Source organism: Battus philenor, unplaced genomic scaffold, assembly GCF_028537555.1.
Source record: "Battus philenor isolate CCGP_79_NKW_IND1 unplaced genomic scaffold, ilBatPhil1.0.hap1 SCAF_14, whole genome shotgun sequence".
NCBI lineage: Eukaryota > Metazoa > Arthropoda > Insecta > Lepidoptera > Papilionidae > Battus > Battus philenor.
The window spans coordinates 12,217,075-12,289,163 of record NW_027181676.1 but is presented as its reverse complement, the minus strand read 5'-3'; the positions used below and the strand labels follow the sequence as shown (position 1 = coordinate 12,289,163).

At 32.7% G+C, this 72,089-nt stretch overlaps 2 protein-coding genes across 2 annotated transcripts; both read right to left on the bottom strand.

The window, feature by feature from the left end:
* Nucleotides 1–8,397: 8,397 nt before the first annotated feature.
* Nucleotides 8,398–33,661, bottom strand: LOC137918372 (uncharacterized). The gene is made up of 9 exons (XM_068761153.1): nt 33,510–33,661; nt 25,011–25,314; nt 19,943–20,043; nt 16,732–16,940; nt 15,842–15,982; nt 13,753–13,955; nt 11,842–12,026; nt 10,926–11,049; nt 8,398–8,642 (listed from the first exon to the last, which is right to left on the bottom strand). The coding sequence occupies exons 2-9, from the start codon at nt 25,200–25,202 to the stop codon at nt 8,544–8,546; spliced, it is 1,254 nt and encodes a 417-aa protein (XP_068617254.1). The 5' UTR covers nt 25,203–25,314; nt 33,510–33,661; the 3' UTR covers nt 8,398–8,543.
* Nucleotides 33,662–56,696: 23,035 nt separating this feature from the next.
* On the bottom strand, nt 56,697–69,776 carry LOC137933848 (uncharacterized). Its single transcript, XM_068777921.1, has 6 exons — nt 69,630–69,776; nt 65,206–65,363; nt 61,573–61,707; nt 60,403–60,610; nt 58,806–58,950; nt 56,697–57,593 (listed from the first exon to the last, which is right to left on the bottom strand). Exons 1-6 carry the CDS (start codon nt 69,715–69,717, stop codon nt 57,431–57,433), a joined length of 897 nt encoding a protein of 298 aa, XP_068634022.1. The 5' UTR covers nt 69,718–69,776; the 3' UTR covers nt 56,697–57,430.
* Between the last annotated feature and the right edge of the window lie 2,313 nt (nt 69,777–72,089).

Below are 72,089 nucleotides of genomic sequence, written 5' to 3'. Positions count from 1 at the left end.
GCTACTTTAACTTCGGATTCTGTTATGGCTTCGATGGGCCCTGAGGTCACACGTATGGAGGGGAGTTTTTCGCTTGGAAATTCTTCGTTGGATAATTCGACGTAGTAATCTTTCCATCTTTTCTTGATGTCATTATTTGAGGTCAAGAGTTTACCATTAACATCTCTGATATATTTATTTATGTTTATGTCCAATGTACTGCGCTGGCGCTGCTTAGCAATTTTGTATATATCATAATCGTCTGTATTTTCCTCTAACTGTCTATAGAAATTATCTCTAGCTTTCTGTCTTTCTTGGGCAACGATATTTTTGGTGTGGGCTTTGGTTATTTTATATGCCTTTAGGTCCTCGTCATTTTCCGAATCTTGCCAAGCCTTGAAATGCTCTTTTTTGTTCCGCACTGCTGAACAAAAAAGAGCATTTAAAAAAAAAAAAAAAAACAAAACCTAGATATAGAAACTACATGAAATAAAATCTTAGATGGAACAATGAAAATCTCTGTTTAAAAATAGAAAATAAAAATTTTGCAGTGTAAAATCATATGAAAACATATAACATTTTATTTGCAATAATATATGCATTAACACATGACAAAAATACAGTATTTGTATGTATATTTATATGTTTATATATATGTATGTGTGTATATTAATGTATGTATTTATATACGTACACCCTAAACTGCCTTCATGTCTCACATCTCCATCCAAAGATTGTCTGGTAGAGATCGCCTCGAGCGATAAGACCGACTCTTGTACCATATGAATTGTTTTTTTTTTCTCTATTTATTGTCTACGGTGTACAAAACGTTAATAAATAAATAAAATATTATTGGGCTCTGAATATATCTCATATAATGATCATATCGCATGTTTCAGTAGAGATATCCATTTAGAAGTAGCCTATTTTTTAACAAAATAAACGATCTGTATAATGTATGTACATAATTCATCTTGTTTCCAGACGTGGGACTCCCACTGCTGGACATAGGCAAGCTCAAAATATTTCCTATAGAACTGGTTGGAAGCTGTATAAATCTCTTCGTCTTTCAACGATCTTAAAATGGTTGTGTCCACTTTAAGTATGGTTATAATATGTGGCCAGTCTACTCCGAAATCAACGTGCCAACCACTAGACTGAAAAATAATAATGTATTAATTACTTTTATTCGTCTACGGATCTCCTCATTCTTGATTAGATCACGTAGAAAAAATTCGAACAATACTTCTTGTAATAATTCGACGGTTTAGCCAATCCTTCTGGCTTCAGTTCATTGTATTAAAAATATGATAGAAAACCCTTTCGCATGTATTCACAATAATACAATAAAAGTTTTAATACGATTAAGCTTATAAGGATAAAGATGTAGTATATTGTAAAGATGAGGGCGTTTAGGAAAAAAAATAATGTAACAATTTTACGTAACGTTCGCTTTTCGCAATATTTCTTTGTGCAAAATCTCAGATTTTTCCCGCCTGAGATTTCCTTTGAATAGGTGAAAGTAATGAAATAGATTTCATTATATATGATTCACAGATTCTTTTTATGTATGTATATGTTAATAGTTCTATAGTGCTTGCCGAATGAAAGACGTCTGTGACTTTGACGTCCATCCGTAACAAAAATATCTTATATCTAAGGTTCTGCGTACGAGACATACGAATAATATATATATTCTTACCTTATTTCTGAGATTCCGTCAAAATTTATAGTAAAGTTAAAAAACAAGTTAAAACATTACTTGTAACACGGCAACAATTTCAATATAAATTGTTTTTTTTTTTTACTTGTATAACAATAGAAATTAAAGAAATCAAATTATTTAAAAATAATATATGAATAAATATATAAACATATATATGTATGTATGAATGTATGTGAAGTTCTTAGATCGTACGTGATCCTCCTTATCAATGGATAACATATGTATATCATAAAACTCGCTTCTAATTTTGAAATGGTATTGTTCTTAAAAAATCATGTAATAAACATCACATGAGCTGTCAGACGACTGCGCATGCGCTGCGTTCAGCGACATCCTTCCGTAATCGACATCATAATCATATTTGAGGCTAACCCATTCCACGCCTACCGCCTGCTGATGACCACTCAAGTAACCTTAGACCCCAACAGTCAATTGCCTGAACGTCGTGTCTCGTCCACTCCCACTTCAGATAAGTAATAGTTGGAACTACGTCAGTGACCCTGGTTCTTCTTCGCATCTCTTCATTTTCGATTCAATCTTGAAGAAGAATCGTGTGCAATGACTAAATTATATAATTTAATATGTTGCCTGCCAGGAATTCAACCGATGATCTACAATCGCGATTTACCTTCTCTATCACAGAGCTAAATCTGCCCGGAGTTGAACATTATCACTGACTCGTCTCAGAACTGCCTTCCGCGCCGATTGCAGGTTCCTAAAGAACTAACAGTACTGACAATTTATGTATTGACGTTTCAAAACTGCACAGCTCATTTGAATAAAGAATTCGATACTGGTAAAGAAATAAGTAACATACAACTTTAAGTAATATCATCCACTCAATACGGCTCTTACTTAGAATTCTGTAAAACAATATCGTACTCAACACATCTGCTCTTCAGACATAATATATCACATTACTTCAATAATTCAACTGAATCGACAATCCGTAATATTTGAACGTAAAATCACCCGTACATTGAATTGTAAAACGAAAATCGTTAAGTATAACTCATATTTCAATTTCACGACAATAAATTACGATTATTGCGAATCTATGGCAGAGTTTATCATGCTTTTATATATGTACTGCATTATACAGGGTGATTGGCTATAAGTGTAAACGCTGTAAAGAGGTTTATGCGTTCACGGGGCACGGGTAAGTACCTACATAAGTTTAAACTCAAGGAGAGCCTTTCGTGGACCTGTGACCCTGAGGTGGAGACCAAACATTTTCATTCATCACATTTGATCACCGACTGTCCCGTATTTGGCGCGCCAAAAACGGATTGCCAGGCAAGAATAGAAGTATTTGTAAATAAAACAGTAATACAAATATATAATATCTCGAATAGGCTTTACTAACCACCTTCTAAATATCAAGACTTGATAAAGTACTTTTAAATATTTATATACAGTTTAATTTGTACCAATTTTTTTCATTTACTACTACCAGAAGCACCTGGCAAGATACCCATCAATTATTTTTCCTCGAAATTTTTCAAATTTTTTCGTGTTATAAAAGTTTAATTTAACACATGACTTATTGATCAATATTTTCTATTTTTTTTTGCGGAGAGATTGAAAATTTTGTCAAACATTTTATTACACAAGCGCATACCGTTTCACCAAAAACAAAATTAATCAACTTTACGTATATGAAAAATACATGTTACAAGCTTGTTTTTGTTCCTTTTATGAAAATAATGGTGGTCACTGTTTTTTTTTTTTAATTTTCTAAGTTATCGTGAATACAGAGGATATCATTATAAATATATTAAAACATAAGTATAAAGAAATACGACGGCTTAATGTATATGTATATTGTGCCGTTGTTTTAGCCCGTAGGTACCTACAACAAAGCCTCCCCTAAAGACATCGCCAACCTGCCTGCCAAGCGTGGCGATTGTGGTATAACCTCTCTTAGAAAGCCATTGGAGAGGCGTCTATAGGCTGAAAGGACTGTTCCTCTATTATTTACAATTTCTAACACTCTTCTCCTTCCTTCTTTCAATTATCTTCCATTCTCTTATCATTTATTTGCTAACCTTTTAAATAACGTTAAGGAAAGTTCTCGTCACACTCTGCATAATTTATTTTACACTTTTCTATTTTATTTATATTTATGACATTTTTGATTTTCATTCTTTTTATAGCTTTTGTCAATAGAGGTATTTTTCTGTTTAAATATTACATTGATTTATGTTGTAAATTCCATTACAGAAATTGGTATTTAATTTATATTATGTCAATTCCAGAGCGACATAGGTCAACGTATCGGGGATAAATGAGCAAAGCCGTGCATGCTACTCACGCACTGCTGGCTCGTTATTGAAATTCTCTAGAAGATTCCAATCTTATGAAGGAAAATGAGATCAAATAAATCGCATTGTCGAGACGTCGTTAAAATAATCGATTGTTTTAACGTAATTCTCCTACGGTTTTATTGCTTTTATATATACTTTCTAGTATATTGTGTCTTTAACATAAGTTGTATATGCTTTTACAAAATAAATTTAAATTAAGTAAAGGCAATTAGAGATTTGACTTCGTCTTTATGCATTTTACAACTTACATTCATATGATTGAATAATTTACATAATTACTGTTTGACCTGGCAAATATTATTTGGCCGTAAAAATATTTCAAGGGTATACATAAAAAGTAAGTTAATATAAGAGTTAAGATATATAAATCATGAAGGCATGAAGTGCTGTGAACGATTACCTATCATTAAAAAACATAGCACTATCTTTTTTTTTATTTATGGAAAACTATGGCTTAAAATTCTATATATCATTAACCATATAGTTAAAATTAAAAAAAAAAAAAAACAATGTCAATAGCTCAATACAGTGTGTACGTGGTAAGTGATCAATTATCGACCGCTAAGAGTTGTGTTAACTTACGACGGGCTTCATAAGAATGCTCAAATCCAAAACCAAAACTCCGAGCATAACCCTCACTATTGCTCAGAGAGCAATAGCGAGGGTTATGCTCGGAGTTACGCTGCGAGATCGTATCAGAAAGGAAAATCCGCAAAAGTACCAAAATCACGGACGTAGCCCGAAGAATTGCTCGTTTGAACAGGCAGTGGGCAGCGCAAATCGCTCGTGCAACCGTGCCTTTGGGGTGGAAAGGTTCTCGAGTGGCGACCAGGAACAGTGTGGATAGGCCAGTGGGTAGGTCGCTGTATACGGGCAGCACCGGATCGGTCATCGTGCTGATCTCGTTCCTCACATCCCCCTTTTTTCATCCATATCTTTTGTCCTGCTCAATATCTTCCAAACTTTTTTCATTGCTTCATCGCATAAGCTATCATTCCTTCTCATACTTTATTTTCCTTTCTTATATCGCCTCCATTACTTAGCTATCACCTGCAGAATACTACTTTTGATATTTACATTTTTTTTATTTATATTTACTTTTGTTTACATACATGTCATCTATTTAAGTAACAAAATAGAGAATAATTGAATAAGTTTAGATATAAAGAATAGGATAGAAAATATCAAAAATAAAATGTAAATAACACAAGACAGGTAAGAACAGATAAATAGTTATGTATAAATAGTAATTGATAATAAGTTATCTAGAAAATAAAATAAAACAGGAATAAATGTAAAAGCTCGCGATGATCTTATATAAAAGTCTCTGCTTTTTCCGGTGGCTTAGTAAATAAACATAGGAGTTATATAATGTTAATATTTAAACTAGCCGCCATAATGTAGACAGTATTTTTCTCGTCCTTTCGTGTAAAAATGTTTGCTCCTAGGTGTTCCTCGCCGGAGGTTGCTAAGTGCGTCTATACCGCAACACCCATTTCCGTTACCGGCCATTAACGTGTACAAACAACTTTGTACAGCTTAATGAGCTTGTGAAATTACTATTATAACTACGTATCTTCTTAGACATAATGGTTTGAATTTAAATATCTTGATACTTATATTTTATTTGTACACTAAGTAAATGTTTCTCATATATAAAACATATTTTTTTTTACGTATTACAATGAATTTAATTGTTAATTTTTTATATTTAATGGAATCAGGCGTTACCTCGCGTAAGTCCATCCTAAGTAAGAAAAGGACCAATATTTAGCCACTTCTGCACATGCAGTGGTAGTCGCGCAATAAAGTGCACCGCCCGCCAGCGCACTGATAAATGCGTATGCGGCAAACACCGATTAGTGCTACTACTAATCGGTGTAACATAACTCCTGAAGATGCCCCGTGGAGGGGTGAAACACGTGTTGAGTGATTTGGCGGTGGCGGTTGTGTGATTCGCATTGTTTGTCGTATACGCATTTATCAGCGGGCTGGCGGGCGGTGCACTTTATTCCACGACTACCACTGCATGTGCTGAAGTGACTAAATATTGGTCCTTTTCTTACTTTTATTTTTTTTCAGGCAAATTTTATTTGACACCTTTTTCAAGTGTACACCCTATACAAGAATCAATGGTTCCAGAAATAATAAATAACATAATGATAATATAGTGAAAACGCGTTTTCAAAATTCGAATTATTTCATATCAAAGTAATTTATTTTTTAATGGAATCAGGCGTTACCTCGCGGAAGTCCATCCTAAAAGTAATTAATGTTTACTATCTGTAGTAAATCTATAGTTATTCCACTGTCGCATTCCAATAGAAAAAAAATGGGACGCATGGGTAAGCAACCTTTTTAATCAAGGGACCAGTTTAAATTTCAAAATTGTTTTGTGGGCCGCTTTTTTTAAGTTTTTTCCATTGAGTAACGTTTAGTAATAATCTACCAAACTTTATTTATATAAGAATAAAAAATGTTTTCTTCTACAAATTCAATACAAATAATCGCGCAGACGTGTCACATTCGTATTGTATTTTTGAACAAGTCGCGAGTAACTCGTTACAAACAGATTGTTGTGGTTTAGCATGTGCTACCGCTAATAATCTATTTTATAATAATATATTGATGGGAGAAAGTCGATAAAATAAATTCAATTTTCGAAATGTTAGGCGGGCCGCGTAAACATGTTTACAGGGCCGCACGTTGATCTTCCCTGATGTAACATTTCAAAAAGACCATTTTATACAATACGATTAGTAAAATTTTAAAGCTTTTTATATAATGAGCAATCTTTCATACTAGCTGCCCCGAATGATTTTATACAATGAAAATTTACCTGTAACAGTTCTATAGAACAAATAATTACAGTTAACTTTATTTATTTATTTAATGTTTTAATAATAAATATAGTTTGCTAACAAAAATAGTAGTTTTTGTTTATTTCGTGCAATACAAGATTTCCGTCATAATGTGATTAGCCAAACATAATTTTTACATGGCGTGTTTTGGTTTTGATTTAAGTCAAATGTCTGTAGGATTTTACAAAAACTTGATCTTTTTGTAAACATATTGTGACTTCACTAGAATTTTTTTTTAATTTTCCTTTCCTTCTTCATAAGAATGTTCGTCGTGCTTTATCGAAAATATGAATAGAAGAAAAATTGGCAAAACATTTATACAGCTAGTATTGTTATTGGTGTAAAAAGATAAAAGGAGTGAAGGTGTTGTTCGTTATACATCAAAAGCTTTAAGAATTTCACACCAATTTCTCATAAACCTCTATAAAATGATTTGTCAGAATTATGTACAAGTAATTTATTTTTTCAAAGGCTTTAACAATAAAATTAGACTTTAAGTTCCGTCAGTGAAAAATCTAATATGTATGAATAATATGTAGTAGTATAGTAGTGCAGGTAATTCGAATTTTTAAAGCGGTTTTTAGGTCTATTACCATAACGTTACTTATTTCGAAAACTACAAATCGTAGTCTATTTACCATGTATTAATTGTCAGCAAATTAGGTATATATTTATCTCCTTAAAGATTTTATGTGTCAATCACCCTGTATCAGGAGCAGAATAGAAGCTTGATATATCACTATTACCATAATGTCAGCCGATAGATGCACATTGGCATAGGGCTCCCTTAAAGATCACCACCGATAAGCGGTCTTGGTAACCCACTTAATATGTAAATGCAATAAAAAGAAATAAAACAACAGGTTTTAGGCCAAATCTTTATTCAATTGTTTAAGAAAATCTTTAACAATTATTTCAAATGTTTTTACACAAATCTCTACATATTTAACTAATCTACTTTAAAAAAAAACATATCTGAAATGAAGCAAAGTAAATTTTGTTTAAAAAAAAGCTTATTGTATGTACAAATTTAGGCCCGAATATTTTGATACACACTTTTCTTTCTAACTGTATCTATATATCTATATTAAGTACAATCATGCGCAATAACCAATATACCAGTTTCTGTAGATACTTTTTTATTATTATTTTAGTAGAATAAATAAAGAATCTTCCGATACATATATGTATATATATTTAATAGCATTTAGAGCTTGTATAACCTCTTATGTGGTAAGCATAAACTGCATCATTAAATAATTCTTGTTATTTTAAATGTAAGAATAAGAAACGCTGCTTTAGAATTCAATTATTTAATTTTCCATTTCAGTAACCTAAACTGTGATATATACGATACATTACACAATATGTTTGTGTTTATTTTAAGGAAATCTTTGGAAGTATTCAATGAATAAAATTTTGTACATTTATATATATATAACATATTCGCAAATGAATTTTTAGATAAAAGAATTTCAATTTAAATACAGTTATTTACATTGAATTCTATACATAGACGCGTTATCTCAATACATTGAATAATCGAGTAGATTATTCCAGAAATGATTGTGTTTATGCACAACATTGTTATAGAATAACAGATGAAAATTAAATTTTGTCTGTGAGTCCTTGATTAATTAGTCTTCCGTGTTATGTTTCGGGTGAGCTGGAAACGCCTACAGCTTGACTGGAGCACTGCTTGTGCGCTTGACCCGCTTTCGGAACAAGCACCAGCTGCTCAAGATCTCCCTGTTTTGATAAAAAAAAACTTTATTTTATTCAGAAAATCGTACTTCGAAAAAAGGACGACGAATTAAAATAAAAAACACAAAATATTCAAATTTAGAATTCATTCTTTTTCTTAAATTCTATTAGTAACATTTATATTTTTTTATTACCACAGATTCTCTAATTTTTAATATTAACTCCATGAAGCATTAAAGTTCTGAAGTAGAGATCACGGTCCAACAAGCGCAGAGTAGAACATCTACTTACGGGTGAATAGATTATAACATTGATCGCATTTTAAAATATACATATATTAACCCAGAATTATCACAAATATATATACGCAAAGTTGAATCGGTTTCAAATAAAATCTATGAGAGGAACCGAAAAATAAAATCGTTTCTGTCGACATATTTTACAGAAACACCGATTGATTTTTACTAATCCGTCATTGAAAATTTATAAACTAAATGGCAAAAGGTTGTTGATAACGAAAGTGAATATATTGTTGATTAGAAATAAAAACTTGTTGAAAATGTAGTTCGTATGATCTTTACTTAAGAATGCGACATTACTTTCCGGTCCCCCTAATAAATGCATAATTTTTATTATGAAAACTCAACGTTTTTAAATTTGATTTATTCACACGTATGACCTATTTATAACATTTGAATGAGTTTGATATGATAATTTTTCGATTGTTGGCGTTATTTTGCGGACGTTACGTATTCAAGGGATTGTCAAGATGAAATATTACGGATCACAAATCCGGCTTGGCTACGCTGCCTGTCTCTCGTCCCTTTTTTACAACACCCATTAAAATAAATTGCAAAATATAACGTTTATTTATTTATTTATTTATTGTACATACAGGGGAAAGATATAAAACAAGCAGACTAAACAGAAGGCGGTCATTTGTACACGACATAGTGATATATAGTAATAAGCTAATATCATCACTTTAACACCATTGGCAAGTGATTCATCCTACTTGTCTTTTTTTCTTATATCACTGGAATAAAAGTATATCGCCGTTGTCGACGTTACAGCCCACATACGCCTACTGCAAGATATAATACTCCCACAAAGATATGTAAGGGGACGATGTATCATAATTCCCACGCGTGGCAATTAGATTCCTAAATACAGTGTGTTATTTTAATACGCAGAGTTCAGGTTGTCCATTTGGAAACTTATTTGCGAGCAATGGAAATGATATATAACACAAAAGATTGTATTCCGTAAATAGAACTGAGCACAAACATATCGCTGAGCTACAATTTCTTAACGAAAGTACGTAATCTTGGCTAAAATTAATTTAACATACAATACATTATTCGTGTCTTATTTTATTAATTAGAGAGCAGTTTAATACTGTTTTGTATTTTATTCAATTGTTAAAGTTTATTCATTGGCTAGCATAATTAAGAGCCGTGTACACATGCATTAGGCAAATATTGAACATATATTACTTTGTTAAATCAAACTAATGTAAATTTATATTATGTAATGCAGCTGGCGTGTTAAATCTATTTAATTTTTTTAATGGAATCAGGCGTTACCTCGCGGAAGTCCATCCTAAGTAAAAAAAGGACCAATATTTAGCCACTTCCGCACATGCAATGGTAGTCGTGCAATAAAGCGCACCGCCCACACAACCGTCACCGCCAAATTACTCAACACGTGTTTCACCCCTCCACGGGGCATCTTTAGGAGTTATGTTACACCGATTAGTGAAGACTCTGTGTTTGTCACATTGTTTGCCGCATATGCATTTATCAGCGGGCTGACTGCACTTTATTGCACGACTACCACTGCATGTGCGGAAGTGGCTAAATATTGGTCCTTTTCTTACTTAAATCTATTTAAATAAAAATGAATGTTTATCATATATATTGAGTTATAAGCAAGCTATCTTTGAAATAAATACATAATTCATCATCATTATTTCAACTGATAGATGCCTTGTAAGGCATAGGATATCTCCCAAAAACTGCGACGACGTCTAGTCAAGCGCTACCTGTAGCCAGCGACTTTGCGACTTTAATTATTTCGTCGATCAATTTAACAACCTACCCTCGTACCGTCTACCGGCTTTTCGTCGCCACTCGAAAAAAAAATGAACTCTCTCTCTTAAAATAAATAAATAAATGTAGTGAAGTCGTTTAGATGTTAACTCACGCCAAATAGTATATAATCACATCGCTGCGACTCCCGAAAAACATCCTCTCAGCCCGTGTTAATATTTACGATGTCCCTTTTCGTGCACGTCTTGTGATTTTATTAAATAAAGCTTCCACTTACCGAGAAAAGATAGCCTATAATAAGATCAGCGTCCCTCGGCGTATCTAAGGCATCCTTCTCAAGGACATCTGTCCTCAGCCAACGACAGTCGATATAAACACGCACCGTATTATCGTCGTGTACGCTAGCGAAAAAAAAACACTAATTAAAAACTTGACATTTACGCTTTCGTCAAAATAAATTAACTTTAGAAATATTTTGAGTGGTTTCATTAATGATATTGGACTGATAATATAAAATATTTCAATAAATCGTTTCATTTCAACTAACAGCTGTTTTATTATTTGAATTGTAATTTTGATATTAACGTACATTCAACACAGGATGTTCGGTTATAAGTGTAAAACTCTAAAAAGTGTGCCTGTACATTTGTTTGCAAAATATTTAAAATCTTTTACACCGTCCTGTATAGAGTAATCACTCTGAAGTATATGTTACATTAATTTATTTTTTCTATTGGAATACGACATGCCAATAATTTCTGGCAAGACAAAGTTTGCAGGATCATATAGTAAACATTAAATAATTTGAATATGCAGTAAAATGAATTTTAAGGTCGGATTTACTTACTACATTATCTTTTTGTATTTTTGAAAATAGTGGAGAGATACCTCTATTGACGGGAAATGAACTATACATTCACCTCTTTAGAACTTTTACATCTAAAACCAATCCCCCTGTAGCGCTTAGGTATTTTTAAAGACTGTAAACTTACTTTAGGAACCTCTTACTAAAGTTTACTATCAATAGCTCAAACTCTCAGATATGTTTATGTCTTTTGCATACATCTTTAAAGCGAAGTTACAGATCATGTTTTCTCTCTCTTCTCAGACGAGTAGACAGAATTAAATATATGACGACGACACATGTGAATATAGTGTCCACACCATCCGAGATATATAGTCCCATACGATACCTTATAGCTATGTGATGCCAGCGGAAATCATACAGTGGCACTGCTAAATAGATTGATCGGGACAGTCCTGCACCAGCGTGGACCAATCGTGCGGCCCCACGTCCCGCTAATTCCAAGGACAGAAATGAACCCGTCCGACGCCGAGAGCGAAGCGAAAACAGCGTACCCTGACCGTAGCCGCCGCTCTGGAACAAAAAAAATAACAACTTCCATTTTTAAAATTTAAATTTTTTACATAGGTATAACATGATTGTCAACGGTTATGAACGGCGCGGTCACAGCTTGCATATTTATTTGCAATGAAAATACGACGACGCAATATTTAAACTTCCAAACGGTCATATTGGAAATCTGTGGGAGAGATTTATGCCGCGTAGTTGACTACGTACGGCATAATGAGATAATAGAAATTATATGCAAGAAACTGTAAATATTTAAAAATAAAACCTTTATGAAACACTACACGAAAGTTTTTATTAACAAAATATAATATCTTTAATATTATATAAAAATAATGTGATGTTCTATCTCTGTTGTGGTGTATACAAAGTTTTTTTTTATTTCCTTCCCCCTATTATATTAATATAATTTTTTTTTAAATCTACACAGAAACCGACAAAAATTTCCCTTTATAATTTTTAAAATCAATAATGCATACTTTATATTTATTATTTATGTTGTTTGTGCTAGGTCTATATTTAAAACCCAATATAATATCTATCTAAATATACTAATCAAAATATTTTTATGATCCGTATTTGCTATACTTATATATTGTTGCGTGTATAATAATTTAACATATAATGTTATGTATACAAATATATACATTTTAGATATAAAAGAATCTTTTAAATAACACTACTGTACATCTAATTGATTTACTTCGAAAGTGTATAGAAAATCAAAATAAATTTCTCACTAGGTTCCAACGATTTGCTGATTAGTGAGTTCACATATGACGCAAAAAATTCCCTCGGCAACATTTCATTTAATGTTTTTTTTTTTTAACAAATATCCGTCCTTTTAATACTCGGTTTATTAAAAACTCCTTTTAATATTTTCTTTATATGAAATTGGTCTTGTTTGTATAATAATATTCACATATTTTAGAAAAAAATTCTATTTGTATCACTAGCATTTCTACGATAGGATATTGCTAGACATAAATCTGCTTTATAAGTTTTAAGATAAGACGGGTGAGATGCAGTTTACATCTAACATCTTCCGACGACTTCAATAAGGTCAAACAGACGACCTTCTAGTTGGAGGTCACAAATATCGCAAGGAAACCGGCTGATTCTTGTAGCAAAAGTGTATATACAGTAATACCCCGCTTTACGCGACCCCGTTATACGCGGTTTCACTATAACGCTAATTGCAAATTTTGCGCTCAAATGCCTCGAATTACGCGAAAGAGTGCATATAAACATAATGTAGTCATCAACTTCTCTATGGTGTCTTGACCATCTGTCAAACAATTAAAAACAGTGTTGGGTGTTATGAACGTAATTTACAAGACGTAAACAAAACGTTACCCAAAAGACAATAGATGTATTTTTCCGTAAAAATAAGAGTATGTGTTGTATAGTGTTCCTAGAATTAAAGTGATTGATTAAAATGATTTGTATTTTTTTGTAATAATTTTTGATTATGTTTAATCGTAAACCTCGTTGTACGCGAATTTCAGTTAACGCGATTTTTTTTGGAACGTATCCCTCGCGTAAAATGGGGTATTAGTGTATTATCAACTAATAAGCACTACGGTCGTCGAGAAACGCTGGAAGCAGGCCACTTCGAATTGGTCGTATAAGAAGAATCTGCTAATTATATAATTAAATTGTATTTTTATAAATTCATACAATATTTCAGGTTTCTTTAAAAGTAATAATACTCTCGTGAATTTATCCTTACCTCTGGTCTCAATCGCAAGGATACAAACAGCGTGAACTCAGAAGGAAATGTCTTCCCGGCGGCGAAGAGCTCGGATGAGGCAATCCAGATGTAGGAGTTGGGCCTTAGACTAAACGCGTGGGGCCGGTCGGGTACTGCCCCCCATCGTGCCTGGGTCGGGTGGAAATTTCGCCTAGCATCTGGTGCCAGAGGATTTATAGTTTCTAAAAATTAAAAGATTATTTTAATTCATTATTGCCACACACAGAAACAATCTTTCACAGTAACGATATTCCGATTGCTGTTTTGTTGTAGAATGCATTAAAAATGGCTGTATATATTCTCACTTGAGATGGGAGATTTTAATCAGAAAAAAGTAAAGTGCGTTTTTTGAATGACACATATACTTTTAGATTTACATCTTATGTTTATGTATCGTTCTCTAAGGTCCCAGTTGTATTCATTAGACGTTCCATCTAAGTTTCAGTAGAGAAGAATGGTAGGTACTTCTTTCTGATAATTAAAATATACAAACAAAATAAAAGAACACAAAGGATTCCCGAGATCCGCACCTTTTTACTACTGTGTTTATAATGGCGAACAGCCAACGTGTCGTCGGCGTCATTGTTTCCAACCAACTATAACTTAGAAGTCTTCAAGATAAGGCAAGCAAGTATGTACCATCGTAGACCACGAGATCTTTGACAATGACGACGTCACTTAACTTCTGATGACACAGAGGTCAAATGCTTCGTCTATAAATGATAAAAATGACACTGTCTTCAAGATAGTGAGAACGAAATAAAACACTAGAAGGTGGAACGAAGAACTAAAAAAGCATTTAAGGATAAGCTTGTTACGGCACTAAAACAGTAGCCAATATAGTATGCTTAACCCAGCAAGAGAAAACTCTAACCTTGGAAAAATCAACAGAATACTCAGAAATACCTAAAATGGTAGTTGATATTTTAAAACTCTGTATTCAAGATGTGATAGAAATAAGTACAGTAAACGCAAACCAACTTAGACGATCTTTTAAGAATAAAAATACCATATAGAATCCCACAAATATACTTTTCAAAATAAATTTCTCATTTCATTCAAAATTACAAAAAATGAAAGAAAAATCATTTACGGAATATGAGCTTTAAATAAATCTAGCGCACTAATTGTGAACGGTACGTCGAAGAAACCGGAGACTCAATTACTGGTAATGAAGCGTTCCGTCATAGTCGCGAGTGACTAAATTTCTCAGTAAAAATGGACGAACCATTTTACATGCTCGGGCTTACGGGTGAATATGTGTGCGACGAACTATATTCGTTTTTTTACAGTACACAGTGAGGCGAACGTGATCGAACAGTTACTTACATTACTTTTATTGAAAAGAATACATTGGGTGTGCAGTCATAGGTACTGTAACATTTTCTAACCTCTAAACCTCGATTTATATGTAGTATAGTGTCCATGCTTTTAAAAATCTTACGCACCGCTGGTTTTAAATTAGTAATTTTGTATAACAAAGTAATTACACTAGATACGGCGCGTTTTTAACATTAAAAACAGACAATCTTCGTTTCAGACGCCCACTGCAGGGCAAAATCCTCCCTCAAAAATATTTTCTTTGGAGGGAAATACCATATTAACCACATTTAACAGGTGAATTTCCCAGCGTAGTGTCGTATTATGGTACGAAGAGAATGCTGCTACCCATCCTTTACAAACTTGTTTCTGAGCAGTGGCCTATATAATTAATGCAGTGTATAATCTAAAATTATATCCCAGATATCTAACTCGCGACCTATGATCGCAAATCTCAACAAAAGGCCTGGGACCGGTATAAAATTATTTATTATAATAAATAATTTAACTTATACTATTATTTAATTAAATACGTTATTTATTGTTTCTGAAACCATTGATTTTATGATAGGATACCCTCCCGGGACAGCCTGTCGAGAGAGTTTTAGTAAGAAACCCTGTTTTCACAACAGAGAGCATTTCTGTGCAGACCCAAAAGCTTACCCTAGAATCCTTAAAAAAATAATAAGGCCAAAGTTTCAAAAGACAAAAAAATGTGATGCAAATTTTTTGTAATAAAAATCCAAACCTGTACAATCGAAAGTGTTACAAGATCGACCCTGCTCGCCATATCCCTCGCATGATGGTTTGGAGCAATACCTCCTTCTCGCTTGTCTACCCCCTCCACAGGTTTTGCTACAAACACCCCACTCCCCCCATCCAGCCCAACCTGAAAATTAATATCACTATCATTTCTAATTATCGCTAAAATATAATGAGAATATTTATTAAACTATTTTTTTGTCTTCGCTTCGCTAATTCGTTTAAATCTAATTCGGTTCCCTCTAAACTCAATTTAGCGTTATATAATGAGATGTAATCAAATATAATTGGGGTATTTTCATCATACAATTTAGCTAAAAACAGACCAAGGTCTAAAGTATATTTTACAATCTTTACTAATTTTCTTAGTTTTATAAAACACTTTTATATGATGAGAAATATCTTCAACAAAACTTTTTAGATCGAGGTTTCGTGAAATATTGCTAAAAAATAGAAAAAACTCGTGATACCCAACGCGTCGTATGAGGGTCTGAATTCCAAAGCATGACCAAATGTGACACGACCAAGTCGTCATCTTAAACTCAACGGGCCTCGGGAAGATCAAGACACCATTGCTGAACAGGTCCCATTGCACACATACACAAACACACACGCACACATACCACAAGCACTTTTTCGTTCAGGACAGTTAAAAAAAATATTCTCTTCCATTTTTTAAATATTGTAAGCAGGTATGATCAGACCTGTTTTATTACTTTGATTAGTTTAATTATAATAAATGTAGACATTTACATTTAGTTCCTTTATTAGAGCTTTAGTACAATCTATTTCATTCATCAACATATATTTTTATCCAACTTTTGAGTCTGTTAAATGTATTGTGTACAATACGTATATATTATTATTAAAACATACCAACTGCATTCCAAATGGCAATATCTACTCCCAAACTCCAAGGAACTGATGCTGAAGTTGCTTCCAGCCATGGTCCATCGGCAGGGGTAGTTTCCAAATCTTCTGCAGGGTCACTGACCCTTGCGAATATTATAAACTCACTCTGCGATGGAGCCATGCTCCAGTTAAAACATCCTTCTAATTGAGGGTCGATCTTTAGATTCACTTGTCTAAAAAAATAAACAAAATCAGAAAAAAGTCTAGATTAAAACGCAAGTTCGTAAATGAGAAAGAAGGTGACAGTTATGGAACGAAAGTTTATTACTTAACTATGTTGTTTCTTCTTGTAAAATATATGTCCAAATAATTTGGTTAAAATACAAAGATATCTTTTAATTACATATTTCATCTTTAAGAATGATAAAATATAAAATCTTGCTTGACACCGGGCAACGAGGTTTATGTTACACCTTATTTTCTAAACGATTCCTCTATAAACATTCTATAAATAGTTATCAATATATTTTCGCATAAGATAACATAACATGTAGATGATAAGCCAGAGAAATACCATTAGTTACATAAAGGTAAGTTGATTGGTTCAAGGTACAACTTGACTTGTCACGTAGGAATAAATTTAAAAGTTCTTATCCTTGTACCGATGCAAAATTGACGCAGTGCTGCTTGGTTTCTGAAACCAGCGTGCAGATATAAGACTATAAGACACATGTGATCTATATTCATAACCGTATACTAGTGACGTAATTAAAGAAATGGAAATTAATTCCCAAGAAAAAATTGATGTTTATGTTAAGGTAGAAAGTATATTAGACAATGAAAATTCAGTGTTTTATTGCCATGTGACCACAATTTTACCTTTACGTTGACTTGCTAAGTATTAAATTGACGTTGGCGCGATTCACCATTTAGGTACTATCTCAGGTTATTTATTTATTTTATTTAATAACACTTTTTTGTACACCATATACAATTAATAGAGAAAAAAAGAAACAATTGTTATGATACAATAGGCGGTCTTACCGCTCCAGATAATTTTTACAACAACCTTTGAATGGAGATGAGAAACATAAAGCAGAGGGCAGTTTAGGGTTTTGTATATACAAATACATATATTACTGTACACACATATATACGTACAAGAATAAATATACATACATATACATAAATATTTAGGTGGGAAAAGGTATTACATAAATATGAATAATTAAGACTTGCTACACAATATCCTATTTTGGAGGCAAAGGAAGTGCTGTTTCACCATTTAAACGGTGACAGCGATTTAGTGCATCTAATATAAAAGTTATATAATAACCAAATAACCCTTACAGCAGAACATAGTAATCTTGTTGTAATAGTAGAGAATTCAATTGTTCTAGTACATCTCGTTACCGCAAATGTTAGGCATCACATTATCTCTAATAAATTACTTGTAGTTAAGCAAGACAATAATGACAATGCTGGAACCGCTAAGCATTCCCATCACGCAGCACTATCGTCGAGAAAATTTAATTATACGGATCGCGATCTTGCTAGGAAGTTTGTTTGTTTAATTGAGTTCCCTACTAATCTCCAGCCGCTACCGCGAGTTTGGACGGCTGAAGACATAGGAGAAGTGGTTTCCGAGATCATTAATGTTTTCGGCAAATATGCACTGGCAAATTCTTAACTTTTATTACTCATAGATATCTTAAGATGATAATAGTTCTTCTAACATCCTGTACACGCTTCTTTCCTAGTAGTAAATAATTAAATCGACGTCAGGTAACCCGATAACACTGTTTGCAGAGAAACTTCAGAGAACATTCAAATTACTTTCAAATACGTTGAGGAAGGAAAGTAATACTACCGTTAGTAAATCTCAAAAAATCTAACATGAGCAGTGACAAAAGAAATAGGCACGGCTCTAGAAATTGCTGAAAACAATAATGCCTGTAGAAGAATAGTAACGTAGGCTAACACTAATTGGCCACGACTTTCAGTCATGAAGAAATGACGAATAAGAAAAATATAAATACAGTGCATATAGGGTACATTAATATTTTGCCATTTATTATAACCTTACTAAAAAAGATATCCGTAGACGAAAGAAATTAACTAATACAGCCATAGAGAAAGGTGAAGTGACAATGAGCAGGCTAGGATAGTAAATTGAGACGTCATTTTTAATTCTAGCAACAGATATTTAATGGACCAATATTTAGCCACTTCCGCACATGCAGTCGTCGTAGTCGTGCAACAAAGAGCACCGCCCGCCAGCCCGCTGATAAATGCACATGCGGCAAATAATGCGAATTACACAACTACCACCTTTAAATCACTCATCACGTGTTTCATCCCTCCACGGGGCATCTTCAGGAGTTAAGTTACACCGATTAGTGCTAAACACAGAGTCAGACAAAAAGTCAAAGTCTAACAAAAATAGACTTAACAGACATTGTTGCACGACTGCGACTGCATGTGCGGAAGTGGCTAAATATTGGTCCTTTTCTTGTCTAGCAACAGAGGCTGCAAAATCATGCTACGTGCTTTCAAAGAATACGAATGGTTTAAATACTCTATGGTTTATTAGTAACAACGTTATACATGAGCACTTAAATACACCAAAGTAGCCAAAAATTTGCCAAACAACAACTACATATCCAATGTGGTATTTTAACAAATAAAATTACACTCATGATAATCAAAGGTGTTTCGTGTACATTATGATCTATTTTAGCAATATACACAAACGACACTATGATGCCATTAAACTTGGGTAATGTCTGCGATAATCAGATCATAGTCTGACTGGTAATCAAGTGCACTTGTGCACAGAGCCGCTTTTCCTATGCCTCCAGCAACATCCACATATGTCGCTTAAGCACTAGAGTTTCACATCTGTTAAAATTTAATACACCACATGTCCTACGACATAATTTAAAAGATAGAAGAGACCACATGTTTTGACAGAAAATCTCTTGCTCTATTAAAACCCACGCCTGCATATCACATATGATTGTAGTTTTACCACAGCTAGCAAACGATAACATAAAAAAATCTTTTCGTGTAAGAGTACTATGAAACTTATACGTACCTCGTTGAAATGCTCAATGTTAAATAGATAAAAAAAAACAGGAAATAAGAGGCAATATTATTGTTCGGCCTCCTGGAATTTTTTGTTCCAGTAGAATTGTTTTAAACAGTATAATAAGGTTTCGTAGGTATATCTTACCTGTCCGTAGTGTTGTATGGTGACCCCGAGTATTGACTTACAGATGCAAGTTCGACCCCGCCTCTGTAGATCGATACGAGAGCTAAATCTAATGTTTTACTCTGAAACAAAAGAGAATTTTAATTTTTATTGCATCGTAATTAGAGATCGAAATAGGTGACGATATTAACGAAATATGATGTGAAATATATAGGATGGTTGGTAATAGACTTTAAAGGAGTGAAAAGATTTAAAGCTTTTAAGACATTTCGATTCAGGCTGATTATCTCGCTTTAATCTGAAAAATGTTCTATTTTTCTATTGTAATGCGACTAATCACTAAGTTTCGGCAGTACAAATCACGTAGGAATGGATAATAAACAATAATTAATTTTTAATTATGTAAGATGATGCTTTTAATTACTATATTATAATTACGTGATTTATTATTATAACTAACACTCTGCGTATAAACCCGAAGTTATAGAGGAAACACGTGAGTGATGTATTTGACCCTGTTTACGTATCGATTGGCTTGAAAATCAAAATATGGAGACCGCCGAGTAGAGTATTTTCAATATAGCAGCTATTATAAGAGGTGTGGTAGTCTATTCATATTTTCAAATTATAGTTTTAATAATTTATATTAAATTTGTATGGACTCTCTCATGGTAAAAGCCTCCTCCAAAGTTTTGCATTACTGGCAACTCTATCTTTGGCAACTTATAGTCACCCGTGAATTATCTAAGCCACAATCTTGTCAGCCCATCTGACATTCGGTCTGCCTCTAGCTCTGGCAGTCCCGTCCATTTTATAACTCTTTGTGTCCACCTGGTATCAACTTCAGTATTCAGCTTCACTGTCTTTGGAGAGAATAGGTAAGTGCGTCTGTTACACGTTTTCTTGCTGATGGCTATGTTGCTTATTTTAACTTTTAATTATTTTAAGTGTGTTATATTTGTATATATATTTAATATTATATATATATATATTCTGAGGTTTTATTGTGCATCAATATTTAACATATAGTTTTAATAAAATATTAAACGATAGAATATAAATGACATCCAAATCTCTAACATCGTGTTAAAAAACGGAGCGTGTTCTACGACCCACTGTAGTAAACTTGGTTCAATTGAGCTGTTTTCTCGAAAAATATTACTTTACATAAATCAGAGTCAGTCAAATATCCACATAAAAAATCCATTGGAGTTAAGTTGGCTGGGTGACCACGGGATATCCCCAAAGTCACTTATCAGTTTCTGGAAAAAGCTTCCCGAAGCAAATTCATCGAAGCTCTGTGATGAGTCCGGTGGACGAGCTTTCAAGTTCGGCAAAAAGAAATCAATGATCATGTGTCGATGTTATATCCTACAGACAGGCATATTATAAAAAAAAAATTAAAAGATTTTACTTATTCTATTCGCTATTTGCTTTTTTAATTTTAAGGTTTGAATTTTCTTAGTATGTTTGTCCTTTAGTACAATATCGAATTTTTTTTAGAGATTACTTTACAATGTAACTATTTGAAATTGTTTTCCAGATAACATTACATATACATACATATGTACGCGAGTAGCGGGGGGAAGTGATTTACTATTCGAGCACGTTGGCGAGAAAGGTATGAGATAGAAGAATGTATATTCACATATATACAGAGTATTAACATTTTCCAATTTACACGATCCTAACAGACGCAACAACTGCGTCATTGATGGTTTCCGAATTCAAATCGGCGTTCGATTTTGAATTCGGACGCGCGAGAATGATTTAACATAAAAGTTTTGCGGTCGCACTGGCCAGCAAGATGAAGCGAGAACGCTTCACATACATTTCTTTTTAATCTATGACCGGTTCAATAATTATATTACTCTTAAATTACTGTATTATTTATTCTATAAAGCTCATTACTAGGAAAATATTACAAAGATAAATTATAACATTCACCTTATATAGTAGTCTTTTCCTATTTCATAATTTACTTCCTAAAATATTCCTTAAAACGTTTTAATTTTAATAAAACGTAAATGTATTACTGAACGTTAAAATATTTACGATTTCCATTGCAAAAATATTACTTAGATTTGAGGATTGCCATCATGATTTCAGTCGTAGGCCTCATCTATTGATTTCCAATAGGATCGATATTACCTCGGTGCACGTAACCATTTGCTGTCCCATATTTGTATGAGCAAAAGTAGACTATAAGCTAAAGTTAAGAAGTAGGGTGGAGAGTAGCACCATCCCCTCCCTGATACAAAGACTTTCGCCACATCTCTATGAGATATTTCCGAAAAATTGTAAAGGAGGTAAAGTTACGTAATTATAATAAAGAAAATATTATATAGAAATTATAAAATAAGGACGTACTCCTTATTAAATAAAAGTCAAAATTGAATCTGTACTGTAATGTACCAAAAAGGGTGTGGCGAAGGTATAGAGGCGACGTGTGAAATGAATGTAATTAAATGGTAAGAGAATATGAAGAATGGAATAAGAAGATTAATAGAGAATGCAAAGAACAGATAGGAGGAGTGATGAGAAAACACAAAATTTAAAAAATAAATTAAAATGTACATGTCCTCAATGTGATAGGGTGTACTAGAGGCTACTAAAAACATATGAAGAATAGAATTGGTAGGAATCGGCCTGAATCCAGTGGCGACCTAAACAAAGTTATCTGTCTACCTCTTGGGTGGTTGAAGTCACAATGGTCATCTCTTCTGTGCGTTTTGCAGCATGCCCTCTATCACTTCAACTCATCATTCTGCTGGTATTGTTAGTTCTCACTCTTGATTCGATTTCGTAAATAAATCTCAAGCGTAGCCCTCTCCATAGCTCGTTGAGTGACTTTAAGTTTGTTAATTCGTCCCATTTATAAGACGAATAATTTATTTAATTTCGACGGATTACCTTCGATAAATTAAGTTTAAAGTAAAGATGAAATAACTTGGAATAATTTTATGAACAAAATATAAATTTATTTTCAGATTTCTTAGTAGGGTGCGCTCTTATTTTAGATATACGAGTTTATTGGATTTCTGTTTAAAATTTCAACTATCGATTTAATTTAATAGGCGTTATTTGACAAGCTTTTTAGTGTTTATGCAATTTTTATTTAAAAAAAATAACATGAACGTGTGGCGTGCATATCGCGCGCCACTCAAACACCAAGCTCTTACCCACGTGACCGTCAATCGCATGGCGGCGGCGGCAGTGAAACAGATACATGACAGATGGCGCCACAGTAGACGCAACGAAAATCTGCATCGCGCTGTTGAGAGTCTCCGCGCTCATTATAACGGCTAGCGGAGGTGCGGTCAACGCAAGAGGAAGAAGCAACTGAAGATCAAGAAGCAACCGACGAACAAGAAGCGATCGACGAACAAGATACAACCGACGAGCTACCGAAGCACAAGAAGCTACCGAAGAACAAGAAGCTACCGTACTACGACCACTCCTACAAGCGAATAACCTAAATTTTAGTCAATAACTAAAATAATAATACATTAAAATGAATATTAAGAATACACCGCTCGTTTAGTGTAAGTAGCAAAAATTGTGAAAAAATGTCACTTTAGTCGTGCCATTATACGTGTTATTATCCATCTCATCATGCCAGACGCATTCAGGAAGATTGGCATACGTGATGATGGACTGACAATACATAACAAATAACAATTTTTATACAACTTTCATCATTTTTAATCACCTTGTTATTTTTGTCATAATATAAAAATGCCTTGTATTATTTCTTCATTATTAAGTATTTAATGGAATCAGGCGTTACTTCGTGGAAGTCCATCCTAAGTAAGAAAAGGACCAATATTTAGCCACTTCCGCACATGCAGTGGTAGTCGTACAACAAAGTGCACCGCCCGCCATCCCGCTGATAAATGCGTATGCGGCAAACAAGGCGAATCACACAACCGCCACCGCCAAATCACTCAACACGTGTTTCACCCCTCCACGGGGCATCTTCAGGAGTTATGTTACACGACGTTACACGACGGTGCACGACTACCGCTACATGTGCGGAAGTGGCTAAATATTGGTTCTTTTCTTACACTATCATTGTGTTCGGGTCAAAATTGTAAAATGACCTCTGCTGTAAATAGTTCTTGTATAAGTAATTTATGTACTGTAAGACGTTTACTGCTGCACATAGGCTGCCCCATAGATCCAACAGGACTTTTAGCGTCTTCTGAATACCTTAACAAGGTGATTTGACCACCTTGTGAGGTCTTAGACCTCCTTTCCAGAAAATTAAGATCCCAGCGACAGTTCTTAATAATCAGTATGTTAAAATCATTGATCGCCTTGCAGTGATATTTTTAAAAGCGTCCTCCTGTATATCTATTATGTAATAAAGTTATTTTATTCACAAACATTAATAAAGCCTTTGTTAAACGTTCCAACACAATATTTATTATACAGCCAATGGATTGAAGATTTAATTATTTTTATTTCGATTCAGAAATTTCAACGCGGCCGGAATAATAATCACTTCTCATTGGGAATAATTTCATGCCGGATCGAGCATCGGGCTCTGATTGCATTTGCATTTAATTTAAGCCATTAAATAAATTTTGTTTTTCATAACATTTCACGGTTACGTAATCACTCGTCCAGTTTTGTGGCGTATTGCGTTAATCATTGTATTTGTTTGGTTATTTTCAATGTTGGTTTTAACCGAAATAACGGTTCCAAACGACAAATATTGGTTTTGTTATTTTTACAACAAATTTTATTTTTGAGGTTTTTATTTAAAGTGATGTAACTAGTTGTGTTTGAGGGTACAAGATTTTTAACTCACATTAATGTCGATCGCACTTCGAACCTCTCTTCGTCTATATTCGAGATATCTGTACGATATAGAATCAGGAATAAGTAGATTTGTAGACGAAAAAAGTAACCGATACAGCTCAGCGAATTTTCAAGTGGAAATAGCATTGAGCAGGCCACATACCGCGCAGAATAGATGGCCGCTAGGACTAGAAGGTTCTGAAGATTTTTAATATTTATTTCATTTCTTTCATCCTAGAAAGTGTATTATATAACGAGTTTTACCTTATAAATATTCACTCACCTGAAAATGGGCTTGGATCACCACAGCCCTAAAAACAATTGAAGCGTCTTGCACCCTCGTCTCCAGTGGCCTCTCCGCAAACTTAGGACACCGACTGTCACAAACTATTGTCTGACACATGAACAGAACTACAACCAACAGACCCCTGTTAGAAACCCTACCCGTTTTCGGGCGCGAACCCCGTAACGCCATTTTCAACTCAATTCCTTTTCTCTAAAGTTATATTTTCCAATGATTCTCCCATTTCACACCGCACACTTTTATTTTTCTCTTCCGTTGACGTTTCTTCTTTTGCATCGTTTATCTGGAACAAAATGCAAATATTATTCAATGCGGCAAAACTATTATTGAAATAATGATCGATTATATAAAAGGAGTTAAAACTAGCACTAACAGACAGAACTGAACTATACTGACTCTTAAGTGAGATTGCTGAAACTCCACTAGCAAGAGTAAAATTGTAAATTGTATATATATATATATATATATATATATATATATATATATATATATATATATATATATATATATATATATATATATATATATATATATATATATATATATATATATTATATATATATATTTATAAATCTCGAGCTTATAAATATATATATATATATATATATATATATATATTTATAAGCTCGAGATTGCTTAACAAAGCTTGGAAAAGCTATGGTGAGATTTCTCTAAGAAACTGAACCGGAAATGTGGGGATAGTAGAGTAATGGTTTGATTAGAAAATAAACATATAAAATATATAATATAACATAGATAAACAAGACATGCGTAAAATAAGACACTTTATTTTAACATCGCTAAGGTAATGAACGATGGAGAGGGCTAAGTTATTTACGAACGAAAGTAACCAATATTTATATTATAGCAAGTAGAAGTGGCAGTGGACAGTTCAAAAAGTCTGTGGAACAGGTTACTGGTGTTAAGGTTCTGGAGTAGACATCCCAGACCATAGCGTAGAACGTCTACGGCAACCAGACGACTTTGTTAAATTCATGTGAAGACTTTGACTCTAGTCAATCCATGCAGCGCCAATCGCGATCTAAGACCTTAGCCGCTTCGCAATCTGGTGAAATGGCGGTCCAAGCCGAGGCTCTTCTAGAAGACCACGAGCCTCACTAAGTCGAAGGTTAGGTGCCAGGTTCAAAGAAGAAGAAATCGATAATCTAGAGAAACTAATGAACAACGGTAAAGTAGAAAGCGAAGTAGCACATGGACACACTTCAATACGATGGTTCGATCAAATCCGCACAACATTATATTACTACGGAAACGTGAATAGAGAAGAAAAGGTATTCTATAGACTACATTTTGGACAATGTGCGTCGAAGTTATACCAAATAATCCTGCTATACAAGGCGCACGAGTTCACGATTTCCGTACACGTGTGAAATCGCTACCAAGTGAAGTAATCTACAGGCGTCATTGTTTGCCAACTATAACTTAGGAGTTTTCAAGACCAGAGGTTTCTTATAGGCAAGCATGTAGCATAGATCACGTCACCGCTTAACATCAGGCGAGACAGAGGTCAAATGCTTCGTCTATAAATAACAAAATGGAGAACAGAAAAGATGATGAAATAGAAAAATAACACATTGCTAAAATTAATCATACTTTTCTTTAATTCGTACAATAAAAACAATAATCTTTACAAAATAAATTTAAATTGGAAGAAAAAATTAATCCAGTACCGACACGGCATAATAACAGGTTTCTAAATTTCTTTAGTCTGTCTGTGTATTTTTCAGCCAGAGTCAGACAGTCGTTTGAAACAGTCAATGACCTTTATTATTTCCTACAAGAAGCCTGACAAAGCTGACTCAACAAATATTTTTTAATAAGCTTAAAATATTTTCGCGGGATTTTTATGCAAAATACGAAGGGTCCAAGTCTAGCTGAATGACGTTTAAACGGAGTTCATCGTGCCCAAAGATAGGCTCTGCAAATCCCGACCTCAATCCACTGGATTACCGACGTTGGGCAGGTTTAGAGGAAAAAAAAATTAAGACCTCTCCGCAATATTGAAACATTTGACTAGTCATGTGAATAAATGGTCGATGGAGCTTTAGACCACAAATCAATTGAAAATGTTTTGGTAAAAAATGGTAATTTTAACTTCGTCGTTTAGTCCATAGAAGCCCATTGCAAAGGAACAGGCCTCCCCCAAAGGTATGTAAAAAAGATATACCATAATCGTCGCGCTTGTTGGGCGGGTTGGTGATCGCACTGTGTTATTATACAGCCTATCTTATCGAAACTTGTTTATAAGCATAGGCAATCATACATAATTAGTTCACAAAGTGTAAATTAAATAACGTTGTATCTCTTGAATCGAACCTACGAACTACGATCGCAAGTGTTAGTCCTCTACCGCTGGGCCACCATCATTCCACTGATACTTTAGTAATTATACATCCATGTATTTATTTTCTGACGTGTACAATAAACAGTATTAAATAAATGCTAAATCTCAAACGGAAACAAAAATGCGTGGTCATAGTGAAAACTATTTATTTACTTTACTACATTTATACGACTTCTTTCATTCACGTCTTAAAACCAACCCAAACTTAATTTGCAATAATTATTTGTAAGTAAAGCAAAGGTAGCCCAGTGGTAAAAACCTGAAACTTACGATCGTTGGTCGCGATGCATTTTAATGTTTAGATTTTTTTTATTATATACACCCTAAACTACGCTCCTCATAAGATGTATAGATATAATAGCAATTAAGAATATATATATTATGCTCATTGTATTGTATAAATAAAGATATATAGAGAGGAATTAGTATTAAACGTAGAAATACGAGTAACTCACCATATAAATATAGATTAATAAATACATGTAAATAGCTTAAGAAAATAATTAGTTTAATAGAAATAGGTAAATGTAACTAAGAAACTTAAACAAAAAAAAACTGCGCTCTCCTTCAAGTCTCTCATCACCATCCAAAGGTTCTCTGGTAGAGATAGCCTAGAGCAATAAGCCTCTTATAATAATAATAATAAAGCCCTTTATTCCGAAATTAGTATTTACAAAATAATCTATTGCTACAAATTTTAAAACTAAATTTATTTTTAAAGTATGTCTCTAATTTCAGTGTGCCTGTTGGCATAGGCCTCCTTCAAAAACTTCCATTGACTTCTGTCGTTTGCAACAAAGCCTCTTATACCTTTATATAAATGTTTTTGTTTTTTAGTTATTATCCGCGTTATTTTGTTACAACTCCTTTTTATTTTTTCGTAAAGTAGGGATTCAATAAATTGTAAATAAATTAACAATTATTTGTTTTTAATAAGTAAATGCATAATTATAATTAATGTAAACATCAATCGTCATCGTTGTATTTAACTACATTACTCATGTTGTATACACGCTATTTATACAGTATGATTGTTTGTAGTTGTAAAAGCTTTTAACTAGTGAATGTATGATTATTTGGTGTCAATTAATATGGCACATCGTATCCAAAGATCAATAATTTATAGCGTATAAATGAATAAGAAATAAAAAGCGTTTCAAAAAAATGATTCAGTTCCATCTGATTTATTTTCTGCCGGAAGAAATTAAGTTATCGCATTCCAAAAGAAAAATAAATTAACGTAACATATTTAAGTATGAGAGAGTTGGAAGACGTTGAATGCTGGTCGCTTCCAATCGTTCCAATTAAAAATCTAGGAGGAAGGTTATTCTCCAACAGTGGAAGTTCTTTGAAAGAAATGATGATAAATGATTTCAGAGTAATTACTTCATACGTTTTACGTGCATTTAAGAGGGTCTAAGTGGCAGTACTATCCAAACGCCTGCTTACCATGGAACAGTACTCATAAGCATTTTTGTATGTATTTAGTAATAGAATAAATTTTACACTGCAACATATTTGTAAGTTATTGGTTTATGAGACTGTCCATTTTAAGTCTTTAGGTTAAATGCTCAAGTTGTTGATTTAAATTTAGAATAAATTTAGAATGACAGGAAAAAGATAGGGTAAAAATAAATGAAAAGCGTCAGAAAGAATCGTCTGTGACATTACCTAAGTTTTTAATTTTGAAATTTGAGATCGCAGGTCTTTTTAGTCTAAATAACAAATCAACTTAGAGATCATTAGATCAAATAAATTGGTGTTAAAAGTTTTGTATTTCAAAATACTACAACGCATCATATATGTACAGTACACCTATATAAATATATTAATGGCTACTACTCACCATAATTATTTATTAATATACCATAATACACATGACATTAAAATATTAACATATACTATTTATATTAATAGAATAAGTAATAATTATCATGACGATTCCGACAGCTTGTCAAGCAACAGCTTCTAAACCATCGCTTTAAATGCACAAGGAATCCTGATCATCCTAACTATCGAGGGGGAGCGCTTTTCTGTGAAGAATAGATTGTTTTGCAAAGGAGTGGGTAAAGTCGGTACTATAGGGGGAGGGGGCATCTAAGTAGACGATTGTTCGAAGAGCTAAGTATTTTTTCATGTATACTAATTACGAACTGAACTGGTATGCAGATAAAGAAGGTGAAAAAAGTAAAGAGAAGAGTGTAGTCAGTGCACGCAGAGAACCGCGCTGTCGAATATGTAGTCATTTATTATTTTGGAAACTATTCATGGTTAGTACGTACTATATATTAATTAACAGCGAATGAGCTTAACCAATACATCGCTTTGCATCGTTTCGTTTTGCGTTTTTTTCGAAGTTGCGTCGCTGCTTAATCAGTACTAATTTTCGCTGTGCGTCGTTAGGTTTTCGGAGTTGCGTTGTTTAGGGTCTTTATTTTTTTTTTTAATTTTCTTTTTTTGTCCAAAAGATAGCAACACTTTTATTTCTAATAGCGCCATGCCATCAAAACTCGGGGATTCCCATTCTGACTAAAAATCAACGCAATTTGAATACAGTTTTATTTTCACTTTGTTTTGCTAATTTTGGAGTTCAGTATCAATTACGTAGGGTGTTGTAATGTAGTGTGTTGTGCTTTATGAAAAGAGAATAATAAATTTATATAAATCTTTACGTGTTGTTTTTGGTTACAAAATAGGTATATACTTTTCCAATTCATTTATTGGCAGAGTTATATTATTTTTGTTTTTTAAATGTTTACTTTGTTCAATCTTCTTTTTAAAAATTTGTATTTTCCTAGCCCTGGAACCTATCTTCGATCTTTACATGGTTTACCACAGAAAATCTTAATTCACTTTGCGGCGTTTCAATTTGCGTCGTGTTTTTTTGGAACGTAACCACGACGCAAAGTGAGATATTCGTGTTTAAGTTTACTTCTTTAAATGCTTTGTACCTATTTTCAGTCAGCCTGTATATGTTATAAAAGTAAAAAAAAAGTATAAAAGTTTTATTCCAAAATCAAAAACGATGCATATATACAAATATTTGAAAATTCGAATTATATTCTAATGTTCTTGAGCGTCGAATAGAGATGGATGCGGCAGTCTGTTAACAATAGGTCGCTACCCTAATAGCAGTAATAAAAGATAATATTGTTCCCCACTCAAGTTTCTAATTTATTATATGAAGAGCGCTTCAAATGCCTTTGTCTAAATGTTGAGAGCAAATCAGTTGGAACGTTCCTTTGGATTGAAATTTCGGGGATGAATGTCTTTGCTGACTTCCATTTTGTATTGCGGAAATTGTATTTAGGGGATCTGCGAAATATATACAATACAGTGTGACGTTAAGGGTTATAATTTTATTGTGTTATCCCCTTTATTTATTTAAATTCAACAATTATTAGCCAATATTGTAAAAGTCAAATTGTTTCATTGTCTAGAAACAGATTAGAAATTTATTTGCAATGATTTAATTTTAACAATACGTAGAACGATAAAGATATTTATTTATTTAAGTCAATAAAGATAAATAACTAGTTATTTCTCTTTATTGACTTAAATAAATAAATAGCTTTAAGACTACAGCAAAAAGTCTGAATAGAATTTAAGAATTTTCCTATAGTAATTTTAAAACCATAAGACAGTTATTAGTCTATTGCCTTCTAACGGGCGTCTAAGGACTGAAAAGAATAAGAAGAATGGTTGTCAGCAAGAATTCGCCGTTTGCGTTGAGACTGCTGTTTGTACTTCTTTTGTTCTATCATATGATTTCTTTTTATTTTCCTGTGTCTTAATATACAATTAATAGTAACATTAATAAATAAATACATACAAATAAAAGTAAAATAAACATCTGTAAAAACAAATTATTTACTTGTATACAACGGAAAAGTATTCATTTATAATTATAAAGAACAGTTAGAATATGTAATATGACATGTAATTATTTTAAATAAAGAGTCAATAGCAAGAGAGAATTGCTTGTATTTAAAACGGGTGTAAGGACAACATGCGTTACGGTATAATTTATATAGTTTATATTTATTAATAGTTTAAATTTTAACGAATTTAATATAAAATGCATAGGATAAATGAAGAAAATATAAATTGGAATCGTCTTACGTAATCAAAAATAAAGTTGGTTTCTCAAGTTATATAGTTGTATAGCAAAACGCTACCTTCCTAGTTCTTTAGGTTTTTGATCATCAATCAAAGTACGCGGGTTAATTTCTCCTAAAACAATAATGACATAAATAACATCGACAATGCTTAAAACCGACAAAGCCTTCATTATCATTATTACAATCGTAGATCGTCCACAGATGGACTTTGGCCTTCCTTTTAAATATCTAATAGGACCTGTTGGCAGCTATTTAGATCAAACATCTTCCAAAGACCTTAACATGGTCATTTTTCCACCTTCTGGGTAGATAGAAGATATGTATATGACATTTACTAATACGCTTTAAGTTCGTCCGTAAACGCTGGTTGTATGCCGCTTGCTACAGGTCTTATTAAAAATATCAGAAGCCATCCTACGTCTAGAATGATTATATGATATGCACTGACTGTAGTAAGCAGGTTTGACCTCCTTCTGAAAAGATTCTGTACTTGATTATCCAGTAACAAATGTAACAAATCCCTAAAACTTAAAAGAACATTTTTTCAATTATAAATAATTATTCGTGTAATCGATAAATAAAATGTTGCAATAAAACTCTTAAATTTACAGCGCCTGAGCTGTCAAACGCGCGAACTTCATAACGAATTGTCAAATGCACGAAGTTCATAGTGAACTGTCAGACGCGTGAAGTTTTTAGTGAACTGTCAAAAAGTTATAACATTTTCTCTCATTTTATTTATGCATGTCTCAAATTATATGTTTATGCGCAATTAACCAACTTTTATTTTTTTCTATATTATAATTAATGGATGAACAATATATGTATATCTTTCGCTTAAAGAAGACTTGTTTTCGATATCAAGTTTAGTTTTGTTCATAACGACAGAGGAGTTGCTGACTCCCTCCCACAAAGGACATATATGTTTTACAATGATTTATAAAATAATTTGAATCATTTTAACTACTATTACTATTTACTTTACTTTCATGATAAACTATGTGGATAAATATCAAACTTAATTGTCATTTTATAGTAACAATATTTATAAGATTAATCATAATAAATAAGAAAAAAATGTCCACCCATACCATTGATAGCTAAACGCACCGATGAGTCCATCCTCGGCAAACTTAAGACCAGACTTTCACAATACGCTACCTAGGTGTCCTAAGTAGTTCTGTATACATCACGAAAGTACCACGTAGGTGATCGCCTACCCTCTGGTATGATCAAATCAATAACTGGACTCCATGGCAATTACCATTGCCCCGAGGGTAACAGAGGATAGAATAGTAAAGAAAGAGCTTGTCATAGATTCCGTCAAGGCATTTTAAGACGAGACTTTTCAGATTTAAAGATACGACGTCATTTTTAATATCTTTTACTACACCGTACTCCAAAACGAAATACCTGATTGAATCACACGTCGCCTTAAACTTCTTTTTGTCCCTCCGAGAAAACCTTTACAAAGCAATAAGAAAAGGAAAGCTTATATTTAATATTCACCTTCATAAATTTGATTTGTGACACCTAAATTGCTTCAAAAAAAAATCCCGGATCCAAATAAGAATATAATATGCCTATCATACATAATAAATAAAATTTAATAAATGAATTTTATAAATATGGATTGATAAATTGATTAAAATAATATTGTTAAAGTAGTAATTAATTTATTTAATATTTTTTAATAAATAAATTAGAAATAATTATAACAACATACAAATTAAAATATAAATAAACCGTATTTACAAAATTATTATTTTAAATTAAAATTCTAAAATCTTTTAAACCTACAAAAATATAACAATGATAAAATGCTTTATTGCATAAAAACATAAATCTAAGAAAATATTCATTAATTTACGTAATTATTTGTGTTCAAAAATGTTGTAAAATAAATGAGTTGTTTATTAAAGTAGTTTTGAATTTTAATAATAAAAAAACTCTACAACGAATAATACAAATTAGATAAAATAAATTACTTACAATGTATAATATTAATCCTTTGCCTTTTAAATCACTGAACTTTCACAGCGCAAACACTGATGTTGTAAGGATTCACTATTCCAAATCCGTTTATAATTCGAATCAAGTTTTTATTCCATTTGGCTCGCGGGAAATTCCATGAAAAGTGGGAACGTGCATCCACCACGGCGGCCGAGAAGGTACTGAGGTGTCACAGGGTAGCTACATACCGAGGGAGCCGTATCTATATTGTGTCCTAGCTAACGAGGGTGCTACGGGGTTCGATAAACTTTTTCCAAGACGGGACATTAAAGATTCAGCCGCTAGATAAACTTATTTAGTGTAAAATTTTTATTATCATTACTCTGTGCAGAACTTTCACGCTAAATTTATTTTTCTACAATATTGTGGTGCTAAAATTTTACATATTTCTACCAGGCTTTATAAAACTGATAACTCTTGTGTGGTAGTATACACGATATTACAATTGGCAAAGTAATATCTTTAATTACCGCCTGCAAAGTTCTAAATAAATTTCTCTACTAATATATTAAAGATATTGTTAAAATATTCACAAGGAAAAAATAGTTGTGCACTTCTAAGGTCGGAGCTCGTTTGGAACTATGGTAGCTTTTGATTGAAGGATCCCATTAAAGATACCCTCACTGTGATTCTATATTAAAATAAATAGCATTTCTAGTAATCTGACCCTGACTCTCACAAGTGGTCACTACAAAGGACCCTAAATTCCAATAAGCCTCATAGACTTAGTACTAACTTATCGACGTTTTGTTCTCTTTAAAACCACTTTGTGCGTGTAATACGTGATCCAAAAAATAATCTATAGCAAAAATTGTGTGCCTTTCTTGCTAGATCTTAAAGAGCGGAGTGTCCAAATAAAAGTACATTACATAATTAAAACTCTCTTTTAAATATTGTTTTATTACCATTGTATGACAAATTAAATGTTTTGATTTTTTTTTCTTTCATGATATAAAAACTTTTTCTCCTCAGAGACATGCTGCGTAGACAACTATCACAAACAGGCCTTTTGCATATATATATATATGTATATATATATATATATATATATATATATATATGTGTGTATATATATATACATATACATATGTATATATATATATATATTCTCGTGATCCTTGCAATGATGGTGTGTCATAGTATTTGCATATACATCTAAAATAGAAATAAAGATGAATTATATAACGAAAATAGAAAAAAAATATTTACAACCTCTATTATTTTCTTAAAATGTCCCTAAAAAAGTTACGCAGTTTATATTTAAAAGTGTTTTTGATGAAACCAAAGTTCTTTATTAGACATTTTTTATATTTTCGATGTCAAGTTCGCTCTTTTTTTTAGGACACTCCTAACATTGTATTAAACAATTATATTTCTGGGAACATACCCGGATACTAGAAAAGTTTTTTCATTAATTTAGTTTTCCACCTTTGTTTCAATTGAACATTTCATTAGTAATATTGTTTGTTCTCTCCTTCCTAAGCTTAATTCGTTTGATTTATTATTCCCTGGCAGTGTTATGATGCGCGAGTGAAATTTAATTACGGTCTCTCAGTCCCGGGAGCATTCGTTTTCAAATCTTTGACGTATTTCTGATTCGACCGTGATCGCCCAGCTGTGTAAATGATCAGATTAACCTTTTAACTAATGAAGTATGTAATGACCATGTTTCCTACCAAGGTATGACATTAAAAATTAACATTTTTAAATTAATTTCTTTCTCTTTTATAATCTTTACGGATTAAACTTGGTTGTTTTGCTCAATATGTGTTTTTCTTTTTAATTAATCAACTTTAATCAACTTTGGCGGATGAACACTTTTGGAAGACATTCAGATATTTGCCAGCGTTGGAATAATTACGCGATGAATATGTTACAAAAGTAACATTTTCTTTGTCACAAATTTGCGATAAAAATACTATACCATATACCAGTTTATATTTAATGTAATATAATGAATACCAGTTTTGTAAGTCTAATTAAAATAAATTTTAAATTCTTTTTCCTATATATAACGTGGCAAAGAAAATAACCATACTATTAAAGTACAGTCAACCGCCAAAAAACACAAAAACAATTACTCGTTGATGTGCCTAATTGGGTAACGTGGGTAGGCCCAGGAGTAAAATAACTATCTTCACCAGTATGAAAATGAAATTGTTTCTTTTAACCCAACGACGCCGACAGCAAGATATAGGCATTCCCCAAACATATCTCATCGCGGATATACTATAATCGCCACACTTGGCAAACGGGTTGGCGATCGCAGTGTTGTATATGTATATGTATGGTAAGCATTGTATATGTGTATGTATATGTATGGTAAGCACGCTGCCGCCTATCCTCTGGAAACTGCTTTGTGGCCAGTGCAATCTTATATACTTAATGCACAGGATGTAAATTATATAAGATTGTATCTTGGGAGTCGAATCCGAGACTTACTATCGCAAGTCTCGATCCATACCGGTGGACAATCATTTCTGCACTGCTACTTTATAATGTATTTATTTTCTAACATGTACAATAAAGAATACTGTCCAGAATATAATTAACTACAAATAAATATAAAATTAAAACTATAATTAATTTTAATATGTAGTAAGCGGAATTTTTCATGACTATTATTTCTAAAACCATCAATCGTCAGAAAATAGACAGTAGCTTCGTCCCTTTAAAGCTTTTACATATATAACCAATCACCCTGTATATTAAAGAGTAAGCGAACACTAATAGAGACAGCGAGGACTTCAATTTACGACGCTTTTACATGAAATTAATTTATGAAAGAAAATACGAAGGAGAACTTATTGGAAGTGTATAACGTGGTTCGTTTTATTGAAAATATTTTCTTTAGCACCATATCCAGAAAATTTTCTCAGTTCGAGCACCAAGTAATCTTTAAGATCAACAGGACTTTCTATCACACAAATATATACTTTGTTTTGAGACTGTGTAAACTAGATAATGCATGTGGTTAACGGCGTTGGAAACGGACGTCGTTTAGACGGTATGTGGATCAATATTATTAGTTATTCAGATGGTATAGTGCTGAGTTCAACTGTTGACGGTTTCAAGATTTAGATTTATATTAGCATACATAAGTTACTCACGGGAGCCTTTATCTCGAATGCTATTCAGAATTGTGTCATGTCGTCCTATAGGCGCCTACTGCTAAGCAAAGATAGCCATAATGACCGATCTTACGCAGCCGGTATCCCGCGAAATGTTTAGACCCTACATAGTCGGTCCACCCAGTGCTACATTTGACCCCAAAGGTTGTTTTAAAAATAATAAAAATCTTCTTTATTCTATCGATAGCTCTATGACCAATCAAATCAATAATACTCAAGTCCCTAGCAAAAGAAACTTACATAACTTAGAAGACAAATTAAATGGGCAATAAACTACATATTCCGCAGAACAGATAGTAGCCGGGTCGCTTGCATTGTTAAACCCAAAACCCTTTTTAAATTGCCAGTACTAGATAAGTATACACATTCTACTTGCGTAGAATACTCAGTTATTTCGACTACATTGTTTTAGTATTTACAATTTATATTAACTGTCATTCTGTCTCTCTATTAGAACAAGTTTCATCTAAATGTAACATAGAAATTTTTGTCCCAAAATTGTATATTATTCTATAATAAAAATTCTTCTGTCAATATAAACTGTAAAGATATATGTATGTAGTAGTAAGAAATTTGTTAACGCTTTTTCGCTATATTATCTATACGGTATCAAATATTTCTGAAACCATTGATTTTTAGATAGCATATGCCATGTATAAATTTACAACAAATAAACTGTACATTCACCCTTTTAAAACTGTTACGCCTATTACCAATCAACTTAAGTAATTTTAGTTACTACCTGTTTAACATTGGCTTAACATAATTTATGTTATAAAAATAAATATTCCTTGTAATAATACTCCTTGTTGATACTTAACGACCTTTTTAAAAAAAAAATCAATTTTATTGCTTTGGCTAGATATAGTAACTGATAAGGTATATATTTTGATGGTATTTCGTATCACGAAACCTACCAAAACATGACATTTACAAACCTTTCTACAGAAAAAACTATTTTAGCGTATTCCATGCAGACTTCTATTCTTTAACAGTATAGCTACAACGTGTTTTTGGCAACCACAATAAAAGAATGTCTAATTTTTCGGCCATCGTGTGCAAATGTAGTCAATGCTCGGACAAAGGATCGTTCCTGCGACCACAAAGCTTGACAACTATCGGGCCAAGAATTGAGTTTAAAAACATTTCAACTAAACAAACATTGTATTGTGTGATCTGGCCGTATTCCAAGGCTTTGTAGCCGTTTTAAAGAAGATGTTTTGATAAGACGAATAACAAAACTATTTTGCTTTAGAAAATTTTAAGTGAAGTAAGTGAAAAAGATTGACTTGCATGTTTTTCTACACATTTAACAGGATACACTTAACAAACAAACTATACAAACTCTTTAGATGTTTCTTCTCGTCGATGTGGTAATAATTTTAATAATTGTTATGCCTTTTCAACGGAATTCGAAAAGTTGTTTTTGCATTTTATGTGTTGTGATACAAGTCGTCTATAAGCGAAAGATCTAAATGTATTTGTATATTATATGTGATATATATATATATATATTTATATATATATATACTTTTCGTTCTCCTTTAAAAACTTATCACAGATTAGCACGGAAATGAGAAAACAACAAATATTCATAAAAAGAATGAAAAATTCCAAATTTAAATGTATCATTAAGTTTTTGTAAATATAAAAGTATTTATGGCCAAAATAAATAATTGACATATATGTTTACTAACTGCTACAAAAGTAAACATGAAGAATAATAATAGGCTATTTAAGTGGGCATGCACGACTAAAGTTTTTCCCAGAGATTGCTCATAAAGACTCCGTACAAATGTTTTATTTATGATAATTAGCTTATATTTCGATCATAAAATTAAGTCATATTGTGGTCGCATTGTAAAGTGGAATGGGTAAGTTAACTTTACTTTCAATTACATGTTTAAAGACAGTTGTAATAATATTTATATTGATTGCGAATGATTTTCTTTCGTTGTTAAAATTCTAAACTAAAGCGACACCATGTATTTCTTACTACAATTTTAATATTTTTATTTATTTCGCTATTCATATTGGATATTAAATATGTAGTAGTTATTTAGTGGTGGTATATTTGATTACTTAATAAAGATTAATTAATTTAGTCATGAGCGGTTCTCTTTTGTATATATACAAGCCACAAACGATAGCAGTTGGTAATCGACTATCAGCGCCATCTATCGATGCCTTCCAAAGTTATAGCTATCCGACATACTAACACATTGTTAAAAGATTTTATTTATACAAAAATTTATTCGATTGTCTTTTAATGTCTTAATATAATAGTAGTACGCATATATAAAATCCCATAACATATCTTAGACCTTTCTTTCCTTAGTTTTTAATAAAATATTAAAAGCTTATCATTGAATAAATCTTATAACATTGAAGAGTTTTTAGTTGATCAAAATGTGTGGAACTCTGTTAGATTACTCATTTGCATGATTGGTATTATAATGGACATATCAAAAATGATTAAAATATATATGAAAAGAGCAATTCTTCTTAGAAAATGATCATTCCGAGCCGGTGGTAGCTTCCTACCTATAATATCAAAGTAATTGACAATTCAAAAGTGCATTTAAATGTCCAGATAAATGAAATATTTGTAAATTAAATCTGAATCATTCTTGTCAAATGACCTTATTCATAGTTATAATTATAATATTTATTCTCTTGGTAACAGTCAATGGGCGCTTACTTGTTAAAAATTGGATGCGATAGTCATAGGTTTTGATCCCCAGTAAGAGCATACATTGTGTTTAAAAAGCCCTGAATACAGTAACAAAACATTTTATTCCAAGCTATGTTATAATCTAAACAATCCTTTACACCAGAGATGAGCAACACAACTCCGGAACTGCTTGCAGCCCTTTTAACACATTTATGCAACCCGCCAAGCATTTCGAAAATCGAAATCGTTTTGTCTACTATAATAAAATGGTTGTACATACTAAATCAAAACAATTTATTTTTGACGAGTTACTCTCATAGAGACTCATTCAAACATACAATACGATTTTTTATTTTGGATATGTGTAAGAAAATTTTACTTCTTTTTAATAATACATTTTTTTATTCTAATGTTGTTTATTATAAACATAGCTTTGTAGATTATTAAAAGTGTTACATTACGTGCGGCCCGTCAAATAAATAAAAAATTAAAATTGGCCCGTTGAGTAAAAAGGTTGCTCACCCCTGCTTCACATAACCAAGCTGATGCGGCGTGGATAGGTCCAGTCCCGGGAAGTCGTATCATAGCTTTTTAGGGGAGGTTAGGCCTTACAGTGAGCGCCTATCGGCTGATGTGGTCATGAGTATTATTTCTTTTCACTATTGTAGAATTAGAGAGTGGACCGGAATCGCCAGCGCTGCTGAGCTATTACGCAGAACTAAAAATAAGGAAGAGAGCAGGAAGCTGATAGCCAACCTCCACTAGTTGGAGAGGCACTTCAAGAAGAAGAAGAAGAATTGTAGAATTATTTAATAGTTTTATTATTATTATTATAACAAAGTAATTAATTGTAAAATAATGTAATAAACCATTTCGATATTTCAGCTAACTGTAAATATGTAAAAATCAGAACCTTTTTATTAGTCCGCACACGTAACGCATTAATTAATTTTTAAAAAAACGTATCACATTCAAGAGACGAGAAGAAAAATGGGAAAGTATCATTAAGAGCTTTTATACGGCTTACTGCTCGGCTTATCATATGGATGGGCCTAGTGACGTAACGCGAATGTGGGTCACTTGCCTGGTAAACTCATTCGAATTGCTTTTTAATTGATATAGATAATATACTATTATTTTATGTCATGATGTACATAGTTTATTTAAGACGTCTAAGTGATTTCTCCGACATCCAGGTCTCCGACTGCCGATTAACAGCTGAGATGTTCTTTCCCTCTCTCTCTGTAGCCCCCTTCTGCAACAATACTTTTTCGCAGAAGATTATACCAGCGCTTTGCCATCGCTCGTTGTCTACCATCGACTTAACGAAGCCTAGCAACGAGATGTCATCCCCACAATGTCAGTAGTTCTTGGCGTAGCTCAACTCTTTCTCAACTCAATTCTTTACTCACTACACATGACACGGCGGCCGCGTCCGCCTGACCCGCGTTCAAGCGAGGGCGGTCCGGAGAGGCCCGTGTCTCTCCCGATCGCCGAGTAGTCCTCGCTTCGTGCTACATACTCAACACCCCACTTATTACACTATACACCTACACGGTTATAGTTCTTCGCGTGTAGACGTCTTCGTCGTAACTGAGGTACGATCCCCAGCGTAAAATTTTTAGTCCGTGGACCTCTGTTTCTACGGGCTCAATTTCGATGAAGCTGTACAAAGCCTAGACCGGCTAGCAATACAAGATCAATTACATCAAATATTCTTTACTCCTCGAGTTTGTGCTGACCTTTTAGCTGCTGACACTTTAGCGTCCTTGGACAAAGTACTTTTCGCGACAAAACAAACCTCATTTTTATTACTCATACAGAATGTTATTTAGTTTTTATAAACTTTAATTCAATTATTATTATCATGATCATTTTCTTCTTTTCCACCAACATCATCATTACCAAGGTCATTATTATGGCCATCATATAAACATTTTTAAATGAACATACGTAATTATTGAAAATTGGTGAAGGTCTAAGCCTTGCAGTGGGTATTTCCTTACATGATGAATGAATTATCAAGTAAGAAAAAACCTTTTACTCTTTTTTCAGTGTTTAAATTCTACTTATAGATGGTGTCTGGCTTCTAGGAGTTTCCCATCTATTTCTGTCTAAGAGATGTATCGCTTTAAGACTTATTTTTAAGTCTCTTTCACATATTACGCAGTAATTAATTTCTACTATCATATTTAATATTTTCGAATTTTTTTTACTTACACTTCTGCGTGTTATAGTGTTTACTAAATTTCCTAAGTTATTATAAACTAAATTACCTAACTAAATGTCATTCTATTATTTCTTTTTTTTAAATCATTGCTGTCTTGTTCGTTTTTCCCAATGCCTTACGTTTTAAGACTTCTTTACTCGTGTCTTTATTTTACATGTCCATTACATCTTATAAAATCTTGCTAAAGCAGTAAATTCGAACATATCCACCCAGCCTTTAGCTACACAGCAATTTGGTCACAGCATAAATTCACTACTCGTGAACTAAGAAGAAGTATAGTTCAAAAGTATACACTTACCGAAATTCATATGAAGGAAAAACTGATTTATAAAGTCAGTAGCAAAAACGTTTACTTCAGCGACCATTTTTGGCAGAGTTCCATGGGATGAAATATTCTACAACTCTAAAATTACAGACTCAGAAGTTTCATTATAACCGTTGTAAACCAACAAGTGTACAGTGAAATTCTGCGAGTGCAGTAAAATTCGAAATTTCCCGGTATTGACTTTTGCACCCTTTACTGCCATTTTATAACGTGAAATAAATTGCAAAACTCGCGAAATTATTTTAATTTATACCCGATGATGCTGAATATTTTTAACACAAAGTAAATATATAAATTTATTTTTTAATAATTTGAATTTCTTTCTTCGTAACGTAATAAATCTATTTGTATACACAATATTCAATATTTTTCAACATATTACACTTAATTTTAAAGTAGTTTAATGTGTATTAAATATTTATCAGTATTAATGCCCGTCTTTTGCTATTTATTTTCAACATTAAATGTACTTATTTTCCCAAATAAAATATACATTTTCCTATTGAAAAAAGTATATTTTTGGGTCAACTTATGTTAATATCTCTCATAATACTTTCCTGATCCAAAGTCCTTAGTACCCTGCAACGTCATCATCATCACCATATAAGCTGACTGCCCACTGCAATACGTGGGCCTCCCTCGAACATTGCCAACGGTCTTCCGCTGCCCGTCTCCAGCTACTTCCAGCGACCTTAACAATATCATCGTCGACAAATCCACGCCACGCCTTCCAGCTTGTGGTCGCCACTCAAGAACTATTCGCCCCTACGGCCGTCGAATGAACGAGCGATGAGCTCCACCCACTGCCACTTTAGACATGCGTTTGTTAGAGCTATTTCAGTGACCTTTTTTATACTGCAGACCTTCTCATTTCTATGTAAGCGACATACGTAACAGTACTTCCTTTTTATTACTGTCACTACCTTTAACATGGGTAGCCCCCGAAACGTTGTGGCTGTGAAGACTATGATTAGCTTGTGGTGAAGTGCTGACCCATAACGGCTGCTCGGGGTGAACTTGGAGTCCATTTCAGAGTCAATCAGGAGGGCTGCGAAGCAGAAGTCGGCACGTCTGCTTCTACTTTAACAGCCGGACGTCGTGGAAGGAGAAAATTATGTTTACGCTACTCTCACTAGCCTTCGCGACTAAGCGGATATACAGCCATATTGCTGCGGGGTCAATCGTCCTCCACTGTCAAATTATGGTCGGCGGCAGAGCCAAAGACAATCCAAAGTAGATCTACCACAGATGGTAGAGAAAGGCCTGTATTTGTCCGGTCTCTTGTGCATAGGGATTTTGAAGAGGGACTCGAAGGAGTCCGTTACGTTTTAAGTAAAAAAGTCGAGACGCAATACGCGCTGAGATCCGACGCGAAAAGAAGGGTAATTACTTTTTCTCCGAAACGGTGATATGTAGACGGCCGTAGTTGGTAAGGAAGCGAAAACGTTCCCAGAGCGACACCATACAGCGAATATTGAGGACATTAGTGGAGGTCGATGCAAGGGCTTGAAAACAAAAGCATCGGGATCACGTTATAACAAAAATTCATAGTTTAACTGATACCACCATATCAGCGTTGCATCAAAACCGCCTCGCAAACGTCACTGTTTGTTAACCGTCAGTAAATCTAAATCCCCAATTAAACTTTTGTAATTCGAAACTTTTCATATTACAAGTTTTAAGAGATTTCGTTTTATGAAGTTTAGCACTTGAAAGTTACATTTGGGTGTCGAAATCTCTGAATTATTTATGAAACGGACGAAGGAAATGTTCTCTAGTGTGTTGCTTCAACATCCTCTTACTAGGTAATAATCCCACATGGTATATAACTTGAATATTATATTCTACTAAATCAAAAATAATTATAGCTTATAGATTCCTCAATAAAAATATATTTTTACAACACAAAAAAAAACTTTTTTATGCATGGTTTAATGCATTGTAATATGTCACACTGTCATTATTGGAAGTTTTTAAAAAAAAAAAAAAAAAACTTCAGCTATAATATCTTAAGATATTACACATTTATCATTATTTTAAACTTACTATGTTATTGTTTACTTACAATATTTTATATGCCTTTCTTTCATAGTTTACAACTACGGATACAACAATAAAGAATTTGTAGAATAGTTTATTTATACCAACGATAAACCCTATCAAATTAATTAGTAAAATATAATAAATTGTTGCAAAGTTTATTTCCAATTTTATTATCTATGATTTTAATAATATGTTATCATACAGCAGTATTTAATAATATTTATTTACAAAATATTTTTCTTCTTTTCAACCGGTAGACGCCCACTGCAAGGCAGAGACCTCTACCAAAAATCGCTTCGTTTCCGACTTCCCACGATTGTATCGTCGGTCAACTTAGTGGGTGGCCTGGCCTTCCCACGCCGCGTCTACCGGCACGTGGTCACCACTAGAGTACCCTACATAATATTATCGTTTGATTAATACTATCGTAAAATTTGCCTTCATTCATTTAGTTTTATACATCTGTCCCCCACCCGCTTCGCGTGGCACGCACTGATTTTTGATGTCATTATATTATTACATTATAGGATTTTTTCTGAAATAGAAGTAGCCTAGTTACTCCTTCATACATCGGCTACCTACCAGTAAAAGTCCCGTCAAAATCAGTCTAGCGATTTCAGAGATTTGCTCGCATTATTAGCTAGCAGATTTCGGTTCCGTGAGCTCTGATTCCGAGGAACCTATAAAAGTCAAAATTACAGCAACAATCAAATATAGCCAAGAGATTAGCCGGAACAAACCGACAAAATTTGAAAATTTGTAATTTTGTTATATATTCATTCGTATGTAGTAAAACATAATTATTTCAATATTACAAATAGACAATGCAATTTTATTTATTTATTTATAGATATGTAAACATTTAACTTACTACATCGTTATTTGTGTATTATATTACATAATATCTATCTGTTAATCTAGTGACATTAATTTGTAAAAATAAAAAAGTTATCTTTGTTCTTAATCACGAAGCTTATCTATTTCCATCTCTTTCTTTATTATCATCTCATATAATATATCTCTCACTTTCTAAATAAAAGCTTCAGTGCTATTTAAATTTGTTATCTTTTTTTATTATTAAATCATAAAAAACTAATTTCATGCATTACTTGAGCTTACTAAGTGCTCGTTGTTTTAGACGAGATGAAACGTCGGAGAGTTTATGGTTACATATATATTACGTAAATTGTTTAAACTTCTGAGACTTTCTTAGCCCATTAAAACCGTCATAATAATAAATAGTAACATTAAAGTATCATCATTAAAAACAAAATTTAGCTTTGTTATATTCATATAGTTTATCAACATTGTATCATTTAAAGTGATTAATCGTGTATCTCCGAAGAGCCCAGCTTTGGTAGAAAGTAAAAATAAATTGTTTACCTATAATGGCATTATTCAAATTTTATCTACGAGTGTTTCGAACGCACCTTGATCTGACATGGGCCCTGGTAAAGCTTATTTTCGTGACCACTTTTACAAATAACACGGTAGTTTGATCAATTCATTTGCTAGCGTTCTTATCTTCGATAAAGTGAACATAGTATGTGTAAATATATTTTAACGTCGTGGGATATTACAGGTAGTGTGTTAAAACATATATTTCAAGAACAAAGCCACACACGTTTAATGACAGCTCTAGCGAATTATTAACGTCACGGCATATGAAAAGAGCACTGTAAATTGATTTATTTACCCAAAAAACCTTCTACAAAATATTAAGAATAGTATTGAAACATAAATTAAATAAGTAAGGTCGTTCTCGAGCTGTCTAGACGTAAAATTAACTTAAGTTATTAAGTGTATCATAAATAAGAATATGAGCAAAAATACGCTCTAATGGAAGAAACCGTCAGGATTTGTTCCAACGGGGTACTATGGTTAAGAACGGCAATAATTGTGGAAGACATTCGGAATAGGATAGGTGTCCCACAGGTGGACCTATAGTCAAGGTTGTGAGAAGTCGGTTGTTGTAGGCAGTGTAAAACCGGTCATTACAGCAACCTTTGTCTATTGAATAATAAGATGACGTTTACAAGTTTTTTCCACAGAGTTGATACACATTTAAATTTAACAACAAAATAATTCAGACACATTTCCTATTCACCTTAACCTGTTACAAATTACCTTTATTTTGATAAAGATGTTAAATTTGATCATCTCAACCATTTACTTTTAACTGTATAAGGTCGGTTATTTTGTGTATTATAGTACTGATTTCTTACTATTATGATTTATTTTCGCATGTTTTATGCTTATTTTTTTTATATAGGCACACAAACAGCACAATTATATAGATTGATTAGATATAGGTGTAAAAGATTTAATGGGTGAATGTATAGCTCACAAATGTCAATTATTTTCGGTACACCCTATTTAAAAATCCATAGTTTCAGAAAATAATAATTAATATGATTATATATAATATATACATGTTTTGAATTGTGTGTTTTTCTGTGTGTCTGTATTCGACAGATTCAATAACCATACATCCAATCGCAGTATAATTTTGGTAAATTGTTACTTGTATCGCCGTAAAGATTTTTGAAAAAGTTTCTTTAATAAATACATAACTTTAAGGGATCAAAACTGACTTTTTTCAGATTTTAGACGTAGATAACACTGCAATCACGCATTGCGAGTACATTTAGTATAGTAATAAAAAACGTTTAAAAAAAGTGGGTTACTACATATGAAAATGAATTATTGTTTACTATTTGTCCCTGAAGACTTTGTACTGGCAAAAAATATTAGTGTTTTGCATTTCGATAGGAAAAATAAACGTTACATTTTTCTGAGCGATCATTTTATACAGAATGTTTGGAAGTTGATGTAAAAGCTTGTTTTCTGACTGAAGAATGCCTAATAAACAAATTTCAAGTTTTTAATTTGTATATTTATTTTTCGACTCTACATAGATGGTTACATGCATTTGTTGACATTGCAACACTGAGCCAGTCGAGCTGTCAGAAGGGGTGATGGATGTTGTGTTTTAATTACTTTATAAATTAAACCAGAATACGTTAAAATCATCAATCTTTCACTTGTAAAATTTCATAAATACACATACATACAGAAGCAACGACAGCATTCCCTTCTTTATACAATAAGTACAAAGTAAGTAATTCTTAGATAAGGTAAAAGCGTAACTTGAATTGCAATACAATGCACTCTGTTACTTTTAAACTTTCTACTTAAGCTGAAAGATAGACAGCGTTAAAAATACAAGCTTTTAAAAGAAAAGCTCACCGTTCGCTGTCTTCAGAAACTCGAAGCTCGCTGCTTAATCAACTAATGCAAAGAGCATTCCTCGCTATGTTGTAAAAAGTAAATATTTTGAACAAAGAAAATCTTAATAGAGTATTTTGTAAAGTAATTTAGCAAGTTTAGTTAATTTCAAATATATTTGATTTGAAGCGTTATTGTAGTCATATTAAAAATAAATTTTGTATTTTTTTTGAACCAAAGTTATTTTATGATCTAAAGATATTTTACCTGGACCCTTAAACCCTTATTTGCTTTGACTTTAGCCGCTAAATTTTATTGACATACAGGAACGCGTAGACTAAAGCTCAAGTGGCAAGCTGCAGGCTAAATACCTCGCAGAACTGACAGCTTCCGGGAGCTTAAGATTCTTATACAGAGATCACTGTCCGAAAACCACAGCCAAGAACGTCCACACAGATGGTGACTAACAATCTAGTTGGCGCCATCGGAATACATTGGACGCAAGCCACTTTTAATCGGTCCTATTAGAAATCTTTCAGGGAGGCAGTAGACGCCATACGGCTGGAATGATGGTAATGACTAAGTGATCCGACAATTAAAAAACCGTTTCAAGTACAGTACAACTGATCGGCCGAGCAGTAGTAGTTTTTTTGTTATATATTACTAATTATTATATTGAATTATGAAGATAAATGAATCAAGTCAATATTACTGTTTGATCCATTAGCCTTGAAATACTATAAAAAGGAAACACGTTCTTACAACATTGCATCTATTTAGTCTCGCTTTATTATAAACTAAAAATCAAAGCCTGTGTAGTCTTGAAACTATTATTATAGGCCTATTTTCAGACTTCTACAAAAAAGAAAAAATTCTGATCAATAACGAGAACTTAATTCATGCAACATAATCATGCTAAAGTTACCTTTATATGTTAATATTTTTATTCCATTGTTTCTTTTAATATTATTTTTACAATTTAACTTTTTACTTTCTTGACAGGCTCTCATCGAAAGTTATTGGTTTTTCGCAGTATTTTGAAGTGGTAATATCAAATATTTCTAGTAATATTAATTAACAGCGATCACTTATATTGAATTGTATTTACATTTTGTATTATGTAAGGATCGTTTCTAAAATGCCTTCTTTCTGTTTTGATTGACGTCAAATATTTGACAACTAAAGGTGTATACAACGTGTTCCTTTTACAACTTTTCTCGCTTCTATTATATTTTTTCTCAAATAAGAACCTTTCCACTTGCTTTAACGAAAATAACATGTATAAAATTGAAATGCCTGTTTGTAATATTAAAATGACCGCTTTCTAGTAAATGCATATATATATGTAAATACGCTTCATAAACCAAACTTACAGTTTTTTAAACATTTATCTGCCTGTCTGTTTGTTTCAACTTATACTTGAAATGGTTAGACCGATTCTATGCGACTCATACTGGCAGATAGCTATTGTAATAAGGAGAAACTAAAGTCACTTTTATTTTAGAAAAATTGTTATACAAAGAAAAACTAAACTAAATATTTTTCGTTAAATTACCCGCGGACGAAGTCGCGGGAACACGTAGTATAAAATAAAATTAACCAACTCATTCTCGCTATTCTCGGGTGTATCAATTAACCACATATTCATCAATACATTTTTATTTATATACCAGATGTTCTGACAGACAAAAGGTCTGTCAGATTCCAATAAAAAAAGCAATTAATATAATATATTTCGGAAAGCTAAGTTTATTTACTGGTTACTAGTGCAATAAATAAAAAGAAGTTCTCATTCGAAACTTATTGACTGATTCAACAGTTACTGATAATATAACTTTGCAGTGCGCGAACTGTCAAATATACGAAGTTCAAACCGAACTGCAAAATGCGCAAAGTTTCAACAGTCGTAATATTTTCTACATTTTTTCAAGGTTATCAAGAATTTTTGTAAGACCTTCATTTAAATATATATATATATATAACTGTTTACCAACTGAATTACTTTCGAATTAAACACGTAATGCTTATCAAGACTGAATACTGCCTTCAAAAACAATAAAAACCTTTTTAAGGACCCGTCAAAGATAAGGATTCGTAAGTTTTACGAGCGTCTAGTGAACGCTAAACGATATTTCGAATCGCTCATATTTTAGCGAATCGAAGCGAAAATGTTAATGTAAACAGCTTCTGTGACGAACCGTGATAACCCTTAGTTAATTGCGACAAAACCGAGTTTGCTGTGTAAACTGTTACAATGCCCCAAGATCGCTAACTTTAACAATTTAGAACTTTATCCATTAAGAGTAGTAACAAATTTCGTCTTAGATTTAAAGGAATCCTTAATCGTCTGCAGAGCTCATATTCTCACAGGGACAATAATAAATTTAAACCACTTACATTTTTACGTACATACATACGAAATGAAAACATTATTTTTATTTATTTTACTTCGGGTCTCATAGGCACGTTGACAGTCGAGAATCGATCCATGGAGGCTAAGCTTAGAATTTCTATACAGGATCGAAACAAGAATAAGTGACATATAACCGTTGGGGTCTTGAGATTCTGGAGTAACAACCACAGACCTGCAAGCGCATTTCTCCAATCAACAGGTGGACAGACATACAAGCCACTTCTATCCAGTCCCTTTGAAAATCTGTATAAGTCTATGTCTAGTGAACAACTAAGTCTGAATGACAATGACCAGGTGATCATATAGACGATGTCCTATCTTAGTAACAAGCGTGTAATTGATGTTATCCGAGGCTTTGTACAGCTTTATTGAAATTCAGCTCGCTGAAACAGAGATTTTTCAGTTGAAAATTTACTCTGGACAATCGTATTCTAGTTACATCGTTGACATTCGCACAAGAAGGAACAATAGCCGTGTAGGTTTATAGTGTAGTGTAGGTTTGCAAAGCGAAGACTTCTCGATCGTTGGGAGCAATACAAGCCTATCCTGACCGCCCTCGCTTGAACGTAGGCGTGATGGACGCTGCCGCCGTTGACATGAGTACAAGAGTGATGATTGCTAATTGCATTGCGCCCGCCGAAGCCCTATGTAGGATGTGTATCGTAGCATAGGGGGGATTTATTTAAATTCTACAGTAAGAGCAACGAGAAGAGCAGAATGCTTCGCAATCGTCAGAATGCGTTCCGATACACTGGAGGCTGTGCCTATCTTAGTTAAAGAAATTAATCAACCTTATTTATTTAACTAAGAAAGGCAAAGCCTCCGGTGTATCGGAACGCATTTTGGCTTTTATAACACGAAAACAGCTGACATAAAACAATGTGAACAACATTTCTTTTTAATTTTCAAGGTACATATATTAATTTCTACACTCTAAGGCTACGTTATAACTACGACTTTAATACTTTTTAAATATTACATAAATGACAATATTTCATCTTGCATTTGCAATGTCGATCAATAAATCGCAAGAGCTGTCGTTGAATGTTTATAGCATCACTCATGTAAATCTTTTTTATATAGCTCGTGGCCATTTAGAAAATGGATTTTGATATGAATTACGAAACTTACAGTATTATATATTAAAAATAAATAACATATTTTAAATTACTTCTTTTTTACATTACAATTCATTTTTTTATACATAGAACATCGTTTGTAGAGTCAAAAAGTTTTTTTTCCAAGTTATTTTAAAACATAATATTAATCGGTACTTAATAATTTCTACGTAATAATGTAACAAGGCTAAGAGAGATTCACATTTAATTTAAATACAATTTAAACAAACCTTTCAATGTTAAACATAGATATATATTCCTCATCTATATTTGTCAGATGATTTAGCTAACACTGCTGTATTGCTCGAATTGAAACTATACTGCGAATAAAAACTTATAAATTATTATTTTTGTTGACAGTTTACTCACTAGGGAAAACCCGGGAAATTTTAGAAAGATTTCACGTTTTTACCATATTCATTTATGTAGTTGCCTTACCTGCTAGAAGCTTGAAAAGGATCGCAAGTTTTGACAGATGTCATCGCGGGACAATCTTTCTTGGCGCCCGCTGGGACGTAAAAGGATTATCAATAAATATTTAACTAAGTTAAATTTGTAAACGTTTCTAGTAATTTGTTTATATATTACAGTTATACCTTTACCATTTCTTGTCACCTTTTTCCCAATTTAACTTTGATGAATGAAGAAGCAAATAGCCCGTTAGCGTTACTTTACAGATACTAACAGAACAGTTTCATTTGCAGGAAAAAATAGTGGATGGAAACATCGCCATGCTGTTAGAAGAAGAAAAAAAACGCCATATCTTTATAGATAATTGTAAAAAGAGTAACAAGTCCTAGTCGTTTTAGGCTAATAAGAAGCAAATTATGTAATAATGTAATAAAGAATTTAATAAAGTAAAAGAAAAATGTAAATCTAAAATTATAATATATTGCAGTTTAATATAGAAAAGTAAATGAATAAAAATTAAACAAAAATAACGACCTAATAGCAGTAGTCTGGGGATGAAGGCGATGTAAGGAAGAAAAATAATAATGGAAAATGTGGCGTATAAAAAAATGTCTGAAAGATACTGTGAAGGATAAACAAAATATGATGAGGTTGAAAACAAAATTGTCTCTAAAATATTTATTGAAAATATTGTCCCTGCATACTAAGACAGGGGTTGTACGAAAGTCCTAAACAGCGAGGGCCATAAAAAAGATACTAAAAGAAATAACTCAATCTTATATTCTCTACTACTCTAGATTTCGATTTACAGCTTTTTTTTAATTCGTTCCCTCTGTCATATTTAAAACAGCGTATTTGATTTCTTATTTATTTAATAGTTTTCGATTTATAATTTTTTCTTTGCTGAATTTCCTTCTCTTGCACCGTTCTCATTTCATCCTAAACTTTTATTTACGGACATCCATTGCGTCACTTCCTATCCTTCACCACAATTCTTACACTATTCCTTTTTTTCTTTTTATTGTATTACTGACTACTGTTTTGCTATAGTTTGAGAAAATATGACAGCTACCGACGTCTATCATCAGGGAGGTTGTGCTGCCAATCTCCAGCTGAATCTCACACTCCTTTATCTTCTGTTTTATTAGCCTATAGTTCAGGTACACCTGTGACCTAGTGGAGGATTACAATAATTAATATGGGACACTCTCCTTGAATTTAAACACGTGTAAATACTCCGATAATCGCCCATACAGCGTAAGCGTTTAAGCCAGAAAAGTTTCGAGCATGATTGACTTGACGTCCGTGAAAAATATTCTCGTTGCCTCTTTTAAACTTAGCCCTATAATCAATAATCCTGTATATAAAATATTTCCGATTTCCTGACGAACAGCTTCAGTAACGTGTAATAGGGCAACCAACTTTTTTAATTCCCGCCATTGTTAGGGCCGCCATCCAAGTATACTAAGCTTCTTATTAACACTTGGATCGGGTTGTGTTCTCAACGCCCACGTACTCTTCGTATAAATGAATTCCTAAAGCCTTTTGGGAACGAAACTTTTCCTATTTATACCTCAACTTCATTACTAAACAATTGGAATTATCTTAAGTTAAAGGGACCGAAGCAAACATCAGAAAGTAATTAAGATTTATCAATAGAGGTTTAATCAAAGAAATCTTAGTATTGAAACGGCTAAATTATAACAATGGAAAGTTTCATTGTTATAATTTTACTTTGACATTTATGTTTTAGTTTGACGTCATCAGATTATTGTCTCATTAAAGATGTTATAGAATATGAATTATCTAGTGTTTAGTTGTCAATTTTCTATAGTAATTTACTTTTCAGTGAGAAACTTGAAAAACTATTTATATAGTTGGTGTACATTATTATAATCATGTATATGAGTCAACAAATCAAATTCCACACATTTCAATCAACTAAAAACCCTTGGCCTATAACATTTAATAAAATACTCCTAATTTTAGATTTAAACTAAGAAACGGAAGGTCTGAGATGTGGATTCTTATTATCTATGCTTACACTGCGACCCTTAAAGGATTTGATGACTTTTTGAAGACGAAATCTAGTCGTTTTGATTTCATTTTATTTCTTATATTAGTCCTAAGTCTGGCAATATTTTGTATATAAGGTTTTAAATTATAGCGCATAAATAATAAGACAATAAAAATGTTATGAGAAGTAATTGTTAGAATAACAATTTCTTTTAAAACATCACTATTGGAACCTCTAGCTTTTAAGTTATAAATAGCCCGTACAGCCTTTTTCTATAAAATATATATAGAATTAATATTGTCGACACTGTCCCATGTTGGAATATCGTAAGAGAGACCGCTATAAAATAACTAAATACAAGTCGAGCCTTATTAAAGTCCGTTAATTGTCTTATTTTTTAAGTGCAAAGACAGGCAAGTTGATTTCACCTATGAGGGTTGAGAGATGGTGGTTCCTCTGTAGCATCTCATTGAAATCTTTCTGTATGAGACTCAATCTCTCTGTTAAGAGTGAATATCAACTCATTTACGGAACGGTTTTCAAAATTTAGTTCTGTAGAGGTGTATAGTCGTTGAAGGATTGTTTTAAGGAATGCAAGAAGACAACCTTATGTTATATGCTACACGGGTCGTCAAACTCGAGCAGTGTGCATGCCCCTTAAAACGCGATGGACTCGGTATGCGCGGCGAATGCATGAAATCTAGAGAAGTTACTACTCTGATGTGTGCTTTAAAAAAGGTTTATTTGTCTTTCCCAGTTCCCGTTTTAACTTTAAAAAAGTACTATTAAATAACCCGTATTAAATTATCATAGATTTTACACATTTGAAAATGAAGAAGTAGGAGATCGATATAACAAGAGAAACCAGGGAGAATAAAAGAGAGAGTGAAACAGGAATGAACATAAGAGTGTTGAGATATGTTGCATAGATGGCATTGATCTTTTCTAATAGCAGTAGCAAGCGGTTTTCCGGTCGCAGGGTACTGAAAAACGTGAGTTATCCTTATGCGAAGCCTCCCACTTTATGATATATTAATTCCGTAACAAAAATACGTATTAAAAAGATAATTAAAATACGTACGTATATAAATGTTTAAAAGTCATATTCTGCAAACGTTGGGTAAGTTTCGAATGAATTCGGATACATTCGGCAAATGGACATATATAATAGCCATGTTACGTTTGTCGTAAAAAATCTTCGATATATTTGGATCTGAATAATACAAAATGCAACTACGTTGCTATTGTTAATAGTTAAGAAACCTATCAACTTTTTATATGAACGCCGCGTTTTATATTTATTTATTTATTTCGCTGCAAATTTTATACACCGGTTTATTTTTTAATGTCGCCGCGACGATGACGTAATGTTGCCCCTACTAGCTATATATTTACCTTTTTAATATTTTTACATCTTTAACCAATGATGTGTATGAAAATGAAGAACCAATAATTTTATGTGATTCTGCTTAGCCACCGTACAAGATTCTTAATGGAACTTCCGCAAAATATATCGCGATAAATCAATTAATAGCCATAATATGAAATGTGATAAAAGTAATGGAATAGATGTCTCTGGCTAATGGCATCGACTTCCATAAGCGATTAATGGCTGTAATAAATTTATTCGAAAAATAAATAATTCAATATTATCAAGAAAGCCGAGTGTTAAGTATGTTTTCGATTGCGAATTTCTCGTATCGTTTATCAACTACATACATAAGCACTCGGCTTTAGTCGCTAAAAAATATCTTAATATTTTTTTTTCATTTACCGTACCGTATATGTATATACATATATATACATATACGTTTTGGAGATGGCCATTTATAAAGCATAATGTGAACACTATATATTTTAAATAACTTTTTTACTTACATGGCTAAGACTGAAGGAATTTCAAAATGATCTCTTTTTATCCTCAATAAGAACTGGTCGGATCGTAGGAAGATGTCAAAGGAAGACCGCTACAAACCGGTATTAGAAATCTACTTGAGAGGCCTACGATCAAACAACTGAAGTGATAATGATCTAAATAAATTTTATTTATTATTATTTATAAAATAATTATTCTATTTCGTTTTATTTTTTACTGGACTTGCTGTCCAAATTGCATTGATGCAATTGCAATGCAAGATTTTACGGTTTCGTGGTAGCAGGATGCAGGCACCTAGCGGTAGACTTCTTTTAAGTTTGCGAAGTTCGTGGGCTCTTAGATCGCTTTGTCTGACGCTCCATGGACTGACTGGGCTCACTGCTTAGCATTACCAAGGCAGCCCGACAGAACCAATTCTTGACTTGGTCAGTGGCTATTGTAATACCACATCGGAAGGTGTTTGCGCTGGGAGAAAAGTGGGAGGGGGCAAAACCCAACAAAGTTTCTATCTATTATGATCCGAGTTTAGTGTCCCCTGTGATCTGGCCTCGTTTCCGAGACCGGTAAGTTATCGGAAGGCGACGATGACGGTGTAGTGTTCGTGGTTTTAGTTTCATCACGTGGTCCGGTATCTCAAATAATTGTCTCGGTCTCAGGTACAGCAATGAAATGTACCGGATTTGATTGTATGATGGCGGTACGTACTATCTGTAAATTTGTATGTTGAGCAGAAGAGTCAAAGGGATGAATAGATGTCAGTTTCCGGAACTGGGCGATCGTTGAGTTCCAGGTCATGCAAGTCTTGTATTCGTTCGTGTCACGCACGCCCATTGGTCCTACGCATTAACCTGTTCCAACTTGGAAACTATAATTGATTATAGTTTTATAGTGTTACTTTATTTAAGTTTTACTTTTATTTAAGTGTCACTTTATTTACTGGTGTCACTTTATTTAATAGTCACTTTATTTAATGGTATCACTTTATTTTATATTGTCACTTTATTTAAAAGTGTCACTTTATATAATAGTGACAATTTACTCCCGCTAATTAGCGATGGATAGAAGCGTTCAAGGAAAAAGACCACACTGTCCATGAGTGTGATCGAAGACTTACAATATATATAGATGAGTACCATAATCTAATGTCATTATATTTTAACCGTAAAGCTTTAAAACAGACGATATTATTAGTGAGGTTAGTTTTATTTTTGTATAATTAGCCGATTCGGTCGAAATTTTCTAGTTTTGATCATAGCAACAGATTTTTGATCATAGAACAGAGAGGCCAGTAACATCTCATAGTACAAAGTCTGTAGAGACAGTATATAATAATTAATTTTAATTTGTAGTTGTCTGAATTAACACACCTTTTTTAACTATATTAACATGACTTATGTTAATTAATGTAAAATGTCTTATAAATTTATCCCTTTCATGTTTTTAGAACTTTAACTAACCCATGTTAGGTTTAGATTACATTATATTACTACAATTCTGTTTAATTTTCTTGCTAGGAGTATATTTGCTATTAGATTTAACTAGGCGCTTTATCGAATTGTTCGTACATTTTAAGCTCAATCTTTTATATTATTAATATTTGTAAATAAAACAACTTTTTATCACACACAAACATTTTATTGGAATATTTTTTTTAATATTACATATATTGAAATAGGAACATTATTTCTATACTCCTTATCGTTAACATTATACTAATAAAATTACACTAGCTATTATTTATGGAAGAACTTACATAAACACAAAATATTAAATAATGGAATAATTAAAGCTATAAACAAGTAATTGTGTATCACATATGAACTGGAAAAAAACAATAGTAAATAGTCATAAATACAGTTACATCTAAAGACAAAGTTTACACTGCACAACTACAGGATAATTTGAAATACATAATGCTGGTCACGATTTGTGCTCACTACCTAGAGATCAATCAGTACATCTAGTCAAATTTTGTGCTACCGATAGTTCTGTACCGCGCCTTGGGCCGTGAGTCATGGGAGTCCCCCGTCTTGCGAATACTTATTCTCTGTTGATGTTGTTGCTTTACAGCTTCATCATAGCTGAGTTCACAAAGCGGAAGGATCTTCAATTCTTGCGAATACCGAACGACCGCTTCGTCAGTCAACGCTCGCAGCGAGAACGCTCTTATTTTTTCTTCGTCCCCCGCCGCGTTTTCCTAAGGCGCGGTACAGTTGTTTCGGTAGCACTATAGTAAACTTCAGACTGTTGTGACCTTAGAAGCTTATCTCCACCATCAATTTAAGTGATAAGTATTTCGTGATTAAACGTGATAAAAACATAACACGAATTTATTATATAAAAATAAAAATTCTATTGTTTATGTACCCGTTGGTTGTGATAATTAAATAAATTTATTTCAATAACAAAATAATAAGTTTTCTTATTTATTTATCTATTGTATTTTATTAAGTTGAGGTACCAGGCTGCCTAAAGAGTCAGCGTAGAAATCAGGCTTCAGATTCGGATGCTCCATCATGTCTTCTTTGGTATTATTCGTAAGCACCAGTAGTGTTTTAAAACCAGATGCTTTACCCAAGCCTACATCTTGTTCTATCCTAAAATCATAAACAAAATTACATGTATTATGTGCAGTTAATTTTTGCATTTTACAAACAAAACCATGCAATAAAAATACTCAATAGTTTTTATGTAGAAACCAAAAAATAATTCGCTGTCCGATAATTTAAAAGACTTTTGTGGTGCTTTCTTTAAATAACTATAAAGATACAATATAACAGGGTAATAAAATCATAGATATATAATCTCTCCCAATAAGTATTTGGCAATATATAGTAAAATATTTACTGGTAAATTATAATAATTCAAATTTTAAAATATTTAAGATAAAATCGCACATATGTTCCCTAGCATCCATATACATTTTTTAATTTATTTTGAAAATATAAATCTGCCACCAAACACCCTGTATATATTTCCAGATAGATAAATGGGAAAACAAGGATTATATATGTGTATATATAGAACGTATTAATTATTGTTTACGATCTGAACTAGCAGGCTGTACATATTTCAAAGTGAACACTTTATACAGGTTGTTTGGAAATAGATGTAAAGGCTGTAAGGGGTCCTATCAGACTTCCCACAGTTAGGAAATTTATTATGATGTGGTAAAGATAAAACAAATAGGCGAATCCGTTCCAAAAATATGTCGAAGCCTAGGTAACTTGTACAAAGTGATCACTGTGAAATATGTAGTACATATCTAATACAAAATAATCTGAATGTTTAGTCCGTAGAATCGGCGTGGTTGATTAAATATTTTTATTGTGCAGCAGATGTTTCAAGAGCCTCGACTCATTTTTTTATTACAAGGACCCTTCCATGGGGACCCCTCGTACTCCCCTAAGGGACAGGGACTTTGTTTTTATTTAATATGTTTTCGCGCTCTACTTCTGTTCCTCCTATGATCTTTCATTCCTTTATTTTCTTTTTTTCTGCAATTATTCTTTCTTTCCCTTTCATATCCATTTTTCCTTTTATTTGATACCACTCTTCCTTCTCATCATACCTTAACTATTGCAATTTCTTTGTTCTTATTCTATATCACACCGCCTCGACTCTTGCCGTTACATTAGTCTTTTACCGTATTGAGAAAATACCAACTTCTAAGGTCGCTTTTGTGGATACTACATGATGTGAATGGGCCAGAAGACCGGCCTAGGCTATAGCTAGAAACACCTCTAAAGATACAATTATCGGTTAATGATAAAAACCATTACGTGTGATATAATGTTAAGCAAACTTACATATCCCCGATGAAGAGTACACGACTTGGATCAGTCACACCTGCGCGCTTCATCGCAAACTGACCAAACGCGGCGCCTGGTTTGCCCAATAAAATAGGCACACGTTTCGTCTCCAAGCTCACGATTTCAGTAAACACACCAGTTCCTGTAAAATTTGTAATCTATAAACATGTCATAAAAACCAGGTGTTAGATATTTTCCTAAAATTATTATTTGTGTTTGCCCTAATTGACAAATAGAAAAGATAAGCGAAGACAACATGACCTCACTAATGGGAGATAAGAGCCATAGGCCAGCGTTCCTCGAGTTATGCAGGAGAATAGTGTAGGATGTCACAATAATAAATAAAACAAGTACAGGTCGGGTAAGCCACCAATTAAACAGGAGGTAGAATAAGAATTTAACGTTAAGAAAATATAATAAAAAATGGTGATCTGCGATTAATATTAATAACCAGCACATTATAAGTAGGATAAAAATATAAAATAACATGAACAAATATACAAAAATGATATTCGGTGATATTTGAGGAACGAGGCGAAGGAAGTGAGGCGACGAACAAAAAGGAAACTAATATGGAAAGGAATGAAAGAAAATTGTAGAATGAAAGAAGAGGAAAGATAGATCTTAAGAGGAATGACACAAGAGCATAAAAATAATAAAGGATGTGAAAAAATGAATATAAAAGAGGAATAAAAACCCTGTTCCAAAACAAGATAGAAATACTAGAGGTCGCCAATAGCGGAGGCCATATAAAAAAATTACAAATAGAGACAATCCCTCTCCAACCAGTCGGGGCTCAGTAAACAAGAAAAAATAAGTATTGTAAAAAAAACACCCTAGCGATATAAATAAAAATTAATTAAAAAAAATAATCGTTCCAAATGTGAAATAAAATAGGATCCTTAGGACTCTGAAATGGAGATCATGGACCAGCAAGCCCAGCGTAAGACGTCCACTCACAAAATAGACAATCTTGGTGAGGTAGTTTAAAAAACTCTTAATGCAAATTGCTTTCAATCGGTCGTATTAGACATTTATGGGACAGGCCTGTCCAGCAGTGAACTTCAAATGGATGAAATAACGATGTTTCATGCATTCCGGCTTAAATTAATCAGCTTGTATCGAAAAAAAAACTGCTGAACTTCTTATTAAATATTTCACGTAATTTCGTTTTTCACATTTTGCATTAAAATTTGTACGCGAAATCTCTACTTATTTACTTAATTACTTTTTAAATCTGATATTCATTATGAATTATTAATAAATGTTGTTACCTTATTTGCGATCGGCCAAAAAAAATTGGCCTATTGAATAAAAAGGTTGTTAACCCCCGAACTAAACTAAACGAAACATAAGGGTTTAATCAAAGAACTCATCATACAATAAACCCGTTTTCATTTCAGATGCACAACTGGTCATAGATCTCCCCATGGATTTCCAATGGAACCGAAAGTATGCTGAAGCATCCAACGTGTTTGAATCTTAACAGAATTATCACGTCTATCCACGTTGACAAATTATAAACAGTCGACTTTTGGATGCTTATACATTAGTCTATAAAAAACAATGATAAAATAATAAAGCCACACGTTACCTAAGGACAATTGTCCCGGCTTGAGAGGCACGTATCGATCTGTCGCCCCGCTAATGTAAATCACATCGGGCCTCTCCAAGTAAGTGATGGCTTTGTACAACTTAGCCAAGTTCACGTTGAAATCGCTGTCGAACACGACAGCACCGACTTCCTCGTCGTCGATCAAAAACTCGAGGTAATCTGTGTACTGCTTTACTCCGACCTCTGGCTGAAAAAGATTCCTGGATTTAAAATTTTACTTCCAAATTAAAATTCCTTGGTTGTCCCATAAATGAACGTCAAGTCAAAACTTAACCCGGGAGTTTATTATTTTTATTAGTATTCCTATTTATATTAGTATTCCTATTTTCTAAGTATTCCCATATTTATTAGTATTCCTTAATAAGGGAGTCTTTTTTTTTCAACACAGTCAAATGTAGAAGTATGTAATAATTTTGAATACGTTTTGATACCAAATGGACAGTTATAAAAGTTAAATATTAATATTAGCAACAGAAAGAACATGATGCATAAAATTTATTTTTGATAAATTCAATTTTTTAAATTAATTTTCTCTTGTTACCGATTAATTGTCCCATCAATGGATTTTTGACGGTGATTTTTGGAACGTGTATTTTTTTATTAATGTATTATATGATCACAGTTGGCTGTCCTTACGACATTCCGCGGCCACGAGGCAAAACGTAGAGGGCGGTTAACCTTGGCCTAGCGAACCTTGAAGGCTTTACGTTACATTGCCGGATTGTTTTACTTGTATATATATTTCATTGCATACATATTTCATAGCCGGATTGTTGTACTTACTAACCAGATTCTGGTTAGACCGCTATCTTTTATCGTCTGACCAGAACCGCTGTACCATTAGATACATCTGAACCTAACGCGATACAGCGGTTACATTAAAGGGTTTATAAACCATACTTAATTAATAATTTCTACAATTACCTAAGTTTCATCAACTTATGTCGTAAAATATTTCAGAAAAAAAAATATATGCAGTTTAGTTCTGTTATGTAATATTATTTTCTAATATTAATTGCGTAAGTGTCGTGTGAATTTTAAATGGAAACTAAATACACCTTCTTCGATCACTACTGCCTCTCATCACTCTCGTTAACTTGATCTGGTGGTACCTCACCTTCACCCTCAATTCGGATATAAATAACTTACTCCATATTTACAAGCAATTCCGTGTGATTGTAACACATTCATAGTTTCAGGGCAGGTCACGCAGTAAACCGCTTTGTTGAAGTTAATAGATTTCAAATACTCGACAATTGCGGTTGATGGAACAGTCAAATTTTCCTGTAAATAAACAATGATTTTAATTTTTTTTTTAACCACAAAACAGTTACATCAACGGGTTTGTTTTTGGTCTTTTATATAGGGTAGGTATGTGCAAAAGCTGGCCAGATGTATAGCTCATTTACTACCAATTAATTTATGATATACCCTATTCAAAAATGTTTCAATAAAAGTTTCGTATTCTTCTTCCCTTGTCATCTTCGAAGGCCGTGCAATGAAATGTTACTTCCTTGATATTATAAAAAAGCAAATAACTTTTACATAACCTAAGAATAAACACACACAAAACATAACTTAAATAACGTTAGTCCATAGTATACCTTAGTATAACCCGTTATGAACCAGTCACATTCCCATAGTTTTCTATGTAATAAAATAATGTAACATATTTTAGAGCAATAAATTATTTACACTATTAATCAACCTGTTAAAATTATTGTAATTTTTTCTGAGTGGTTCACAAGCTGTCTTTTATAATGCATATACGTTCGAAATTCAAGCTGTCTCAAACACAGATACATTCAAAGTTATATGTCTGTTTTCGTCATGTTTGTCCAATAATTTCAGAAGTGGACAATATTGACGCACACGAGATATTTGAAAACGGACAGTTTGACGTTTGACTACGTTGTTATCTCAACGCTCATACAGAAGACTAGCACTTACACGTAAACTATAGTCACGAACCTCTTCAAACTGAAACACTAACTTGGACTTTGTAGGGTACCTAAACATGCTATGAAAGGGATCTACTAGTGAGGTTACAACAGCCATCGAGATATCTGTTCACAATATTCTAATTAATGTTCAGTTTGCAAATTGTACGAGTACTTGACCTGTCTCAGCGGGCTGGTATCCGCAACCGAGCAACACTGCGTTATTATGTCTATACGAATATATTTCAATGAAATGAAAAAAAAATCTTAATACATATTGTTTATGCTCCAATAATGACAGATGATAAATACAAGAAATAAAAAAACACTCGTGAAGCCTATATTTCGTCAAAAATCAACAAATCCTTAATGAGTAAACGTACTCAAATATAATAATGTTCCACAAGATAGACCTTCCTTTTCTTAATTTGAATTCAACATTAATATCAGCATATGTGGATTTTGGTTTGTAGACTTATTACGTCGTTTCAGTCCAAAGACGCCCACTGAAAGGGATATGCCTCCCCCAAAGATATTTATGGGGGGATATAACATAATCGCCACGCTAGGCAAGCGGATGGGTGATCGCAGTGTGGTATTGTGATACGCATCCTCTGGAAACTTATTAGTGAGTAGTGGCAAGTATAATTAAAGCACAGAGTGTAAATTAGTTTAGATTTTAACCCGGGAACAAAACCTGCAACCTATATTACAGATATTACAATATTTACATCAAATATTATTATTTTCACTTAAAAAAATAACTGTTTAGGTTCTGGCAGGCGCTTCTCAGAACATCATTTCGAGCTGCGCGGTAGCTTCCTGTTTATAATGTTGAAATAATTAATAATTATCGATTCAGAAATATGCGGCGTGCCTACTTGAATAAAGATAATTTAAATTTGACAACGTGTTTATTAACAACAAAGTCCTTTAACGAAATGTCATATAACGACATACAGTTAAATCGATTTCAAATTAATCAAATTCCAAATTCGTATCGGAATGTAGGCTATAGATTGAAATTTAAACATTTCTCTTCCCTTTGTCAATACAAATAACTCTTGCTGTTGTCACTATTTTTAGCAAAAGATTATATATTTAGTAATACAGTTCTTTAAATAAAAAAACTAATAGAAGAATATAAAAGCAATGTTCTATAGCAATAGTAATTATTCGTAATAAAAATGCTTCGAGTCCATTTAAAGTCTACACAAATTTCTTGTACGTTGCGTAATGACGGACTTGTAGACATTCTATACCAATCAATCTATAGTAGTGTAGATATAACCAATAGACAGGTGTGTATATATCAAAATATAAAAATGGGAGATGAAATGATATATTTAATATAGATAAAGCACATAAACCTTGTATATAATGTGGTAGATGTTACGTTTTAATACAGTGTTCGTCAGGTGGCAACATTTGAGTTTGAAACATATAAATCTTTGGGAGCAGCTCGTAAGGTGCTCTAGGGCTGCCCAAGACCATTATCCATGAAGAATAATCTTAAATGTTACCTATTATATATACGTATATATAAAATTCTGAGACCATGTTAACACTGAACTGTTGTATCGAAAGTCGCGAATTCGATTCCCGAGATCCAATCTTATATCAATCACATGCATTAACTATTGTTATTGCTCACAAACTTGCCCTCTGCATAGAATAATACCAAAATGCCATAGCCAATCAGCCTGCCAAACCTGGCAGTTATAGTATATCTTCCTCATAGATATATTTGTTATTGTATATATATGGGAGAAATTAGGTTATAATATAATAAATATATTAGATAAAGAAGCTGGTATAGCATCAAGTCGTCATCTCCTGTCTGTCACGTATGTTTGACAGCTGTCATTACTGTCAACTTAATTTAAAGGCAATCATAATCGTCGTCATTATAACTATAGGGCGGGCATACCTTGCATATTATCTGTGATAATACATTTTCATTTTATATTAATATGATTCGAAATTCGATTGTGTTTTTGTTCGACATTACATAAGTTTCATGATTTATATATTGGTATCTGTAATACTTTTGTAATAAAATAATGTTTTTGATAATGTACGAATAATAAATATTTGGTATGTAACCGGTATAATTCAGGATTGGCAAGTTGTAAGTTGTGGCCTTAAGGTTTTGGAATGGAGGCTTTAGACTGCAAGCGTATGACTTGCAGCCACAAAGTAGACGATCATATAAAGGTCGTCGGAAAACTCTGAATGCATGTCGCTTTCAACCGGTTTTATTGTAAATCTGGGCTTATGTCCAGCAGTGAACATCCTATGGATGAAATATGATGAACAAAAAATATAATAAAATAAACATCATAGTGTAAAATATGATTAAAGACACAAAATATTCACATATTAATTGGAATCAGGCGTTACCTTGCGGATGTCCATCCTAAGTAAGAAGAAGACCAATATTTAGCCACTTCCGCACATGCAGTAGTCGTGCAACAAAGTGCACCGCCCGCCAGCCCGCTGATAAATGCGTATGCGGCAAGCAATGCAAATTACACAACGGCCACCGTCGAATCACTCAACACGTGTTTCACCCATGCACGGGGCATCTTCAGGAGTTATGTTACACCGATTAATGCCAACTCTGACTCTGTGTTTGTGCGGAATTGGCTAAATATTGGTCTTCTTCTTAAATATTCACATATATAGATATACGATACACACACCCACACACATATATATAATGCAGACAGCGCAAAACCGGTTTTGGCGGTTTTTTAAGGAGGGTTTCAGTGCAGTGGGCGTCAATCATCTGACATAGTGATAATGATATATATAATAAGAAAAAAAAAGACATTCTTACATAACCATCAGAAATTTTGGCAGCTGCAAACAGGTCTTCATAATTCTTCCTCGGTCTCAAACTGTTGTTGGAGACAAAATGAACGGACTTCCCCAACTGTTTCATCCGATCGAAGAACTCGCCCACACCTGGTAAAGGTACTTTCGTCCAAACTACACCTAGAACAAGAACAATATTAATCTTTTTAGAGGCTTTCAATAACAATACTTTTTTACACATCTCTTGACGGACTGTCTCCTATTTGGAGGACTTCGGTCTGTCTGTAAGATAGAGCTAGAAGAAAGGATTAATGCAAGTAGCATTACCTAATTGGTGGACGACAAAAATCAGTGCCCAATATTCCTAAGGTTGTGCAGAACAATAACACAGATTGCAATACGTAGTAATAAAACTTATGTAAAGTATGGTCGGGTAAGGCTTCAATATTGTGATTCAGATATAAAAACTGACATGAAATGTCTGATAGATACAGGTGTTTATTAAAAAAAAAACAAGATACGGACGCTAGTCGTAAAGAATTAACTAAGTCTGTAATAGCAAAGTAATATAATAGTAAAAACAAATCTGTGATATGTTGGGCATGCAGTAGAGGGTTGTAACGAAATGAAAATAATGTAAACAGTGATAGATTTTGTGAAGAACGAAAGATGATAAACAAAAGAAAACATGAAGCACAAAAGAAGAAAATAAAATAAAAATCAAAATTGAAAAAAATCGTTTACTTTTGTAAGTCCCAATCTTACATGCAAAGGTGAACAAGAGGTCCTGAAAAATGGAGGTCACAAAAATACATTTTTCTAATCCAATAGTTGCAATAAATAGTAATGCGTGTCAGTTGAGGGTTGCGGGTTATTGGAACATTTCAAATTACAACAGAACCGAATGCTTTTGTTTACAATCCATTTTTAACTTACGGAATCACAAAAAGAATATGTTTGGAAAATTAAAATATGTTTATTTAGTTTACAACAAATTAAATTTATTATTTGGTGTATGGCCCCTCAGTTGTTTTGAAATCACACAAAACCCTATACATACTATTACTCGTACATTTTTGGTCTGTTGATTTTTGCTTGAATTATATTTATCGTAATTTCGATACAAAAAGTTATCTATATAAATCTATTTAAAGTTAAGTCAAAGGTAGGTATAGTACCCAGTATTAGGTTTGGCACGTTGTAAGTTAAACTTTAAACTAAAATCTACCAACTAGGATAACAATTCCTAAAACTGAACTTAGCCAATTAGGACGTGCCGAATACTATTTTAACCGTGTGACAGATAAAATAAAAACTTTTTTTATTATTTACGATTGAGGATGTAGTCTTTACATAAGTCTCTTAACACTTTGTTAAAAATTTTACCAACGTAAATTGTAATTTTAAAAGGTTTTTGGTGACGACCATGAGCCTGTTGATGCGGCGTAGATAGGCTTCAAGTGGCTGGATGCGGGCACCGAAAGGCCGATCAATGCGCCGATTTCTGGGTATGCCTGTATCTTGCAGAGGGCTTCTATAAACTGACATGTATATGATAACGCCTAACTGTTCCGTTTAAATATAACGGTGTTAACAGCGAGATTATATTCTTCTTAACACATACATAAAACTTTACTCTTCTGCGTTACACTTCGTAATTGTTAAAAAAAAATATAACATTCGTTTATTCAACATTGGAACTTTTATCCGAACTCTTATTGATCATTAATTTATTTTCAATATATTTTTTAATCTATTTTATTTTTGACTGTAGCAGAAACAACAATACGTCTTTTAATAAAGCTTAAAACTAATAAATACAGATACAAAGTGTATCAGGTTTAACCTGAATGAAATCAAAATAAACAGGCTACATCTTTGCCAATATTCTTACCATATAACTAGGCTAAGATACGTTTTACATAAACCGATTTTATCTCATTTTATGTAAAACAGTTCGTTTATCTAAAGACATCTTGTCTTTAATATAATAATGATGCATGATAATAATAAGTGCGTGTAACACATCTAAAAAATTAAAAGGACACTTCGTTTGCCGAGCGCAAATGAATTTAATAACTTTGTATAATAAGTTAAATAAATTAGTTAATATTTATTTATTTAAAAGTTTATGAAGGTGTTTTAAACGTAAATTACAAAGCCACAAAAATAAAATCATTACTAAATTTTTACTAACCAAGTTACTTAAATTATTATATTCTAGTTATATAAAAAATATTTTTTTATTTATCTTATTTAATAAAAATCTCATAACGATATTTTATTTTCGCATACGCCCAGTTAACGGAAAAGACTGCATTCCTGCGTCTCACTGTTCGCTCTAAAACATAATTTGTATTAAGCTTTTAAAATATTCACACAGTAATGAATCACTGCTATTAAATCTGTGATGGTACTAGTGTACTACACAGGGTTTATCATCTATCAGTTATATTATCATCACTATCGATATTTCGAAGACGTCTAGTCAGTCATAGGCTTCACCCACAGAAATATCTCCAATAAGCTCTGGAAGAGGCAGCCTTTCGACTGCCTTAACAAGGTCATCTGTCCACCTTACGGGTCCACCTCCTCTCCAGAATCTTAAAGCCCCAGCGTCAATCTGTTTTATTTTGGACAGGTTACATACCGTGCAGTAACAGTAAACAGTGATTCAATCTAAATATTACGATGTCAACATTTTTTTCAAAATAACATCAATCTGAATAATATAAAACCTCATTACGTATAAAATTCAAATCGTGTCTCTAATTCACATAATATTTATCTATTATATTTATACATCTTATAAATATAACACAGGAACGTAACAATAAAATACGGATGTACAATTAGCAGTCTTATCGGATTCCATGGTTTACAACCTTTGGACAGATTGACGAACATTGGTATTTTAATAGCGGTATGGCAACTGATACGAAAAAGAACGACTTTATAATATATAAAGAATTAAGATATAGTCACTATAGCACATAATATATTATACATTCTCATATAAGCAAAATTATATGATAATGTATTAAATTATTAATAAAAAAAAACGAATACACAATACACAACAATTAAAATAATATAGTATACGTGCACTAAATATTAAAAAACATAAAAAAGATTCCAAGACGAAATAACAATTCCACGACATTAACAGATAATGCAACTTTACAAGACTAAAAAGTACAAAGGTATGTGACTCTTCTAATTGGAATAAGACCAATATGTGTTATTAAGGTGATGACTTCGGCAAAGTATCGTGGTCTCTCACTTCAGGCCTTATTAGCAAGTTCACGGTCAGACATAGCCCACTGAATTGGCAAATAAAAGCAGTTGGCAGGTCACATAGCACGCATAACATGTGACACAGGGTTTTAAGGTTCTAGAGTAGAAACCACGTCCATTCATGAGGCTGACAGATGATCTTATCAAGATCGACAAAATTCACTGGATGCAGGCTGCTTTTAAATTATAAATATTAGAGAGACGGAAAGTCATGTCGTTTCAATCAACATATTTTACAGAAAACCGATTGATTATTACCGCTCCGTCACTGAAAATTTGTACACAAGATGGCAAAAGGTTCTTGACAACGAATGTGAATACACTGTTGATATGAATATTTATAGAAATAAAAACTTGTTCAAAATGTAGTCGTGTGAATTTAACTTGAGAAAGCGACATTTCTTTCCGGTCCCCCTAATATATATATATATTTATATATGTGAGGAGGCCTATCTGCAACTGTGGACACCCTAAGGCTGAAATAATGACGATGATAGAAAGTAACATACTCTGAAACTGTATCAGGTAATTAAAAAAATGTATATTTTTAAAAGTACATTTATAGCAACAGCAGTAACAATACACTAATTCAAAATATATCTAAAAGGTAATAGCTGTTATAAAAAATTAACAGGCTTATACTTTTTTCAATATTTCGTATATTTCAATAATATCTTGAGAAATAACAAAGATTTTCTGGCATTAAAATCATAGAATTATATTATTACCTTGCATTTTTATTTATATGATGACGAAATAAACGAGAAACAAAATTATTACGCAAGTAAATAATAATTTCATGACTCCTTTTTATACCTATTCGATGTCAAATAATAAATGATTTCAAATATTAATCATGAAATTGTATTTTAAGAAAGTTTATTGATTAGTAATTAGAGGTTATAGCATGGATATGTAAAATATTGAACAACAAAACTGTTTATACAGGTAAATAAAATTAATATGATGTTAATGTCTGAAAATATTACGTAAAAGTTATATATTTATTTCATGTTCTATACAAATTAGCGACTGTATCACTTGGATCGATATATATTCAGCCATTTAATTACTGTTATTGTTGTGTTGATACGAGTGTGATATACGCATGACTCCACGCATGCGCTGTGAAATAATGATGTAACTCACCGTCACAATCCGAGAACACGTGATCAAAAGAGTCCAGAAAACTTTTAAATTCACTACTATTCAAAGACATTAGATTGACAGGCTCCATTTTGTTATAATAATATTTAAACAAACAACACAGCAAACGCACGTGCAACCCCAATTGAGTCTCGCGGACGACTGCGCTTGCGTCACGCCATATATAAGTCGTACACACGATATTAGTCACAGTCCGTATGGGATAATGTCATTTTGAACATAGACTTTCCATTGACGCTAACTGAAACACAGAATACTAATAAAACTGAATATTTTAAGGATTTAAAGGTATAATTAAAAATATATATATATTCTGTATTCTTGCGAACGGATTTTTAATTATGAAATAAACTACGTGTGTCCAATATTTTAACTCTAGTTTTATTCGCATTTTTGAAGCTAAGCAAAAGAGAAAAATAGTTGTAATGGATGACAAAAATTGTAAAGAAATTTTAAGGTGCCATGCAAGAACGTGCTAAATCATATAATCATAAATGAAATAAACGAAAAAATATGAATTTAAACCATTCATAACTCGTTTTCATTTAAAATATGTTATTATTTTTTATATTAAATCCTATTATGACGGTTTGCAAAAACATGCACTAAGTGTACTACTAAATTTAAAAAAAAACTATACAGATAATATAGAAATATGTATCACTTACCCATTTTACTGCGTAATTGAGGCACAAAAAATATTTTAATGATAAACACGATAAACAACATAAATTCATTGGGATGAAACACATTATCTGGTTTGCAGGTTGATGGTTGAAGATTTAATTATTGTATAAATACTAAACGTTTCCAATAATTCTTGATTTCATAGGATGAATCAATCATGTTCCTATAATAAAAATTAGTTCAGTGTGGGAGTCGATGATAATACTATATGCTTTATGCAGGTTGTCGCGAGGAAAATGTAAGCCAGGTATGATTGGGAAGGTTTATTTACATATTTACAGACATTATTTACAATTGGAATACAAATGCAATGGCAGCAAATATCTCACTGGTGGCGGACGAACTTAAATCTGCGTTCGGAGTTTGAATTCGAACGCTAAAGTATTATTTAACTTTTAAAATGTATCGAGGCCGTCGTGACCATTAAAACGGAATGTTCACACGCTACAATACTATTAACTACATATGTTTAGGATATTTTAATTACAGATTATATAATTATAAAATGTAATGATGGTGCTTAATATTATAATAAACTCAATGATTTTTTTATTTAAAATTTTATTTGAATTAATTGAAAAAATTGTTAACATAAGTTTTAAAATCAGAAAATAAAGAGAAATGTTAAATATCCGTTATGTTCTGTTCATTTAATAAGTAATAATCGATAATATTTTTTTATTATAAAGTTACTAGGAAATTTTCAAGTTGCATTAGAAATACTATGTTGGGATATCCTGACACAATGCGTACTCTGGGACTTTCCGCCCAGGATAGCATAGCGCGAACTGTGGGAAGAATAAAAAGTTTTTTACTTAAATGACAACTGAAGTGGTTTTAGTGTTAAGAGTAGGAATCCTTTATAATCTTAATCTCCCTACAGTGGCCTAGTTCGATAAACAAACCCAGGAATTTACCCCACGAAACAAAAAAAAAGTGCTAAAATCAAGAGTTTCGAAAAGTATCAGGAAATTAAAAAAAAATTATAACGAAATTATTAGGAGATAATTCAGAAAATGTGGTGATTCTGAGTCGAGGAAAACTACGAAGGCGTCTACGTTACGTCTCCGTGTCTAGACGTGTTTTTTTTTGTGAAAAACAGCTTATGAGTTGTTAACTAAAAACAATCCATATTAGAAAATAATGTTTCCTACTTTGGAATTCCTAAAGTGATTTTTGTATGTAGTACTTCTACTAATTATACTTATAAAGACATCTTTCATGTAAAAATAAATCTACGGTATTTCCAAATATGATGTTAGGAGAGCTAATAAAAATACAGTTGAGTTTTTTATTTGTGAACATCTTCATAAATCCTCACACGGTAGATTATACTTTACCTGTGTAATAAACTTTTTAAATTTATTTAACAATTATGCGGCATTACAAGGCTGGTAATAATAAGGCTTATTTAATTGCCTACAACTAGCTACAACAAGAGGTCACGGACGAAGGTCGAAGAATTGACAGTGGACGGGGCACAGCTCGTACAGCCGAAGGCCCTTGAGGCCAGAGAATTCTTGATTGTCGACCACGGGCCGGTAGAACCGTGAGCAGGTCTTCTCTAGGTAGAGTGACGATGTAGTTAAGGTTGCGGAAAATCATGATATTTGAGGAAGGCTTATGGGTTGCAGAGGGTGTCTCTCGGCTGAGAATAATAAGAAGGAATAAAGATATTACAAGCTTCTCTTTGTTTCTAATGTTAATCCTCTGTATATTTTTTTTTCTTATATTTACTAGATGACTGCATGTAAA

Bases quoted from the DNA above. Each gene is read 5' to 3' on its own strand.
- LOC137918372 (XM_068761153.1), bottom strand. From the start codon at position 25,202: ATGGCGTTACGGGGTTCGCGCCCGAAAACGGGTAGGGTTTCTAACAGG. The intron at 20,044-25,010 runs GTGAGTGAATAT...CTTTTGTTTCAG, and splicing joins TGATCCAAGCCCATTTTCAG to AGTAAAACATTAGATTTAGC. The intron at 11,050-11,841 runs GTATCGTATGGG...TTTTTTCGCTAG, and splicing joins TGGCATCACATAGCTATAAG to CGTACACGACGATAATACGG.
- LOC137933848 (XM_068777921.1), bottom strand. From the start codon at position 69,717: ATGGAGCCTGTCAATCTAATGTCTTTGAATAGTAGTGAATTTAAAAGT. The intron at 61,708-65,205 runs GTAAGAATGTCT...GTTTATTTACAG, and splicing joins CCAAAATTTCTGATGGTTAT to GAAAATTTGACTGTTCCATC. The intron at 58,951-60,402 runs GTAACGTGTGGC...CAAATTTTACAG, and splicing joins GCCGGGACAATTGTCCTTAG to GAACTGGTGTGTTTACTGAA.